Raw genomic sequence first — 72,089 nt, forward strand, 5'->3', positions numbered from 1 at the left:
CTGTGGCCCTTGTTAACAGTGAACAGCGCAGCACTAATCGCTTCATGCACAAATGCCAGGAAAGGGAGTATTCTGTCAGTCATGTCTGTCAGTCTCTGCACTCACAGATTTTTATGTACATAATGTGTGTGAAACAGATAGCCACCTTGTTACATATCTGCAGTTGAAAACATAACCGCTGCTTCCAGGACCAGTTGATTGTGCAGGTTATCTCCTGCTTAAATCAAACTGTTTTTCAACTGCAATAACAACCAATCAGTAATTTATTTTATTACAACACCTACCCTGCTTTGACTAATTAAACCATCTCTTATCTTTCAAGTAGAAGTAACTGCCTTGGAACTGCTTAACTGCCTAATAGCTTGCATGGTTCATCCTTCCTGTTAAAATTACATCAAAGATATTCTTCACCTCATCTACATATTTTCCTCTTATGTATTGACTATTGTACGCATGTATATGTCCCCAGAAAAAGATAAAAAGTATTTATTGGTCTAGAAAATGAATTCCAAACTCTGTATTTGTCCAAAGGGCAGTCTGCAATTTACTCCAGCAAACTGTCACAGGAAACACTGGGAGATTCAGCCTTTCTGTTACTGTATCAAATTTCAGAAAATTTATACTGCTGCATTCTTGGCAGTCACATATTATATTGCTGGTTGGATTCTGCTCTTCCCTGCAAACCCATTTCCAGAAACATGATGCAGAGCAGAGCTGACCTGGCATGTTCTCCCAGGCTTGGCACCTCTCTCCATGCCTGCCTGTGGCTCAGCAGCCAGGGTGCAGACTGGGAATAGTGCAGAGATGTGCACCCTTGCTACAGAGAAGGATGAAAGAAATGACACAGATGTTGCTGCCAGGAACTCTCATTCCAGCCAACAGGTCATACTTAAGTAAGCCTTTCAGCTGGTCTGTCCTCTTGCACGCTTCCAATGGGTGAATACCGTAAAAGGAGTACCAAGAGCAGAGGACAAGTTCTTTTAAGCACTCTGTGGTGTACTTAGAAAGAAATGCATACTCCTCCAAAAGCTGTGGCTCAGAGATCTTCACACTGTGTATTAAACTTTACTCTACTACATGGAACTGCAGTACTGAAATGGGGTGCCAGTGCAAATATGAAGAGGGAAATAGATTTTCATCGGTTAGTGTTTACATCTGATTTTATTCAAAGTCAAGTGAGCCTTACAGTGAACAAAGAGGACATAACTATTTCTAACACCTTCCTGACACCATTTTTCTGGTAAGAGTGGACCACACTTTCTTTTTTCCTAATAATCGTGTTACAGACCAGTGTGACCCATGCCATACTGTCCCCAGTACACAAACAAGACAGCTATCCCAGGAAACAAATTAATTATACAAGATATCACTAGTTTGAGAAAAAGTTTGGGGTTTCCTGTCTTGAATCTACACTGAACACTAGGCTTAATATTTTATCAAACAATTTTTTTTCCCATACAATTTCTGTAAGATAAAAACTAATAAACCTAAAACTGCAGAGGTTATGGTTGTCTGTAGTGCTACTTCACATAATGGTACGATCTTTGAATTTTCATTTTGGTACTGTTATTTTTTTCATGATTTTTAATTGTAAATGTTTTAATTGTGTAAATGTTTGCTGGCTGCTAACAGCACTGTGAGTCTGGAGTTCTAGATATCATGCAGTTAATTAAATTTGAGAGGAAACAACTAAAACTTTACCTTCAGTAACATAGACAGTCACTGGTCATCATGTTACTACAGAATTTAACAGTAGCGTGAGAAAATCATATATCCTTTGACTATTATCTAAAGGCTTAATGTATTTGCTTCATGTTAGTGTTATATGTTTAACTTCTTCCCATTAGTTTTGTTGCTGACATAGTGACTGATCGAGCTGTGTACAAAACAAAACCCAAGATATAAGGTGATCTTAAAACCATGTGTTAGGGAGGCAAGGAAAAGGTGTCAATTGCTTGTGTGTTCTAGAGCACAGGTGGGTCACAAAACCTCACCATATACTCTTTGATCTGGTCAAATTACAGCCTCCTTAAAATGGAGGGAAAGAGATGGGACTTTATGGGCCTATTTGATCTGGTTTAGCATTTCTGTGATAAGTTTGTCATGGTTTGGTTGTAGTTATGGGATGACTTAATTATAGGTTGATCCAGTAAAGTTACCCGTATTTAAAAAGTTGCATAATACTTCCTTGTTTGCCCAAGACTATTTTCAATCACTCATAATAATTTCAATAGATAAAGACCATTTGCATTGAAAATCTACATTGTTTGAGATCTGGTGGAGGCTGGCTTTTTTTTCAACAGCATATTTAACTTTAGCCCAAGAATATAATGCTTTCTTAGAAAGTGGGGGAAAAAAACCCACACACAGCCTTCTGGTTCAAAATTTTCTATGTCTCTAGCTTTATAAGTAAAACTTTGACTGCTTCCCAGGGATTATTCTGCTGTCAAGTCTATGTGTATTGGTATCATGCCTGTCACACTTGATCAAATCATGAGTCTGATTTGCACTTTGCAGACAACTTATGAGTGTCTGTTGGCTCATATGTAAAGAATGACCTTTCTGAAGTGTGCTTCATCTACAAAACTTCGAAGCTGACCAAGGCTTTCCTTTCAGTTGTCACTGTAACCGTAGGCCTTGTAACTGAAATTAGATACAGAGGTCATCTGACCTAATAGAGACCTTTATCTTCAGATTAAATGAATCATGATCCAAACTCCATTGTCTGAATCTCTCCTAACTAGAAATTTACTGTATGATGATTACCTCATTTGTAGATGTCTACATTTTTAGATGCTTTTGCTAAGCTATCTGCCTTTTCCTCACATATCTTGTACTGCCTCTCCTGGTGTGTAGATGGCCCACTCACCTGACATCAAAGCTGGACTGGAAGAAAAGAGGGTAAATTGCAAAAAAGATATTAGACATATGAAAAAAAAAAAAAAAGACAAAACAGATCTTTTGGGAGGTAAGAAATGATACCAATATTCACACAAAGACATGATCCAAGGCCAGGGCTGAGAACAAATAAAGGGGAAAAGAAAAGCTAGGGTAAGAGAGGGGTCTAGAGGTTAGGACTAAATAGGACAAGTCCTAAAATAGTATGAGGAGGTTGGGATCAAAGAACAGAACAAATTGCTTGCAGACTTGCTTGAACATAAATAATTTTGGTTCTCCATAATTTATGTAGCTACTACTTTGGAGTCACAGATTTCTTCAAGGTACTTGCTGATGGAAAGCATTGCATACAAAGTTTTCAACATGCTTAAGCCAAAATAAAACTCTAGATGTTTTAAAACTATTCCAAACAATGCATTACTTCTTTAGATCACCTTGCTTAGATTCGCTGATCATCAGTATTATCCAGGCAATTTTTAATCCAGCAAATCTGACTTTTATACATAACCTTTTCAATATAAGTAATTGTGTTAGACAGACTGGTGCCTTTCTCATCTCAGTACATTTCTGTTCTAATAACATAGTCATTTTAACCTAAAAAGCTTGCCTTAGATTCATTCAGAAGACTCTGAGTGGGATTAAAAGAGCAAGAACGGCACCTTGTGTAATAGCCTTCTCATAAAATAATTCTTTGCCCCCTTGGGAAAATACACAAAACCAGGAAAAATGCAAGATCAGTGGGAGACTTTGAATCCCAGTTTCATTGTAATGCTTAAGTATAGTCCCAACTTGAGGTGACTCAGCTCAGTTTCAGGCCTTTTTTTCTTTCCCCTCCCACCCATTTCTCCACAGCTCAGTCACCTCAGCACTCAGAACAGTGGATGTAACCGCCCTTCATCTCATGATTATGGCCACCACATAAATGCTAAGCTTAGCCCTCTGATGCTGATCGCTCGATGAGGCAACATGGAGTGCCACAGACCCTCTTCGCTGCCTACGTGATCACACTCCTCCTCCCTTTACAGTTCCACAGTCCAAGACAACACAGGACTGAAAGGAGGAGCACCCTTTATAAGAGTTGAAAAATATCAATGGCCTGAATGTTGACAAGGAGTGAATATTGAGGTAGGTTCACTATCCTCAAAGCTAAGGAGGAATCAGGTGTGCTCTCAAGAAAAACATCTGCGCCAGCTGACCCTGAGCCATGCAGAAGCACCAGGAGGAAGCAGCGAGTGGGATACAGCAGTGGGTCCCACCTCAGGCGTCAGATACACCCAGCTGCCAACCCAACCTCCTCTACAAACAAGTTTTCTGCTTGCCAACTGAGAACTTATGAGTGAGGATTAAAGAGCAGGTGATATGGGTGACAAGGTAGTGAGTGTCTGCTCTTGGGTCCCCTGACCATGAGGCCTTCTGTGGGCAGCCAGAAGCAGCCTCCCATCTGCAGGCCCTGGTCCTCATGGGGCATTTTAACTCCCCCTGATGCCAGCTGGAGGGGCATAAGCAGCAGTGTGGCTGCTTGAAAGCACGGCTTGGCAGAATAGGACATGAGAGTCCTGGTGGACACTATGTTGAGCATGAGTCAACAATGTGCCTTTGCCACAAAAGAGACCAATGACATCCTGGGGGCTGCATCTGGAGTCCTGTCACCTGGTCCAAGGAAGTGTTCCTTCCCTGTTAATCAGCACTGGTGAGGCCACATCTGCTGCGTCCAGTTCTGGGCTCCTCAATACAAAAGGGACATGGACATACTGGAGACCATCCAATGAAGGGCCACAAAACAATGAAAGGACTGGAGCACCTCTCCTATGAGGAATGGCTGAGGCATGTGAACTGTTCAGCTCGGAGAAGATTCAGGGGAGATCTTATTAATGTATATAAATACCTGAACTGAAGGTGCATGCCAGGCTCTTCTCAGGGGTGCCCAGAACACAGGAGGTACCATCTGAAGACCAGGAAACACATTTTTACTTTGAAAGTGACTGAGGACTGGAACAGGTTTCCCAGAGAAGTTGTAGAGTCTGTATCCTTGGAGATACTCAAAATCCACGTATTCCAGGACAAACAGCTATAAGCAGCCATGCTTGAGCAGGTAGGTTGGACCCACCCTGGACCTTCAGAGATTCCTTCCAACCTCAGCCAATTGTGAATTTCCCTCTTTCCTTGAAGCCAGATATTGAAGCCAAACCAGATATTCCACTGGTTCCCTGATCACAGTCCCTACAATACTGATATTCTGCAGCTTTATGTGCCAAACGTGAAAATTTGTGTTATTTGCTGCCATTGGTTTTCCTTACGAAGGTTTTGAAAATAGGAGCTGCGTATTTTTTACAATTTATCGGTGAGACGAGAGAGTAAGGCTTTGTACTTTTAAGATCTTGAATTCGTCGATCGTTCTGCGAACATTTTGGAAGCACTAGTAAAGACCCAGACAGCTGACCAGCTTGTGCCATAAAACTCCAGCTAGAACCCACCACTGCTCCTGCTGCAAGGACAAGTACTACCAGTATTACAGCAGTATAATGTCACAAAACCACTTCAATTAAAATTTATAAATCCAATCCTCTTCAGAAACAGGCATGCTTATCTTCATAAACTGGTTCATGTACAAGAAATGAACGGTTTTTGTAGAAGATCCTTTTATTTTGAAAAAAATTTATTACTCACTGTTGTACAAAATATACCTAAAAATATGATGTTAAGATAATTTTGACACTGCTAGGTAGTTTGCAAATTACCTAGTTGAAGAGAAGAAATCACAATTTTTAAGGCGGTTCAAGACAGTAACAACAAGTGAATTATACATTTTAACATATTCCATTTGTAAGCTTTACACAAATGTTATCTGGTACTTGGTATCTGTAAACTTTAATGCTTTATACAAAGTTCCCATTCACATATTTAGAAGATACAATGAAAATAACATTCTACAATTCATTTTTTAAAGCATCTCATTTCTACTCTTCGTTTTACAGAAATAGCTGGTTCAATTCAGAACTTTAATTTTTCAAAGAGCCAAACAAGTAGAACTGATTTCAGATTTCTACTTTGTTTAAAAATGGACAAAAATTAAAGTAACTAATTATCTATGTTTGCTGAAATGTAAAAAAGAACAAAAACATTTTTAAGGCAAATTAGATTAGTAAAACATTACTCTGATTTAAATAATTTATTATTTTAATTCCAGGGTGGTAAGTTAGCAACCATCCACTTAAAACAGCCAATGCCAATTCAATTTCAGCTCATAAAAATTTGGTCTGTTCTTTTAGCACAGTATTACTATTATATTTCACGAGGAAAGAAACCATACTCCCAGAGGCTCCTCTAAACCACCCTCCAAGTAATTTTCAAAAGAGTGCAGTCTGTTATTTATCCTAGGTCCTTCTGAACCATAGGATTTTTATATAATTTAAAAAAACAAACAAACAAAAACACCAGTAAACATTAGGAGAGGAAGGGGGAGACATTAATATTACCTTAAAAAGTGTATAGCCAATAACTAAACATAAAGATGCAGGACATAAAGCAGTAAGATAGTCACCAGGGGACAGATCTTCACCTGGCATAAAGTCAGCATAGCTTCACTGGCATCAGCAGAGCAATCTTGACTTACATCAGTCACAGATCTGACTGTCCATGTACAGAAAAAATTGTTTATGTTAGTGATAAAGATGAGCAGTGTTCAGAAGAGTAGTGTTAGCACACATTCTTTGAATAAAGTAAGTTCATAACACTATGGTTTTCATCTAGTATTTTGCTGCTGATGACTGTCACTCTTGTCACTGGCAGTGTACCTAGTTCAGAATGAATTCATTACCACTTTCAAATGATGCACTAAAATACATTGAGCATTGGTCTACGAAGTTCTTAACCCCAGACAGTTCTTACCAGAAATACACTGAAGCCCATTTACAGTGTGAAGCATAAGGTTTTGAAAGTACTATTTTATAACACTGGTAAGTTTTTATATTACTATGGGTTTTCACTGACCATAATTTGTGTGGAATGAACTGCAACCACTGTAAGTCAGCAGCAACGGAGATTTAGAGCATCATGACTCTTGGCTGTTAGTAATTATTCCTTTTACAGATCATTAGCTATAGTAAATATTTAAAAATATCCCTAAGGCATATGTTTACAGAGCAAATCCTAAAAGCAGAATTAGAGCAACAGAAATAAGTAATTGCACAAGTTTCTCATAGGCACTGAGAAGGCACAAAAGAATTCTCAGAGTGCAGAGGACAAATTACTTAACCAGGAGTGCAAATATTAAAAAAAAAAAAAAAAAAGAAACATTTAAAATCTGGGAAGCAGAGGTAAAATTCCACCTGCTGCTTATGACAGCATTCAGGTCATCTGCCAATGGTACTTCAGACTTTTGTTTGTGTGTCTGTGTGTGTATATATATATATGTATATATAGTGTATATGTATGCTTAATCTAGTAAAATAAGAAATGGGATTCAGATGATTTCTGCCAGAGATGTTTGTAAATGCTCACCTCTACAACTACCACATATTACACTCAAAACAGACAGTTTATCCCAGTGTAATTTTGCACCTCAATAAAAAGATATTCTAAAACACATTATTAATGAATAATATGCTCAATCCATTTGAGCTGCATCTTCTGTCAAGTTCTACTTACAAAAAGAAACAGTTAATGAAGTCCATAACAGGGCAAATGGAAAGGTAGTCGTAGCTACACTGGACAAAACTCTCAGCAATGGTCATCATTTTTCTGCAATGATACTATGTCAAAACTCACAAGAAACTGAGGTACAAACTTAGGTGAAGTAAACATGAGATTTGTCTTGCGTTCATTTGAAATATGATAGTTACCTCTATTTTGTGATTTTTTTTTTAAATCTTTTATTTCTCTAAAAGAAAAATACATACTTGCATACAATGCTGATACCCTATGTGGTGATGCCATAAATCCCTTAGGATAGCAAGTTTGATGGGTGGTAACCCATTAGGAGAAAAATATATTTTTGAATATTATTTTACATATATACAATATATATATATTTAATTTTCAACCAAAATGCAAAGTTTTCTAATATATTTATGAGTATTCTTATGTCCAAAATGAAAAAATATTTTGTATCTCAGTTCATATAAGTTAAAAATTAACAAGGAATTTGATATCCACCAACAAAGTTCTTGTTTCATTTCTATAAAATTAAAAGAAAACAAAGAAACAGTGAGTTAAAAAGCTTTCCTTCTCCAAAGCCAAATATAGTAAAACTTTGAAGCTGAACAATTAATTAAAAGAACACCAAGTTTTGCATTTTAAGTAATCACAAAGAATGCAAAATGTAATCTAAGTAGGAACTAGCATTACTATATTAACCTAAAGGCAAAATATTCTGAGTCTCTTATTTTGATGGAATGTGTCCTGTATAAGAAAATGTAAATTTAAAGCAAGAGTTACTTACACTCTCACCAGTCTATATAAATTTTTATAAACCTCTTCCCCCGTCAATTCAAAAATACCTAATGTCACAAAAGTACGACAGCCACTTATTTACAGGGTTTTTTCAGCACTGTGAAAGGCACATTTATCTTTTTATGCATGTTTCTGCTAATGTCCTAAACTTGGGTTCCAACTGATCTAAGAAGTCAAGTGCCTCTTCCTCATGCTGATCACTGCAGCAGCCTACAGAGCCAGCCAAGGATCCTTTTCCTTCATAGTTATATGAAAGGAGATAATCTTCAGAATGCTTCTGTTCTTCATCCTGTCTGCATAGGTGCACCTTCTGGATAGGAAGAGAACATATCTTATTATTTTCTTAAATTGTTATCCTAAACATATTGCATAAAAATAATTTCTTTTTGATTTACCTTTCATTGATTAATTTTTAATCAGAGTGTGTCCTCTAATGGATTCCTACATACAAAAAATGCACATGATTGGTCTATATCATTAAGACTACAAAATATAAGTATTTAATAAAGAAATCATTTCTACTAGTCATGTATGTACAATAAAAGAGGAAGAACCTGTTTAAATAACCTGTCAAGCCACTAAAATCCACTCAAAATTAAACGACTGATTTACACATAACTAGTTAGGCAAGTAGTGAAGAGTTTTTTGATCTCCGAGGCATGGAATGACTGCATTTCTAATGCTGTACATTCATTCCTGCTCCATTGCTAAGGTAAGCATGAGGTTTAAATTAGTATAAAGCAAGCAGTTAGAATAAAAGCAAACACATTCCCAGAAAAACTCACAAAAGCTTCAGTAATTATTCTAAATTATTAAATATTCAAAATGAAAAATAGCACACTGCCTATAGTTTAAACCAAGAAAAGAAAGTATTTTAGAGTAATGTCTGAAATATGTCAAGGATGACTTCTTGAAAGGGTGGTATTCCAAAGGGGATGCAGATGAGCAAAGGAGAGGAAAAATTAAATGAAACCAAAACCAGAAAGCCACCTTTCTAGAACAATTACATCTCTTCCTTGAAAAGTCTGTATATATTGACCATAACCTACACTTCAAAAAATAAATCAGTTTCAGACTACTTACTTCGCCTAAACGAGGATGTGTGAAATTATGCCATTCTGAGTAGGAGTATCTACATGTGTCCATCATAGTCTGTCCTCCTCCTTCTTTAACTGATCCCAAAGTCTGGTGTCCACCTCCCTTGACTGATTCCAAGGTATGCCCTCTTCCTTTTACCACTTCAAATGTTTGCTGATCTCCTGTTTTCACTCCATACCCTCCTTGATCACATGTATTTTGTAGAGGAATTATATTGTGATCCTAACCAAAAAAAAAAAAAAAAAAGGCAATAGTGGGGATACATTTTCCTCCTTTTTTTTCAATTCAAAAGACAAAACAGCAATCAAAACCAGTCAAAACTGAAAATTAAGGAGTCTCCATCTCTGCACTGTGATATTTTGAATAAAAGACTATCCTTAGTACTTAGCAAAAAAGGTCAGTAAATCATCTTTGGAAGGATACAATGACAAGGGGGAAGAGGGAAAATCTGCATTTAAATATGAGATCCAATAACTGAGTTTTAATCCCAGTTAAATGTGCTACAATCCATATACTAGCTTATAATGGCACTACATTATGCTTCATAGGCAACAGGAAATTTGACACTTGTCACTGTTAGGGTTTCTTGGGTTTCGACATGAAGTAAACTACTGTTTTTAAACTCATCTCCTTTTCTTAGGGAGGACAATGTCAGGAGGTGGGGAACAACAGAAAAGAGGAAGAGTCTGAAGAGCTAAGTTCTTGTGTATGAACACAGTCCTTGACCGAACGATGCTCATGGCAGACTAAAATGCCAAAAAGTAAGAAAAAAATTTCATGAACGTGGACAGTTCATGAAATCAACTGTATTTGGGGTCATTTTTCAGGGGAAGGTCAGAAATTGTACCTGCAATTTACAACAGCTACCTTCTAAATTTAAAAATCCTTCTCCAAGGAAAAACAATAATGTTTTGCCATAAACAGTATTCAACATAAGCAAAACAGCAAGTTTCCATCTAATCTCATAGTGGAAAGTGACTGAATTAGTTGAAAGGTTCACCTGAAACTTCCAACCAAACACTTAAAATCTGGAAGAATTTAAGTTAGGCTAACAACTACAAGGTATGTTTAAATGTATAGTACTACCAAGTCTGCCTAAAGTAAGAATTTTCAAATTCTTGTTAAACGACAATGCGCATTTAATGATCCCTGCATTGACTGCTTAATTCCTTTACCAAATCACTCACTTGCATACGGTCCTGTTCTTAAATTGCAGTGCTTCGGACATCTTAATTACAAGCTTCTACATTGAAGCAAACAGACAACTTACCATCACTTCTTCACCTGGAGCTTCTGTGTTTGAAATGATTAAATTGTGATTGGCACAATCATCAGTCACCTGTCTGTGCATTACTCCACGGCCACAGCAGCCACAAATTGTGATCAGGATTACTATGGAAAGGAAATAATACTATAAACTTTACCTCATTATGGTATCTATTTACATTGCACAGTGAATTTTAAATCCCTAAGCATCAAAGCATTAATTATTTAAAAAATAATTAATTTCCAAAAATGCCCATATAAAAAGCTGTATATATACACATTTTTTTCAAAAAGTATATGGAGTTTTCACTGCCTTGTTGAACTATTTCCTTCTTCTAAAACACATCTTGGTTTCCCAAAAGAAACACAAGTATCCTTTATGAAAGCATTGTGACTTCACAATTTCAGAGTAACAAAAACTTTAGACCAAAAAAAAGTGAAAAATCATGTCTTATGCCTACAACAAGGTTGTACATAAGACATTTTTCATCTGTGAATATGCAGATGTCAAATTATATCATAAGGAACTAATATGCAAGCTAAAGGTCTCAATACCAGAAACTTCTGTTTCACACAAAAGGTCAGCAGAACCCTGGAGGGCCTCCAGCATTATGTTACAGAACAATCTTATTTAATTCCTTGCATTCATTTTATTCCTCCTATAATACTACTTTTTTTTGTCATGAAGACTCACCCAGAAATGACTTTGCATAAAAGAATCATGTACAACTAACACCTTTCATGCAGAGAACCATTCTTTTTTCTTCACTTTTCAAATTGTTAGCTTAAAAATAAAGAAGCCCAAAGGAACAGAACAGTTCTGCCTAACTGCCCACTGAGCAATCTGATGTCTGAAAGCAAAAATTTCTATGAAAACTGGCCAAGAGCCACTTTCAAGCTAATTTAGCTTCTGTAGCATCAGCTGTCAGCAAGATCTGCACCAGTGATTCTGGCAGTTTGCTTCCTGATGCTGACAGATGGGAAGAAGACATCCATGACAGCACTGAGTACAGGATACACAGGGTAAAACCTAGCCAACAAAATAAAGGATCCATTTAAAAGGGATGCAGTCAAGAGGCAATGACAGAAAGGTAGCTGACATTTCACACAGTTCCTCTACTGAGAGTTCCCACATCTGAAAATTCTACCTTCGGGCTATATCACAAATTTGGGTACCTGCCCTGTTGAGATAAAACATTGATCTATCTAGCTTTCACAACATGTCCAGGTCCCAGTCTTCTATCTACCTGAGTAAGAACAGTTTGCTGAGATTCAACAGGAGCAGGACAGTTTAATTACTACCAGAAAAGCACAGAGAAGAAAGAGGTAAAAAAAAAAAAAAAACAAACCAATGCAAACTCTGAAATACTAGTTACTGTAACATGTCCTCTGTGATTTTAAAGGATGTTATATCTGATTCTGGTAAAAAAAAAAAAATTATCTGGTTTTGCTTTTGCATATCACTGTCACTTTCTCACTGGTTAACAGCAATATTACCCTTCTCAGAATCTTTTAGGTTTTGGGCAACTCCAGTAGCACAACATATATTTAAGGTTTTAGTCTGCTTTGGAAGTATTCAACCTGTCCTTCAACATTTCTGCACGTGGGATGGGGCAACCCCGCATGTTCATACAGACTAGGCAATGAGAGGCTGGAAAGCAGTGCCACGGAAAGTGTTCTGGGGGTCCTGGTCGATGGCAAGTTGAATATGAGTCAGCAGTGCCCTGGCAGCCAGGAGGGCCAACCCTGTCCTGAGGGGCAGCAGGCAAAGCATCATCAGCCAGTCAAGGGAGGGGATTGTCCTGCTCTGCTCTGCACTGGTGCAGCCTCACCTTGAATATTGTGTGCAGTTTGGGGCACCACAATGTAAAAAAGATACAAAGCTATTAAAGAGTGTCCAAAGACAGCCTTGAGGGGAAGCTGTATGAGGAGAGACTGAGGTCATTTGGTCTGTTCAGCTTGGAGAAGAGGAGACTGAGGGGAGACCTCATCTCAGTCTACAACTTCCTTGTGAGGGGAATTGGAGGGGTAGGTAAGGATCTCTTCAATCTCATGACCAGTGACAGGACTTGAGAAAATCGCATGAAGCTGAATCAGGGGAAGTTTAGGCTGGATATCAGGAAAACGTTTTTCACCCAAAGGGTGGTTGAGCACTGGAACAGACTTCTCAAGGAAGTGGTCACAACACCAAGCCTGTCTTGAGTACAAGAAGCATTTGGAACTACACTCTCAGGAATATAGGAATTCTTGGGGTGTCCTATATAGGGCCTCAATGATCCTGACGGGTCCCTTCCAACTCAGCATATTCTATGATTCTATGATAATACGGGCTCTTGCAAAATCCTTTGTGAAATCCAATGTCTCAGATACTCCATGTTTTAATTCACAACACAAGAAAGATCACAAAATGCTCAAGGAAATTAATTTCAGCATTTCTAGAAACAGATATGTTTCTAGAACTCACAAACTTTGCTTAACCTGATAAGCACTATAATACCATCCTCTTCTGGTTCAAGTGCTGAATGCAGGTTTTTTGGTCTCAATAGCATGAACATACAGAACATCTTACACAAAATATACTTAAACGAATAAACAAAAAGCCACAGAGTAACTACAGCACAAGATGAGAGCAAGAAGCCTGTGATACTGACACAAATAGAGCAGGTACATTAAATCAGTGATGAGAGTTATACAATTGTCAAAATAAAAAATGTTTTAATTAAATTTGAATCAGTTTCTCTAAGTTGATTTAAAAAATTAAGTGGTTTGCATTTGGTGTTTAAAAAAAAAGTGTACTTACGCAGCAATAACAGCGATCCTAAGATCATTGCAAGGATGGCCCAGAGACCAAGAGTAACATTTCCACCAGGAAGCTGACGGCTCCTGCCATCGCATTCGGTTGGGGTAACACAATCACAGAAGTTAACTCTTACAGTGGACTCTCCTACCTTTCCTCCGTTATCCATCACACTTACAGGAATATCATAAATTCCAAATGGAATATCACCCTTTGGTGAAAGATATGCACAATTATCTGTGAAAAAAATGACAAAAGCAGATCTAGTGTCAACAATACCTGCAACTCAGTTGTCACAAATATGACCGTAACCACAATCTTCCCTTCTGTTGCAGCTATACTGCTACCAGATCCGCATTAGTTTAAAGCTAGATTAAATGTGGTGACAAAAAAACTACATCGTGGAAGGATTTATACTTTCAGCACCTTTTAACCTACAGCTAAATGAGGAGAAAAGTCTTAACGTACCGTTTTGTGCATTTATCTTCCACATGGAAGCCAAGTTACGGTCAGTTATGCGATACACAAAGGGCGTGCTGTAAGGAGCCTCATCATCATCCTGTGCAGTAAGGCAGATTGGTTCTCTGTCTCTGCACATTATATAGTCTGTTTGAGCGATTCGCGGGAAATTCTTGTTCCCAGGCACGATGCAAACCTGAATTGTTCCAGTGCCTGTTTTACCATCTGTGAGACAAAAATAACCAGTTTCAGCACTTACTTCTAACATTCGCATATTAATTTCTAGTCCAAACTTTCACAATAAAATATCATCAACTGTAATATCGAAGTTTAGAAGTAAGGTGGAAAGCAACTGCTGATTTAGCCAGAGAGAGGGCTCTCTCTTGGCTGCTTCTCTTTGCTTGGCTGGATGCAGATAAATCAACAGCTCCCAAATCTCCATATTCTGCACGTGCAGACAATGTATTTTGTTGACCATGTGTATCTCTGTGGGAATACACGGCGTTCTAACAGGAGGAATAGAGGCGGAAGAGCCCATAAACCAGGAGTAAAGGACACTAAGACAATCAGAGTAAAAAGCAAAAAGTGAAGATCTCCAGCCTTTTAACTTCTGGAAGGAGAAAATAAATTACACTTTCATTGCTCTCACCTCTTCTGGGAATACAAACACTTTAAGAAACAGTGGGGCTTCTTTCTGTCCTCTACCCTCTAATCACCATGCAGTAGCAGAGTTCATCAGTGGCACTGCCACCAAAATCTACGTGCAAAAATTGAATGAGCTCTTCCTCCTAATTACATTTTTTTCAATACACAAATGGTCAATGCATGTATATGCATTCCAGTGAAATTACATCAAGACTACTTTTTAATGCTTTCTCTAGAAACAACTGATTGCAGATTCATATATCATCTTTATAAACAACAGAAATTCTAAACAATTTAAATTCATATTATTTATATTTAATATGCAAACTGGGACATAGAATTTTTAGCTGCAATGTCAACAATTTCTTTTCAAAAAGTTTTCTCAACTTTCTCTGTTGACAAGTTCACAGCTGCCAGGTGCTATCACTTAAAAAACAACAGTCGAGGAATAGAAAAATACAATCCACAGGAAAATCTCTCAATTTAAAATTACTAGAGGATTTTAAATGGGGACAGATAACTTTCCAAAACACTGAGAATTTGCCCTGATTTTCTAAAGGCTTTCTCTGCTGTGTAATATTCCCTAAGCATTTGATGGAGCTATCCCAAAGACACAACAATGGACTAGGCGGGTCATTAGTCGGAACCACTACAGTTGTGCCCAAACTAAATTTGCTCATAAACATCTGTTACAGACCACAAAGAATGCCAACAACATTTAGTACTCACTTCTGTCTATTGCAAGGACTGTGATATTGCATTGGCCTCGTCTCATTTCTCCTACATCTCGGTCCAAGACTTTAACAGTTCTGACTTCACCCGATTTGTCATCAATGTTGATCCAATTACATTGTCCAGGTGGTATCCGGTACCTGTCAAGAATAATTTGTCTTGTTAAAGATCCCAAGCATACATACACACGCATATGTACAGACATAAATATTTAGATACATGTATTCATATACACCCTCACAGGTGTGCAGGTGCACACACATATATACAGCACCAACAACTTTTTCCCCTTTCCTGTATCCCACTCGTGCTGTACTCCAAAAAAACTAGTAGGTAAAGTTGTTTCATACCTTATGCCTTCACTATTTCCAGTTTCTGGATCTTCTGCTACATATCTCCCAATAGCCGTCCCAATATCTTCACATTCTTTAACATCTAAGCGCAACAGACATGGTTTAAACACTGGTCCCTCATCCACATCCAGGACGTGCACTGTAACAGAGCAGGTGCTCTGGGAAAGTTGTTGTGAATGTGGTGCCAGCAGATAGGGTGCCTCATTGTTGACTCCAATGACAAGGACCCTTTGCTTGGCACTTTCATAGTCCAGTCCCTGTAACAAAGGTGGGGTGTTGTTTTTTTTTCCTTCAAACAAATACAAAACTTGGTATTGCTTTCACTTCTGAATTATTAAATAGATAAAACCGTACCACACTTACAAAAGAAACCAGCTATCCTTCTTGAACATCCATTTTGAGACACAGTAAAGGGACACGATTTTTTGAAAAAAATGTTAAGTTCTAAGTTAGTCAAAGAAAAGAGCCTGAGGAAATACCCCTAATATGACAAGCAGCACCCCTGCCAAATTTTATATGAATATTCTGTTACTGAATTGCTAGTAGAACTGAGAAAACAATTAGATGTGGTGGGGTATTTTCCTCTTCCATATCTAGTTGGTCATTATTTTAGCTTACATACATTTCCTTTCCACCACTAGTCAATCACACTTCTTTCCAGTCCCTACAAATACATCTGAATCTATAGGGTTGACAGTAAGTAGCTACCATTTATTCTTCAGACCTACCATTTTTCTCCAAGGGTTTTAATAGAGCTAATTTTATCCTGAAGTCACAATACTCTCTACTCTACTACAGCATTACAATAAAGATAAGAAATTTCAACTGTCTTCATATACCAGGGACAGAGCTTAAGAAAAAGTTCTAATGATTACTGGTAAAAAACCCCATAATAAATAACTAAAAAAAATATTACTGGCATCTCTACCTCTATAACTTACATCTTCAAGTTTTAACATTAATATTCTCTGCTCCTGAGAAGTTACCTCTTACAGCAGTTTTAACAGATGATGAAAAAGAGGCATGAAAAGGCGAAGGGATGTGCTGGAGCACAGATGCCATGGATCTTTTACCTCACATCTGTAAAGTGCTGGGTATAACAAGTAACTAAACTAATACACAAAATAGCGCATGTGTACTCTCTCACACCCCAGAAAAGCAAACCAGAAGTCACTACACTGCAAAATAAAATCTGGAGAGTTTTATGCTGACATAATAAGTTTAATTCAACTCCAAGAGAGAACAAGACTGGAGAAGGTGCTCAACCTTCCCCTCCTTTGCCACTCTCCTGTCTCTGTTAAAAAAAACAGCCACGAAGCATTCCTCAAATTACATCCCTAAGTCTAAATAACAACTGTAGAACAAGGCAAAAGCACCAAGCTCTTCTGAAATGACAAACTAGAGGAAATTCCTTGGATTCTGAGCACACAAAATTGAGGAGTAGTCTGGAAGGTGAACTTTGCGGGTTATGTACCATACACAAGCCTCAATCGCTGGGTGTAATCTGCTCTAGAAGAGTGTTCAGCTCAGAAGTCTGATAAACCTTACAGTTACAGATATTCTTTGAATAAAAATGATTCCTATGTTATTAAAAGTAAAACCTGAAGAAACATAAATTTTCCCTCTAGCTTTTACTTACCTTGACAACACATAGTATTCCTTCGTTTGTGTTTTTGTCTGTTGTAATTTCAAAGGCCTGATCGTCATTTCCTCTTATAATTTCATACACTGCTCCTGAGCCAGGCGAACCAGGTTCATCAAGATCAACAACAGAGACTCTCAGTATTTCTACACTCACTCTGTTTTCCTCCACTCGCGTTTCATACTTGGAATATCAAAAAAAAAATAATAATTTAAATCAGAGAATACTGTTCCATGATGGAGAACTGAAGAACACCATATTCAAATAACACTACTTAAACCCAAGGGGTCAATTTACCAAAGTGCTGTAATGATTTGTTTTCTTTTCATGCATTATCGTATCTTCCCCACTCCTCCCTTACACCCTAGGTCAAACAGTAACCCTTTCCTGCTAGCACAGTTGAAATCTCAGCTTCTTCATACACTCAAACTGTCATTGACATAATTAATTCTAGAGTTCTTCTTCCAGGAAAGGTAAATTAGCACAGTTCCCCTCACTTACACAAGCTATAGATTCTAGTTTACATACAACATGATCAAGCTGAGAATTAGAAAGAGCATTGGGCAAATTAAAAAAAAAAATATATATATATATGCACACATATATATACACACACATATATATTTACACATATATACATACATATATATACACACACACACACACATATATATATATCCAAACTAACCACAAGAACTTGAAGAAAAGCCAAGAAGGATGAAATACATCTTCTCTACTTAGATGGCAAAGGATAAAAGGGTTTTTCTTATTTTTATCTTTTTAAAGAGCTTTGTTATTCTCTACGAGGTCCAGAAGAGCAAATAAGAGAAAAAATGTCAATTACTATTACTGATGATATTCTACAGTAGTGAAGGCAAAAGGTAAAGTACATGTATTCCTCAGGAATAATGAATTATTTTTCATAAATTTCATATTACAAAATCTCCTGTGGTATTTGAGCTATGTACATGGTTTTTGAGACATACTCTCTGTCCTGAATCATACAGATGGCAGGAATAAGCAAAGCCATAAGGTTGAGTTATAGCTATTAGTGAACAAGAAGTGGCTTAAATACTCCTGTAGAACAAAAAAAATACGTTGGAAAATCACAGGAATCTCAGTGAAAATCCTTGCATCTACTTCACTGACAAGTGCATTTTCATTTGCAACACAGAAGTAGCCAAAAGCTGGTCAAATGGTAATTGAGTCATGACAATGCTTAGGAGTGAATCTGTTTTTCCCCCACAAAAAAATGGTTAAATTATGGGATTTCTAAAACCATGCACTGCAGGAGAAGTGAATGAAAGTCACATCTGCTTTCTCCCAATATGCATGAGGTAAATGACTCAAAACAACTCATATACCAATAGGTCTAATTACCAAACAGCACGACAACCAACAGGGGATTCTGAAACATCTATATTGGCATTAACTGTCTTAGGGCATTAGGCTTCATCTGAAGGACAGTCCATCAGGAAATTAGAAAGGGGATGAAAATAGTCCTTTTTTTTTTAATCATTATACTGACAATTCATTTATGCACTTACTTGTATCTGTTTAAAGGATGGTGCATTGTCATTCGTATCTTCGATTTTTACAACCACTGTTCCTGTAGTGCACAAACCAAAAGGTTGACCTGCCATATCTCTCACTTCAACTAACAAAGTGTAACTGGGAACAAGCTGAAAAGAAAAATAAAAGCATACAGAAGTTTGACATGCTCACTTTTTTAATCGCATAGTTACATACAAGAGTAGAACTAAATATTTCACCCCTGCTCCACAACTCTGCTCTTAATTCAGCACTCCCCAACAAAATAAGGCAATTAGCTTCAGGGCCTTCTACCATATAGTTCCAAAAGGAAAAGCAGCAAAATACTTTTCAGTGGCTAAGCAGCACTGAGTTCAGTACCTGTGGGCAACATGCAGGATATATCCTGTATCAAATAAAGCTTCTCACAATGTCAGCATTATTTTCCAAAACCTGAAGTTTTGGAAAATACAGATGAGGCACCTTCACCTGCTATTTATGTCTCTCCTTTGAAGCAACAGAGTATTCCCTTAGGTTGCCAGGAGGTAAAGCATTTCAGTGTATGCCCCTTGTTTCACTAAGGATGAACAAAAACAGTGCTGCAATCAAGCCTCTGTTTGGACTATACATGATAAGGCAACGCCTGCCATTTGGCATTTGGCATTGAAGGAGTCAGTGTCCTTATCAGTTCCAAGGGGCTCTCTGATAAGCAGCTCACTTAAATCACTGACTTGAGTCAACAAGTCAACAGTAGAAAGCTTTTTTTAGCCTTACTAGTACCTGAACAATCACAGAAAAGAGGACCGGGGAGGGGAAATGGTGCAGGCAGAGGAGCAGGGGACAGGACACAACACAGTAAAATAGATGAGGCACAAAATGAGGGAGTTTGTAAATCAAGACAGTAACTCCAGTTCTGAACGCCTGGAAGCACCATTCATTTTCTCTGGTGCAGGAAAGAAATCTCCTGTTCAATTTCATAAGTTTATCTTTAAAAGATATGGAGTGGACTAATTTTTCAATCCTCCCTTCCTTCCCTCAATTAGTCACTGTGACAGCTTCTTTAGTAGTCACAGTGATGCTTCTGATCACTGCATTTTTCTCTTGTTAAAAAAGTTGAGTACTGTACCTGCAAGTGCAAATTTTGCAACATGCTGTTTATGTGGATTTTTAGCCATGAAACAAAACAACATAAATATATCATAAAGTAACTCTTTTTATCTTCAGAAAAGATGTGCCTGTAGCAATGTTCTTTTCTAGAATGACTGTCTTATGCAAGAAATATTATTTTGAATTACACGCGCCTGTCAGTTTTTTCTAGTGTAAAAAAATCTCTCACGTGACATTCTATAAAAAAAAAAATCCTGTATCTTATTTGCTCAAAAGCTAGTTGATAAGAATAAATGGCTGGCACCCTAATTTTAGGAAATGTTATATTATTGTTTAGGTTTCAAATACTGGAGATATCTCTGTCGAATATAGGATAAGTGACTACTTTCAGAGAAACTGGTTCATCTCTGTAAGGAAGCAAGAGGCACAGCAAATGGAACTTAATTAGGAGGAAAGAGTGGCTTACAGGATTCATGGACACAGAAAGAGCAAAAATCCATAGGTCAAACAGCAGAGCCATGGGAAGTCCCCTGCCAAGGTTAGATAGAATACGGTAGATCTATGCAGAAACTCTCTGGACTAATTACAGGTCTCTGAAAAGCTTCAGAAGCTCCTTAGAGAGGGTAACAAAAGTGGGTAACAGAAGCTGTATACAGTGATTCTCATGCAAGCAATTCATAGAACCATAGAAAGGCTTGGGTTGGAAAGGACCATAGAGATCATCTAGTTCCAATCTGCCCATACCATGAGATTCCACTCACTAGATCAGTTTGCTCAGGGCACTGTAAAACCTGGTCTTGAACACCTCCAGGGATGGGGCATCCACAACCTCTCTGGGCAACCTGTTCCAGTGCCTCTCTACCTTCTGAGTAAAGAATTTCTTCCTAACCTCTAACCTAAATTTCTCCTCTTTTAGTTTAAAACCATTTCCCCTTGTCCCATCACTGTCTGCCCATGCAAAAAGTCACTCTCCTTTCTCATAAGCTTCCCTTTAAGTAATAAAAGGCTGCAATGACGTCTCCCCAGAGTTTTCTCTTCCCCAGGCCTGTCTTCTTAGAAGAGCTGCTCCAGCTCTCCAGCCATCTCCATGGTCCTCCTCTGGACCTGCTCTAACAGGTCCATGTCCTTCCTGTGCTGAGGACCCCAGAGCTGGATGCAGCACTCCAGGTGGGGTCTCACAAGGGCAGAGCAGAGAGGGGTTAAGAAGCTATCTCTGTGCATTAGATAAGACATTAAAGAGGCTTCAGGAAAGATCACCTCTCTGTCCAGCTGCGGCAGCAATACAGAAATGACACCGGTGTCACCATGTAAAGAAAATGCTGGAGTAATTGGTGGATTTTGTGACACAATGCGGTATTTCAATGTAGTATGCAGAGTATAAGGCTCATCTCTGTCCTCTGCAGTCACTTGTCCAACAACAACACCTGTAAACACAATACAGGAATTTTTAGTTCCAGAAAAATCTGCATATAATAAAAAAACCTATTTGAACAGGTATTTCTGTTTTAAACACATGAAAATAACTACTTGGTCATTTAGCTATAAAATAAAATAATATTTAAAACACAGTAAATAGCAGTAAAAAAACAGTATTAGTGTAAAATTATCTAATTTAACCCTCCGGGTATTTTTTTGCCTTCTTAGACAAAGTTGTGATTATTGCAGCTGTCAGAAAGAACAATCCAAAGAAACACTGAAAGTTTACATTTCAGTTAGTGTTTTTGACAGTGACTTCTAATTGAGCATCTCTAAAACAGTTGGAAAGGTGTTGCCGGGGGATGGACGAGGAGGTTCAGGAGCTTTCTGACCTGATTCAAACACTGCTATACCTCCTCCCCACAGCCCCACTGGTTTTGGAACTTCACTTTAAATCAGTAACTCACACAGTAAGAAGTAAAGCAGCTCAGAGAACGAAATGCAAGTGGTTTTTTGGGGTGACGGGGAAGACACTTTGTTTCCTTTTTTGTGAAGCAAGTTAGACTTTCCCCACCCTACAGCCCTACCCTAGGAGATGGGTGAGGAATGGCAATCCATGGCTTTCACATTCCTTATTGTCTGGGGTCCACCTTTCTTCTCCCTGCTTTTGTTGCCTGTTACACAGACACATAAAGCCAGTAACAGGCAAATCCCAGCCTTTTACAGCTATGGGCAGAAGCAAGACTTTCTCCACCTCTCCCAGGAAAAGTCTCACCTTAGTTCATTAGCTTGGACAAACGCTGCAAGCTTAACCAAAGGCATTTTACACCTTAGAATACCGCCTTTTTAGTTATTTAGGAAACTTCTAAAAACTTTTCAGGGAAACAGATTTTTTGTATAAAATAAAAATAATAATGTTCTGAAATTCTTACACCATTTCAGAACACTGAATTATCTCAGTTTTTAAAAATTTCTTTTAACAATATTTTTCACTATGATGGAGATGACATTTTGGAATTTCTAATAATTAAGAAATCTTGAGCTGCTCTTTGCAAATTCAGTCTCTGCTGTAACAAAATACTCCTCAGGAAATCTCATTGAAATTCATTAAAAGGCTGAGTAGTGGTGTGTTCACAGATTTAAAACAATTCTTACCAGGCTTGGAATTTTCAGGGACACAAAACTCAAACAGATCTCGTGTAAAATATGGAGCATTATCATTATCATCTTCTATCCTGATTGTATGCACAAGTGGTACTTCTGGTGAATAACCATCTGGAGTGGTTGCAAAGCAAATGATCTGGAGGATGTAAATTCAGTGCTTAAGCAACAGGCAGTATTATTACACTTTTACTTCAATGAAAGAGCCAATAAAATAAAATACAATGTGAACAGCATACCCTTTTCAAGACCAGGCTCTTCAGACACATGGAAGGGAAAGTGACAGGTATCTCAGAGTGACAGCAACACAAAACCTTTAAATGCTTCTAATCTTCCCCCCTTCCATTCCTCACACTACAAATATTTGAATCACTTTCTTCCTGACATCCCCCCAACTCTATCAAAGACTTTTTCCAAACCTCTTGAACACATTTTTTTCCGGGTGTTTATGAGGCAGTCTCAGGGTTACCAGAATTTATACACAAATATTGCTATTTAAAGCAAAACCAAGAATGACAGCAATTTGCCCATTATAACATTATCCAATAAAATGCAGTGAAATTACCTAACTAGAAGGGGTTTCTACTAATTGCCTTCTTACACTTCTCAGCCAGTAGAGAGAGCAGTGTACCTTGTTAACAAAATATCAGAACTGAGCAGCTTGAGAGAGACTCAAAAAACCACAGCTGTCTAGTGTTTATAATTATGTTGAGTTTTGTAGACCTTTTCAACCTCCCCTTAAAAACTCTTCCTAAAAGTGAGGACCCTACCTTTATGCTGTAATTAGTCTAAGCAGTGAAAAGCAAAACTATTCTCAAAGTCTAGATGACCAGCTATTTTGGTCACTGATTTCATCTCTTCAACACCAAGGATATTACTCAGAACAAAGAGCTGATTCCACATCTTGTCTGCTGCTAGTTTCCCCTGTAACCCAGCTGTCAAATAAATGTATGACAGAAAGAAAAAAAAAAGTAATCATATTTACACAACTTAGGTCTGTACCTGAAAGCTTGGATATTGTTCCCGGTCTACTGCACGAGTAGCAAAGATATTTCCAGTTTCTCTTTCTATGTAAAATAAACCCTTTGGATCTTGATCAATTCCTGGTCCACTTGCAGAATAATAAATTGTGTAGTTCTGAGCTGTGTCTGACTGGACCTATAAGAAGATGTTTTTAAGCCCAAGCAAAAACAGCAGGATCATTTTAATACATTTCCCCCTTTTCATTATCACGTTTAGCACAAACAGGATTTCTTAAAAAAAAAAAACCACCAAACTTGATTTACTTCCGTAGCAGCTTAAATTTCACAGAATAGGAGAACAGTCTGCCATGTAACTGCCTTCCTTTATAATGTGTGTACATGAGAAGGGGAGTTAATTCATAAAACTCATAAATGTTTAGAACTATCAAACAATTAAAGAAATGACAGTATGCAAAAAAAAAAAAAATTTGAAATCTAATCTCTCTAGAATACTGCATATACGAGGCACATCCTTGTCCTGATCAAGAGATTTTACTTTTATTGCATTCATTGAGAATGAGTTGGTTTGCAACTAGAGAAGAAAAAGTGGAGGAAGCAGAGAGAGGAGGAAGGAAGACGACCTAGAGTATAGTCCAGACATATGCCAATTCAGACAGCTTCTCTGCATCTCATTACAAGCACTAAGGAGGTAACATTAGTTATCTATTTATAAATACTCTTCTACAAAAATACTTTCCTTACCTACTGGATGCCAGAAGTTAGGAAGGTAAGATTAGAAGAATGATTGCTCTGCACAGACTCTGTTATTACGCTTGTCTACACATCTGCTCCCAGCCACTCTGTAATCTAGAGAAGGCTAGATAGATCTATGATAACTTCAGTTCTTTCATTTCTCTTTCACGCCTACTTGTTTTCTTCCAGTAAGTACTGTTCCGAACAACGCAGGCCATATTCAGTCTTCAAGGCTGAAGGCATACACCTCAAGCTCCAGAAAGGATGAAGACATGCAGATAAAATTTACCCCAGTCTGTGTTTACAAAACCTCTTTCTGGGCAACGTTTAGTGGAGGGTTGTTTGTTGTTGTTTTTTTTTGTAATTATACACTTCACTGATTTCCAGGACAAAAGAGCTCTCTTTGATAGTATGCTGCTCTCCTTTTTTTCAACTCTTGCACAATTCCAGTTCGCTCCAACAACTATGATCACAAGTTATCTCAGCTACAAGACCATGACATATACAATGAACAGGACAGAACAAGACAGAGGAGTAATAGCAGGAACATCAGTAGGGAACACAAGACAGCTCATTTTCTTCTTCATCATCAAAGTCACATAAAAAACTAGCTTGGGACATAAAATTGGGGGTTGTATAAAATGTACCTGTTGAATTTGTAGAGGAAAAGGTCCCAGTGAGTTCTCTATCATAACGGATGGAATAGGGCCCCACCTTCTTTTGGTTCGCTTGAGAACTGTATCTCTAGCATGCCTGGTCTTCTGTGTCTGGGTCTAGGAGATAAAAAGACAGATAAGAATATATCCATTTATTCTTAACCATGTATATTTTCGTTTAACTGCTGTCTTGTGTCTCCATCTTCCCCCGCCCCTGCTGCAGTCCTCCTACTGATCCTTTTTTTTTTTCCAAGGTCTTAATTTCTGATTATACCTATGATAGTATTCCAAGTTTTTTCATTTGTTGTAATACTTTACATGAATAAAATCTGCTTTAATTCCTCAAACATGGCTTTTAAGATTCTTGACATTCCTGATTAAGCTACTTGCTAGTATCTCCCCTTTGAGAAAAGCAATCTGCTGACTTAAGAAACCCAGTAATCAACATCTGCTAAATAAAATTACACTCTGTACCAGTATTTTGCCCTATTATTTGAATTCCAAAAGTCAACTACAGTTACCCAGCATGAAGCTGTACTCTGTGAAACAGAATTTCAAATAAGTAAGGTATCTTGAAATCAGAAGCTCACCTTCTTTTCTTCTTCCACTAAGCTAACATGTATTTTCTTTTCAACTTGTTCTTGAATGTCTTTAAGTAATATGGTAAAAGTTTTTTTCTCAGCAGACAAAGAAAGAGCAGATGTTGTGTACACAGAACCATCCTCTAGAATCTTGAAGTTCCCATCAGTGGTACTGATAAACTCTGCAGACTGAAGGCATTCTTTCAAATCAACTACAAGAAAAATGGACAATAACTCAAACACAAAAAAATAACATCCTCATAAAACAACAAAACGTGCCCCAAGTAAAAATTACATTTACTGACAGAGTCTTCAAGTATTTGTTCATTCAGTATTTAAGCACCACAAATACAGATTCTAGAACCCATGTATGCACTCAGATTTGACCCAGTTTACATTAATTTCCACCCTTGTGTTCACAAGTGGCTCCTAAAAAACATCGGTGCATTATATCTCTCAACAAAACACTATTACATTGGTAAAAGTACTGAAGCATCGGAGATGAATTAATACATTTAAATGCAAAAAACATTGTAGACATGTCCATTATTGATCAGTAGCTATTACAGTTGCCTTGTGCTCCATGCCCTACAATATCAGTGAAGACGATTAATTAATGCAAATACCCAATGGAGACGTTACATCTTGGAAGTTTCGCCCTCGGGAGGAAAGCACTGACTGGTACTGCGTGATTTAATAGTCTTGGGAGGACAAAGGCCTTTAAATTATGAGGCAGACAGATGGGAGAGATAAAGACTAACTCTAGAACAAACTATTAGCAAATTTTTAATATGTATGTGATAGAATCCCAGGTTTATAGAAAGTACCAGGTAATTTTAGCATACTTCCAAGATATTTTTCACTGCATTTGCTATCACTTGTGGCTAAAATAAATTCTTACACGCTGCAATAAACTTGGTTTACCAGCAAGTAATTCAGTATTACAGCTGGAGAAAAATCAGGATACTTCCAATGAATTGCAATAGGACCACAGCACTAAGCAAGAATGATTTGGCACCTTGAAAAAGATGGAAGCCAGAGACCAAACTCCAGACAAATGAAACTTGCTGAGTACAAGAGATCTCAGTGTCATGTTCTCCAAATCAGAACTTTTCAATACTTCTTCAATGTTATCATAGTGAATGGGACACTACTCTATCAAGGCTGATTGCAAAATTCCCAAAGTAGACTCAGAATTTCATCCCATATATGCAGATGATATTTTCAATAAACTATATTCCATTTCTCTTTCAAAACTGCAAGGACAGATATGAAGTATAATTTTAAATATGATATGATTTCTTCTTTCTCTAAAGTTTGACCTTTATCTGTTTAAGTAAATATTTGCTACACTTTCTATGGTACTGTAGCAGTGACTCCTGTCCTTTTTCACCTATACAGTGAAAATGCAGTATTGAAAATAGCACTGCCTTACTTAAATGTGTTTCATACTGCTGCATATTACATCACTGCATTTTCAAAAATACCAGACTGAAGATTTTGTTTCTGATGGTTATATGAGTCAACACTACGTTCAGTTAGCTATAGCTTTGTGGCATTTTTTTTTAAAGCCTCTGATCTAAGTTAAAAGTATCAAAAAATCTTACAACAATCAGGAAAATCCTGACTGATTTCACTGTCAAGATATAGTCCTTGTATAAATGGAAAATACTTCTCAATAAATGTTTACGTAATGTCATTTGAGCTATAATGGTTTTGTTAAATGTTTGGGTGAAAAAAAAAGTTTAAGTTGAATGCTATGCAATTTATTTCAAAGCAGTGCAATAACATGAAGTTTTATTTTTATATAAATCCAAGTTTATTTACACAGAGAAATGTTGAAGTCTATGAGAATTCACACAGCTATAGCAAGCTTCTTCATTTAAAAATTTAAAAATAAGGTCAATGAATTTCCACTATACAGCTAGATTTTCTGAGCACTTGCATTGTGATGAACTACCAATCCACTTATTATTTATATATTATCCTTCTTTAGGAATGTGGATTAAGATTGCAGAGTTGCAGCATATTCCTCTGTTGTGGTAGGACTCATAAAGGGCACCTCTGAATCCTCAAACTCAGTCTCAGGCACAACAGAACCCTGTAGCAGTTCCTACGCCACACCTTTTAAAGCTGCCTTTCAAAGACTGGTCTGAAAAAAAAAAAAAAAAAAAAGAGTGGGGTGTTTTCTGGTCTCTCCTATTCCTCTCAGTCACCTGTACACTGCTCTAAATCAAGACAGACCGACCAGTCAGACAGGAGCATTCTCCAGTCAGATACGATGCAGGACACCTCTGCAACACATCCCCTTGTATGCCCTGAATGCTCCAGCACTGCTGAGCAGTCACATCCACGTTTCACAGAGCAACAGCTTCTTGGTGCCTGGTTATGTGGGTTTTGTCTTCTTTTTTTATCTTTTCCATTGTCCAAATGACTTACTGTCTTCTTCATATGACTGTGGGTGAGGGGTGCACCTTGAAATACCAAGCCACTTATTTGAATACTAAGCCTTAGACTCCACATTTTGAAAACATTAAACTCTGGCATTTTAGTTTTAGGATAAATACTGTAACCTAACAATAGCTGTTTACGCAAAAGTCAAGTGGATGCACAGAGCCAGTGTTCAAATCCGTAACAAACACAGGGCGTATCCTTCATAAAAAGGCTGATCCAGCTGCTTAACTGGCTGTCCAGTCATCCATTCATTCCATTAAAAAAGTCTCCTCCACTGTTCATAGCATCTCCAGCAAAGGTGCAATGTTGTGTTGTTAAGATGGGCATCTCACAGTTTCTCACCTCTGCCAACTAATGTGTCAGCCTCTAGTTCAGAAGGAACATGAAAAATTACTTTCTTGCAAGCTTCACAGCACAAACTCAGTACCTAGAAAACAAATTAAGAAATCAGGAGAAAAACCCATTTAATTATGTGATATTTTGAATAATAACTAGACAGTAAAGTTGACTTTGTTAAGACAAGCAAGTCAAACAGCACAGAAAGCACTCCTTGCTAAAAAAATTGGGTACTGTGCAGCATAGCATACAAAGTTTCAAACCGGAAACAAGGTCTGACTACTGCTCCTGGATTTGTCCGTGGTTTGTGTTCAGTTTTTTTTCTAAAATCACTGCAGCACCGACATTAACACCAAGAGTTTCTTTTAACTAGAAAATTTCACCTTTAGTAGAGGAAAGATAAAACACAGCTCCCCCATGCACTCCCTCCAACAGTATTCCTGGCCAATTTAGATCCAAGGTCTCTAAGTATTAAGGTTTAATCCATCAACACGCAGTTTGGTAGAACTCTAGTGATGCTGAACATTAAAGGGACAAGCGTCTTATTAAAACCACATGACGACACTTGCACTTACATATCACTTTGCATCTTCAAAGTACATTCTCAACAAACTAATTAAATCTAGCTTCAGCAATTAGATATGACATAAAACGTCAAGTATTACAGCAGTCCACTCCCATATAACCAGTTACAAAATGGGGTCCTCCTCAAAATTCAAATGAGTAGTAGATAACCAGACCTTTTTCTAAAAAGAATCACACAGAGGTACAAACATTTTCCTCAGCACAGAGCAAGTGAGTCCTGATCTCAGATCATATGTGTGAATATTTTGCCTAGTTTCTATCCCTATGTTTAAAATTGTAATCCAAAAATCACATAGTCAATTAAACAAAGAAATAGAGGAATGTAAATACATCTATCCACCCTTTTTTGTGCATTTATTCTTTCAGGATGAAAGTCTAGCAAAAAAGGAAAACAATTTTTATTTTGCACATTCCTTTGGGATTAAAGGTATAAAGAAGTAAATAGCTAATTGAAATTCTGAAAATTAATTGTGATGCTTATTAAGAAAACATTTGAATAAATGTTTTAAATAAATTAAATAAATAAAATACTTTAAACACTTTAAGACATTAGGAATCTTTAGAAAAACTCTAAGCAGCTAAAAACAATATATGCTGTGTCTGCACCGTAAGAGCTCTTCATACAGTTCCTTATAGATATGTATATATGCAGATATAAAAATATGTGTACATACAAATAAACATCTCTGCTTACGTATTAGTAGGCACTTTCCTTAGTAATAGGCACTTAATAAAACACTCTCTCCTGAGCGACACTACGTGAATTTTTAAGTTATGGAAATCATATCTTATTACACTGTTCTAAAATATTTTAAGAATCAATGACATCTAATTTTGAAATAGTAATGCCAAGCTCAGTCTGATGTCAGCACAAAGAACAGTAAGTTAAACAAAAGTAAGTGGTAGTTATTCACGGACATAAAGACGTAAGGAAATATCAGGTAAAAAGAAGCTGTGATGTCCTTTATACAAAGAAGACACCTCAGGATTTTTTTTCTTTGGGTGTTTTTTTTTCTGCTTAACAGGAGAATTTTTTTTTTTAATTAAATATATGAGTAAAGTTGCTTGCATTTCTTCGGGTTTTGCTATTAATATCCTTGCAAAGGCAGGCATGCATAGTGTCTGGAATAGTAACACTTTCATTAAAATATACATACGTAATTAATATAAAACTAATAAATTCAGTGCTTCACCACTACCAAGTATTTTTCTTTCACAGGCTCAAATGATCACCTGCCCGCTTTTTGCGAATAGAATGATAATAGGGAGAAAAGGGGGTAAGAAACAAAAGAAAAATCACTTTTATTCATCCACTGTAGGTTAAAAAAAGAAAAAAAAAGAAAATGAGCGAGAGAACTCCCCGGCTTTCCCCGGCAATGGCCTTTCCGGAGCTGGTAATTATGCACAAATACAATAAACTGAAGGTAAAGGAAATCGCTGAAATTGTTCGATGCACAGCTAACTCTTCCCGAGGAGCTCAACACGCTCCCCACTGTGGCACAATCCTTCCCATGGAAAAAGGACAACCGGGTGGGGAGAGGCAGAGGGGGGACATCTAAATAAAACCAACCGCGGTTTAATTTTTTCTATGAATAACCAGCCGCAGCGACCCGAGCGTGTGCCCGTCGCGTAACCTCACGGTCCAAAAGCCACCCGACCCGACCCGACCTGTCCCAAAGCGAACGCCGCAACCCGCCGGTTTCCTCCCTGCGCCGAAGACCCCCGAGGTGCGCCCCGGGGCCGCACAGCCTCCGCGCTGCTCCGCGACCCCGGCAAGGACCGCGCCGAGGGGAAAGCTGGTTTGGAATAAAGAGCCCGGCAGAGACCACCAGCTCAGAAGTCTGTCCTGGCGCTGCACACCCGCAGCGGAGCAGTCACAGCGCGGAGGGAAGGCGCGGCGGCGCGGCCAGGTGAGTGAGCGGCCGGAGCCCTGCGCTCCCCGCGGCGCCCTCCCACCCACCCACTACCTCCTCTCCCTCACTCACCAGGAGGCCGAGGACGAGGCGGGGGGCTGCGGGGGCCATGGTGCGCGGGGCTGCGCGGGAAAGGGGGATCCGCCGCCGTCGGTGTTGCTACGGCGGGCGAGGGAGCGAGTGCGAAGAGCCGGAGGAGGTGGAGGCGGAGGTGGCGGCGTGTCTCCGCGGCAGCCCGTCTCTGCTGTCCCCTCCCGTCTGCCAGAGGAGCCGGCCGGTGGGGAGGGTGGGACCGCGCGCGGCAGCGGCGACTTTAATTACTCCTTCGGGTTTTTTTTTTCCGCCTTTTGGGTAATGCCCGTCCCGGGCTCGGCTCTGGGACACCCCGCCCGCCCGCCGCCCACCTCCGCGGCCAGGCGCTGTCTCTCCCCTCCCCTCTCCTCCCCACGCCACCCCGCCCCGCCGCGGCGCTGGCTGCGCGCACAGCGGAGCGGGGCCGCGCCCGGGGAAGCTCTGCCCCCCGCCCCAGCGTGCCGCTCCTGGGCGCGGCACCCGCCCCTCCCTTCTCCCTTCTCTTCTCTCTTCCCTTCTGCTTTCCTTTCCCCTCCCTGCCAGGCCGCGCCCCGCGGGGCGTAGGTTCCGCGCGGGCGGGTCCCGTCCCGCTGGGACGGCTCCAGGCTGCGGCCGCCATGTCGCAGGCACTGCCGGGTGGTGACTGCGAGCAAAGTTTCGGCTTTTCAGCGGAATTTCTTCTTCTCGGCACGGTTGTGCTGGTCCGAATGAGGCCGCGGGTCCTCACCTGTGGCTCCTGGGTTTCGGAGTGGCTCGGGTGAATCAAGGCCGAAGTAACAATAACAAGCGCAGAGTGGCAGGTTGCACACACAGAAGGTGGGCTTCCCATGGGAACAGCCTGCACTCAAAGACCTTTCAGCCTGAAGCAAGGTGTAATGTTTCTAGCTTTTGTTCCACGCTCTGCTTCAGAAGCAACTATTACCGAATTGTAGCTTTCTTATCAGCCAGTCACAAAGCACTTCAAAAAGAAGATCAAGTGGATTGGTAGCTACATTGCAATATTTCTTTACTTATGTTTACATTGAAATGCACAAGTAAGAAGCAAAAATTCCCCAAAGTCCTGTCTTTTTCTTACAATTTCACGTAAATGAGGGTGATCAGTGACTTGTTGCATCTGAAAGTGTGAGACATTCACTGCTGGACGTCACCAGTAGTGATTGTAGGTGGCAAGAAAGGGAGAGGTGAAACCATGGGGCGGTTGTAGTGGGACGTGCACATTTGTGTGGGCATAAGAATGCTAGAATGTCTAAAAACACGGCCATGCCCCCATTCTAGTCATGTGGGCAATCCATAGAGGTGTGTGTCCGATTGATTGGTTACACATGAGTGCATTCTGGGCCCACTGTGATAACCTGTGGTAACCTACGGTGACCTGCGATAACATTCACAACTATGTGCTGCAGAACCTCATGGCATGTTGGTGTCGTAGGCTGGCTCTGCTGATGGTTGCACCATAAACATAATAACATTGCACCGAATTCCATCACACAGACTCAGTGGGACCAGAGGAAAAAAGGGCAGTAATGTTTTATTTTTTTGTTATAACTGGTAAAGCGCAATTTGTCTTAAGAAGCAACCCCACATCCCCGGCTGTCAGTTACCTTCACCTGGCATGTCCCACTTCAGGTGTTCATATATGCACACGGTAAGACCCTACAGTCCCCTGCAGCTGCACCAGACCCTTCACTTTGCCATAGTGGGGTTTGCAGCCTGGTGGGAAGCACAGGGCCTAATTTCTAACTATTTTAATTCGTTATGCTCCATTCAAGCAATTGTGGACATAGAAAAGGAATGAACTGTCTGGACCTGCAATAATTTCCATCCAAACCTAATAAGCCATAATACTAACCTTGTGGTAAAAACTTCATTTTTAAGCTTTTTAATTCTTTATTTAGTGTCAGTGTGGGACAAACCCACATCTGTCAGAATAGATGCCTAGAGTGGGTTGACCCAGACTGTCTCTTTCAAAGCCCTAATTAACAATCTTAAAAGTCTGGCCTGGCTTCGTACCACTCGTGTTTTCCTCCTCCTACATGCCCATCAGCATTTGCAGTAACACATTGGACCCCTACACTGAATGCAATGCTGCTGCTGTGGTTGCAAGAAGCCTGCAGGAGTTCACGGGGAGACAGGGCAAATACGGGCAGGAATAGTAACGAGATGGGATCATGGTACCCTCAGCCCAAGGCTGTTGGAAGTGTCAGCTGGCAGCCTTATTCTTTCTTACTTTTCCTGGTTGTTGGCTTACAGACACAGCTGGAGAAAGCACACTGGGCTGGATAGGCCATTGCCTCTGACACAACATGGTTTGTCTCTTGTGTACTCCTGTGCTACCAAGATGTTCTCCCAGAAAGTCTTGAGCCTTCCTTAGTGTCAGTTGCATCAAAGTTGCTCTGCTGTTCAAAAATCCATTTGGAAATTCCACCTGAGTGAGTAAATGCCATTTCGTCGCAGCACTTTTTAGAGTCATTCACACCTTCTTCATCACCAGGAAGCATTTGTACAGCAGAGAGGTATTTGAAAATGGGCTGGCCTGCTCATCGGAAGAGTTATGTTGTGTAACTGCAGTAAATCCCTGCCCTATATGCTGTGTATCCGTGAGCTTACAGACAGATTTCAAGGCTTTTGTTTGATCGTGAGGAACCTCTCATGGCTAGAGGTCTAAGTTAACTTTCTTCCCTTCCCGTGCTTTTGACCATTGGCGTGCATGGATATGCTTATATTTGAAATTCCCATGAGTGCATTCTTAGGTCTAGAGCCAAGCAATAAAAATGTAAGGGGGAAAAGCATTTCTTTTGTCATGCTGCTTTGGGCACAGAGACCCTACAAATTTCCACAACAGAGTCACGTAATTGCAGTTTTAAGTAAAACTCCAACAGTTTTAAGTAAAGCTTTTATAGCATTGATATGCATGATAGTCTTGGGGGAAAAAAAATCTAACAAGAAAAAACCTTACCTGTAATTTGATTATCTTATAGCCCACTTGGTATATGGGATTATTAAATGGTAGGCTCGGTGACCACATGAATACATATGAAATATTGGAGAAGAGTTAGCGTGGCTTTTGTAGAGGGAAGTTATATCTTAAAAATCAACCATAGTGTAATGCTGGACTCAATAAGCATATTGGTAAGTTTCACCTATTCAGTCAGTGCAGGAAAGTTCCAAACGTTTGATGAAGCCTATCACCAAAAAAAAAAATCCTCAATTAAAATTGCAATAGAAGGAGAGGTTTTGCTGTGATCATAGGCGGTTTTAAATGGGGAAAAGAAGAATTATGGAAGTTGTGTTGTAGGAGAGGTTGACAGCTGGAACCTGACCATCTATTCATAAAGATGTGGGGAAGGAGATTAATAGTAACACAGTAACAATGAAGAATTCATGTTCATGACAGCCATATCTAAGGCTAACTACCCAAAGTTACACAAGAATTTTACCATATTGAGTGAGCAGGTGCAGAATTGATAGCTGAAATTTTAAATTAATGTAACAATGGAAAGATTAACTAAAGTTAATTAAAGAATTTCAGGCTCTAGCCTAGCTGCTACCTCAGTGAGAATACATTTGAGATAGTTCTCTGCAAATATCTTGAGCTCATTGACCAATGTCAATCTAAGGGAAATAAACCAGCAGTAATTATTTTGAAAGAAACAACATAAACTTCTTCATGTTTAATTTTTTATATTCTCTATAAGGACATGTACAAAAAAAAGCAACACGAGAAGACTGTAGTTATGAGGACTAAGTTGAGCAGGATTCTTGAGCTTGGGAAAAAGAAAGGGTATGGTTACACAATTGGTAGCAATACAGAGAAGATGAGCTGGGAAGGACTGCTTACTGTTTCTCATAATCTAAATATCAGAATAATTAGACTGTGGATATTAAAAGCAGTTCTAACTTTGGTTCAGAGAGTTCTTAAATGCTTATGGTTGGAACCTGTATATCTTATATGCCTTTATTGATAGGAAGAATCATTCAATAATTTATGATTTCTAGTCTTTTTCTGTAAAAATCACCTATTTTCTACTGCTGCAACAGCAAACTATTGAGGTAGAAGGGCAAACCAGTCCTTACTGCTTCCTTAGGTAGTTCAGAGTACTTTCCTGTCTGTCTGTGCTCAGTTCCTCACAACACATGAAGCAATGTAATACCAACAAAGGATTTGGAAAACATAGAAGCCACTTTTCCCCATGCAGCGGGATGGTGCAACCATTGCTATTCAAGCCACTAAGAACGTGCCGCCAGATATTTATGCTGGAAGCATCCTTGGATGTGAAATTTGCTTTCTTGGTAGGTCATCTCAGAAGATAGAGGCACAGCATGTATTTTGGCCAGGGGTTCCTGTTACTGTACATTGTTAATAAAATGTGCAAAATGTGCTTAATTTAGGTCAGGCATTCTAATTACCTTAAGAGTGCCTGAACAATAAACAACAATGACCCTTACTGAGAAACTAATTAGCTTTGAAAATTTGGCTTTCTTAATCATCAAAGAGGATGGGTTAAAGCTCATTTTTAATTTAGAGAATAATTATTATCAGTGGTCTGAAGCTTTACACATTACTCATTCCCACAGGAGGGTTGGATTGAATAAGACACTGGAGTCTACAGCCTCACACTTTTGTGCTTCTCTTTTTCTCATAAGAAAATGCAAGCCTACTCTGAAATTTAAGATTAAATCTCCAATTTTGAAATTGTTTTCATTTAAATGTATATCTAAATTTTAGTTTATATCAGTTTTACATCACAGAATAATAAAATGCACCTTCTGTACTTAGGCAAGCTTTTTTTGTTTGCACTTAGTAATTCTCATTATTATTCTTATATGACAACCACTATTTGCTTAGCAAAAGGTGCAGTTTTTGTCATCTGAGTGTACCTCTTGTCACAGCAGATCTTGATTTTCATATGCTTTTTCAAATGGGGAAATAATCAGATATTTCATTGTGCAATTTCAAACAAATGCTAGATAATTTCTTTCTTTGCTATTAAAGTATATATGCCTCCAAATCTTTATATTAAAAGATCTTTCCAGGAATTTAAACATTATATTAAATAGTTTTTGTTTTAATAAAATAATTTTATATACAGATAATCAATCTTGAATTTAAATTGAAATAATCAATTTACTATTTCATGGGCATATTTAACACTTGGGTACAAAACTGTCTCTTCAGGTAAAAAACCATATATCAGTTTATTTAGTCGATTTATTTGGAAGTGAGGATCCAGAATTCAGCCATAAGAGTCAAAATATATCTTGTAACCAGGAAATTAATGCAGCTTTTTTGTGTATGTTTAACAAGAGTTTAACCAATTGATCTCAAGTATTACCAAAATATAAATGTCTGTTTTCTGTAACTGTACACACTTGATCCTGAGTTACAGATAAAAGCATGAACATGTTTCAGTGCAGAAACCCCTCAAAGAAAAGGTGACTTTTGTTTCTCACAAAACCTCAAGTCATTACTCAGGGGCATTTCAAAAGCAAGTGAACCTTAAAAATTATCAGAAAAGGAAGAAAGAATGCAAAATCAAAAACACAATGATGCCACTGTGTAGATCCATGGATTTACACTGTGAAAATTCTGCACACTCATCCAGTCATCTCAGAAAGCACCTACAAGAGGCAGAGAAAGCTATCAAGAATGGAAATAAAAATGACTGGTTTTCATATAATGAAACTAAGACTAGTACCAGTAATGGAAGACAGTGGGTAGTAGGTCAGATATGTGAGGAAAAGGACTATGACAGAGATTTGCAACATAACAAATGACATATAGAGAAAAATAATGTTTGACTAAACAGTTTCTTGCAAGCTGAGAATTTAGAAGGTATCAAGGGAAATGCTGATACAATCACGATGAAACAAATAAAAGCAGGCATTTTTATTTGTACAGTAAATGATCAAATGGTGTACTCACTACTGTCATATTATGAAGGAAAGAAGAATAAATATGTCACAAAAAATTATAAGAAAAAATATAACACAGAGTGTGCTCATCAGTGGTTGGTAGAGACACAGGTCTGAACGCTTGACTTTGGAAGTCCCTAAAAGCTGATTGGCAGAGTTGGAGAGTATACAGGGGAAAGACCATGCCACAAAGGCTTTGCTTCTAAACATCAACTTCTATTTGCTGTGAGAGATACTATGATTGTAATGGACTTTCAGTAGGACATGGTAAAGCAGTTTAATTTTATTTTTTCTTATAAAGTCTCTCTGTTGAATCTTCCTAGAAATCTAGCAGAGGTGAGGTTGCTAGGTGTTATGAGACTAATGTTTTCTTGTTATTTAAAAAGCATATTGGGTACATTTAAAGTCTAGATTTAATTCTGCATCATGCTGTCTTCTCTATTTTCCTAGTTATATATATCTAAATGGAAAACAGAATGGAAATAGCTTGTCAAACGTTTTAAAACAGGAAGCATTTCTTCTGCACAACTTTATTTTGTCTTACATCAAAGATGCTTAATAAAATTGCATAGGAGGGGCTGATGTGGGAGTTGCTTAAGTGTTACTCATCAAACTTTTTTTCATGTACTATCTTTACTAATCCTATGACTCCTTTTTTACTCATGTCAGGTATCAAAACTGAAACTTCCTATATTCGTATTCCTTTCATGTAAGAGAACAATTGGTGAGAAAGAACTCGATGATGTTATTTTTAAAAAAGCCAAGAGCACTTACCAACACATTTAAGACTTTTTATAATCTACAAAACAAAGTTGGATATGGTTTAGAAGAGTCTTAGAAACTATGAAAAAAATACATAGTATCCTGAGTTATGGGAAATTTTAGATTTCCTAAACACAGTTTTGGCAAAAAAGGGCTAATAGGTTACAATACTAATCATACCATGATAGCAACTCAGGTGTTCTTGGAGACAATGCTGTACAGGTTTCTTTAATAAGCAGAAGAATGTAACTCCATGTTATATTTACTTTAAAAGCCATAAATCTTAATTTAAGAGTAGGTACTGCGGGGAAAGAAAAGTAATTTGAGACAGTATTCTTGGAATGAGTGAGCACAGATAGGTTCAAAACTCCCACAGTCCGTTCATTTACAGGGTAAACAAACAGGTTGGTAATAATTAAAACTTCAGATTGAAATTTTGAAACCATAATGCAATTAAGAGGCACCTATGGACTAAAATGGGAATGAGACATGGAATCATATGAAGATAAAATGTCAATAATCTGAGCTGAGTTTCAAGCAGAAGTACGTAGATAGGAAAAAAATATGGACCTGCCTGGACCATTAAGTGCCTCATGCAGGACATTGTAGGTAATCAGACAATTTACTGAAATTAGGTTATCTATAGGTCTATGGGTCAGAAAGTACAAAATTACTGTGAGAAAGGCAAAATATCTGTCTGAGATAGATTCTTCAAAGTGACTAAGAAAATGGTAAGAAGATTTCTAACCACAGTGCTGTAGAGATAATATGAAGGCAACTGCTGGGGCCATATTGTGAGGAGCAAGTAGAGATTAAGGGACATTGGATGTCACAGATCTTTTTTAACGGAAATAATTATATATACAATTAAGGAAAGATTATTCAACAAGGATAGGAAATTGAAATGATCACATCCATGGTGAATACAAAAATAAGCTTATATTGTGTGAAATCTGAACAGCCTGAATAATGTCCAATATCACTTATTTTAAAAGAAGCTGCATTCTGGGAAGTGGTAATTTGTTACTTCCCATTAAAGAAGATTAGATGAGATAGATGTATCTGAAAAGGATAAGTAGAATACCCAAAAGAATTCTTCGTTTCTCCCTAATACAACATGCTATAGCAAATTTTGTAAGGAAGAATAACCAAGAATATGGAGTTTAAATAAGATAAATACAATGTTATTTTGGCAAAAGTAGATTGTCATGTTATAATATATCTTTCTTTTGTAGCCTTCAGATGGGATCGATGAAAACAATAATGTAGGTTTAAATTAAACAGCAATTCAAAGGAATTGAAGTTGATATCAAAGGAAAGGAAATGAAAGTGGAAATTAAGACAAGGACTATAGAATGATTAACAGGATAGCTGAAGGGAAGACTGCAATGACAAGAAAGTTGTCCACATGGATAAAGGCTAGAATTTATATTTTCCAAGAGCACGTCTTGGAACAAGTTCTGCTTAATATCTTTACTCATGACACTGCTTAAAAAAAATTTAGTTCAATGTTTGGATTATTAATTCATGGTATGCAACACTTGAAAAATCCAGCCAATGTCCATAGGAACAGGTGGGTCGCACATTATGAACTGGAATTACAAATGTAGGATAAAATAGCATAGTAGAAAGTAAAGCATGTAGGGATTAAATCCAGAATTTTTGCTCTAAATTGTAGGCTTATCAACAGGAGTTGGCACTTCAAGAGAAGGAACTGGGTTTACTGGAAAATCACAGGAAAACTATCCTGTTTAGAATGACAGGAAGTCATTTCAAGATCACAAAAATAATTTTCAGTAAGGACTAAAGAATTTTAGCATTATAGTGCATAGTATTAGCAAGATGTTCTTTAAAGATATCATTGCAATTTTTTATCATACATGCTTCTAAAGTAATATAAATTTGAATGGAAGTAGAGAAAGGCTAATATAATAATAGGAAAAGGTATTTTAGAAAGTTTAAAAGGCTATTTAAGCTATCAAAGTTGAAGTTTTAGAGGAGATATAATTCTTCTTTAAAATAATTATAGTTACTATTTTTAGTTATAATTATTCTTTAAAATTCACTTGGATAATCATTAGAGATGGAGATATTTTTAGCCATAATGATCATACAGAAGGCATTGGATGTATAAGGTCAGTAACTATTAAAAGAATGAAACCACGTACTTTTCAAATGAAGTAAAATAGGCAAGAAACCCTCGTTGTTTAAATATGATGCTCATGAAGTTTATGAAGTGTTTTACAGACTCATACTTGTTTTTAATATGTTGGCAATATTTGCTGTGGTGTCTTTTATGGAATTGAGCTTATCCCATGGATTACGGATTCACTTAATTTGTACATAAGACAGGAAGGAATTTTTACAAGTTTTGATGCACAGCATAGGCTGCAGGGAAATTCTAATTCCCTTTCTTCCAATTTTGAAAAGTATTAAAGACAGGGAACAGCCAGGGATAAGACATCCATAATCATTGACTTAGAAAGTAATTTCCCCTCAGATAAGAGTATCATTAGCCCTTGTCTTGGAATTTCTCCTTTGTTTTTGCATCTTTTTCTAGAATGCTTGATATTTTATTTCTTTGGATCAGATAATTTAAAACATTTCATACTCTGAATCTTTCTTATATCAGAGACCAAAGCAACATTCCTTCTCTCTCTATGTAGAGAGAGCATATCCCAAGACATAACTTTTTACTAAAAATCTAAATCTTCTGTAACAAATGCCAGGAAGTCCCTGTAGTGTTTTCCAGTGGATGTGCAAGATCAGGTAGATGAACTACATTTTCTAATGGATTCTTTTGGAGTTACCAATGATTACAGACTATAATACCATTCTCCACTGTGATACTGAAGAGCTAGCTAGAGTTTATAACATAAACGAGTCTCTGCAATTCTATGCTGCAACTTCCTCATGAATGCTGTTTTTAAAAGTCTGTTAACTTTAACAGAAGTAATTTTGGGATGCCCAAATATTTGCTAAACAATTTTTTACTTTGACAGTTTCTAAGATCATGTAGTTACATTTTCATTCATAATGAAAAGAAACCAACAAGCCCCAATTTCCTCTTTGTGGCTGAATTAAGATCAAATAAATGTGCTGTAACTTTCAAAGAAAGTCAAGTGAGAAAGAAACCAACAGATCTGAGCAGAGAAAAAAAACAGTAAACAGCAGTTGTTGACCTTGCTGTTACTGAATTTTTCGAGCATGTGAAAATAGTGATAGCAAGGAAAGCCACCTTGCTATTAAAGTAAAAGGCTTCATTGACACTATCTGCTACTCTCAGTCATGAAGAACCTACTGCTTTACTTTGAACACAAAAGAGTGATTTTTTTAGTTTTTATTACTTTCATACTGAGTTGACCAAGCACATATTATATATGTCAGATAATTGTAAAAATATTTTACCCATATAACATCTGATATTGATATTTTTTCCCCTTAATATATAGTTTCAGGGTCTTGGAAGTGTCATCATTCACACATCATCATGGCTGGGCTTTGCGAACGAAGGTTTAGGAAGGCTCTATCCACCTTTGTTACAGGCACCCTGGTGACTTATGAGGCCAATACGTGACAGACATATCCGATTGCAAAAGGCACAGCAGAAAGACTCCTTAGGTGGTGTATTCAGCAGGATACGATTCTTTCTGCATTGTCTTTTCTCCTCGACAGTGATCCTGCGTGTGTTCTCAAAGGAAATGGCAACATTGTAGATGGTGTGTCTCCAGGCCTCCCGATTTGAAGCCAGAGTAGACCAGTTAAGATGATCAATGTGGCCGAGGTTGAGGTGTTGTTTCAGGGAGCATCATTCACACAGAGAAGTGGTTAATGTACCAGAGGGCTGTGCTGCCACCGAGATCTTGACAGACTAGAGAAATGTGCTGATGAAGTTAGCAAGGGGAAGCACAAAGTCCTGCATCTGAGAAAGCACAGCCCCATGCAACAACACATGCATGGGGCCACCCAGCTGGAAAGCAACTTGTCAGCAAAGGACCTGGGAGTCCTGACAGACACCAGGTTGAACATAGGCCAGCAGTGCCACTGATGCGCAAAAAAAAAAAAAAAAAAAAAAAAAAGGTAATGGCATCCTGGGTTTCATTAGGTGAAGCATTGCCAGCAGGTTGAGGGAGTTGTTCCTTCCCCTCTACTCAGCTCTGATAAGACCACACCTGGAGTTCTGTGTCCAGTTCTGGGATAGCCAGTGCAAGAGAGACATAGACATATTGGAAAGAGTTCAACAAAGGGCCTGAGGGGTCATAAAGAGACTGGAGCACCTCACATACAAAGAAAGGCCAAGAGTTCTGGGACTGCTCAGCCTAGAGAAGAGAAGGCAGTGTATATAAACACCTAAAGGGAAGGTGCAAAGCGGGCAAAACCAGACTCTTTTCAGTCATGCCCAGTGACAGAAGGCGAAGGAATGGCTCCCTAAGCTCTCTGTACTTTGAAATCCAGCTGCGCGTGTCTCAATGGTTAGGACTCTGCATAGCTTCCGATGTGAAAACTTGTCCCTGCTGAAATCAGTGGCAAAAATCCCAGGATTTCTCTCCTGTGCTTTCACTGTAGCATTCACTTGGAAAACACAGTGATATGGTAGAGCAACTCTGAGAGTTTCCTTGCATCCAAAAGCCACAGAAAGTCAATCTTTACCGGGACGGATTTAGAACTGAGACAGGGGACTGAAACAGTAGGAATGTAATACTACCACTGTGATAGAACATTGTTATGCTACTCTGTGAAATTATGCTTAACAATTACTCTGTACTGACTAAATCTGACTCCTACCTTATGTTCTTTCTTTCCCTCTGACTTCCTCCGCTTTTGACTTCATATTCTTGCTCATTTGCTGATGGTACCACATCAGGCAGTGTGTCCTCTCAGCTCACTAATAAGATGAGGTTTATCTGTCTTGCATTCATGACATTATATGTATTCTGGGCTTCATTAAATTGCCCAACATAAAAGATAAGGACTGTATTCCTCTGTCATTTAGCCTAGTGTGATTTCCCATACCTTGATTTTTGCAATGGTGAAAACTCAGGAAATTTGAGAGGAGAACCTGATATAAGTTTTCTTTAGTTCTCAGCTCTGCAAAAATTAGGTCAACAGTACTTTTTTGGAGTTAATCTCTATATATCTATGCATATAAACATTAAAATTTTTCTGTAATCTTAACAAACCTTGGGCAAATATTTAGACCTAAGATATATAATTATATTAATAAAGATGATTTTAGAATGCAGATTATCATAGAAAATTTTCCAATTGAAGCATGACAGTAAATATTAGGGCATCGTTTTTAACAGAAAATATTGATTCACTAACGCTTTTTTTATAATTGCTTTTCTTTGGTTATACTCTGTGTAGCAATGTAGTAATTGATGCAGTAGTTATAAAAACAAGATACTAGAGTAGCAGTATGGTGATGTGGACAAAATAGAACAGAGGGTAAGAGGATATAAAGTCAAGGACCTAAATCTCTACATCTATTTTAATGATACAAAGTTCTGACCAGAATATGTGCGATAACTGCTATAGAAGCAATGAAAGAACCTTGCTGGAATACAACAAAAGGCAAAAGAGGCATTCTGACATTGAAAGCTGTCCACAGTAGCTATTGTTTAATTCCAATTAATGACTCAAACACAAGTTGTTCAGGCAAATGAGAGGCTCTGGTTCAAAGTTGCATGTTCCTATTTTTCTGGTAAAAGATGTGCCTAAGTTCCTAATACATTAGTCTATCATTCAGACAAGTTTCTGTTGAAGACAGAGCTATATTCTATGTGGAAGTCATTGAACTGTAGACATGTTCCTCTCTTCTCTTTCCTACAGCATCAGATGAAAACTTTTTCTGGAAGATGAACATTCCTGGAAGGGAAATTCTCTAGGACAACTTTCAACATTTTTATATACATCAGTAATATAAGAAAAAACTCAGGAACTGCCAATGAGAATGAAAGCCAGAACAAAAATTATTCACAACCATTTGGGATTTTATATACAAACAGAGAATGGCCTGAAAATGGTTTTCCCTCCTTTCTTTTTCTGTGTAAATTTAATGTTTGTGTTCATCTGATTAATTAGAAAAAAATCGAAGAGTTATTTTAACAAAGGGAAGTATGAATCTAAAATAAGTAAGTATGTCTTCAAACTTTAATTTTCTTATAATCAAAAAATAAAGCTTGAATACTGGAATAAAAACAGGCTTTTGGTGGTATTTTTACACTGTGGCATGTCAGAAAAAAATTGAATAGTATTACAGACACAAGGAAGAAAGTAGAATGACTAAACAGGTTTTGAAAATATCACTACAGCTCGTACTAGTTTTGTAGCTTTATTGTTTTGTAATTCTATTGCTGCATCTTTTGCTGGTACATCTAGTCTGCTTCCTTGCTCTCCTTTGCTGAATACAAATATCCTAGGGAAGGGAATTTATAGTGTGTTAGAGAGAAGTACGCAAACAGTATAAAGAAAATTAAAAATGTGTACAGAAATGTAAAGCTTCAGCTAATGAATGACATGCATTAAACTAGCCTTGAGACTCTGAAATAGTCATTTGCATTGGAAACCCAGAAGGGTCTTTCTTTTGATGGCTGTGCATAGACATTTTCATTCTATTTTCATTCTGTTTCACTAATTGTTAATCTTGCTTTTTCGTATATAGGTGAAGGTAGCAAATGGAGATGTTGGTAGGGAATTGTTTTACAGCATTTCATTTTTTGTTAGAAAAAAAGAGGTAAGTCCCAATGTTCCTGTGGCTTCTCTTGACTTAGAAATCTGTACAGCTCTAGCTTACTTCTTCATTTTCGTTTCACACAGATGTTTGCATTTAAAAGTTTCCTGGGACATGTCTCCAAAGTGTCCTTGAATATGCCCTCCTATTGGGAACAATGTAAACTCCAAGGGATTACTCACTTTTTTTTTCCTAGAGAGTAGTAAAAAATGAAGATACAAAAGATTTTTGAGAAATACAACATTTAAAAATGTCTTTGTGCAGAGGATTGGGAATTATGAAAGGACAGTATTATTTCTTATAAATGAGGAAATGGATAACTGTAAAGCTCAAGGAGAAGAAAAAGATGGGAACAGAAAATTTTGAAACGCGATTTTCAAAGTTGTGGTACTGAAATTGAAGATAAAGCTGTGAACTTTCAGTTCACAAATACAGTTTTGACTTATTGCAAAATGTTCCTTGTTTTCTAAATATTTTTTCTTTTAGCTGATATGAACTTCTGTAAATCTGTTAGTCTGACTAATTAGGCCAATTCAGTTAGTTGAAATAGCAACGTAGGCAAAATGCCAGTGGCAAATTTGTTTTAATCAAATGACAACTGGAGCTTCTGTGAGTACAATTAAATGACACAATCGTACAGATACAGGTGGCAGGTTAAAATACTGCCAGTACTTTGGCTTTCTTATTGTTGTTATTCTGTATGAATCTAGAATTGCTACCAAAAATCAAGGACAAGGTTTGCAAAAGAGGTGCTGTTTCACTAAATATGGGATGAAATTATTGGAACTTTCCTAGAGTATGGATTAGATAATGACTGAGATGAGCACTCTCTTTATCTCTTTTTGAAAGTATACACTCACCATCAAACTCTTATGTGACAAGTTTTAGGGGAAAGTGTTTCAGAAAGTTTTTATATATTACCTTCTGGATTTAACTCCATAAAATTTTAAATAATACCTTCTTTAATCTGAACTATGTGAAGTTTCATTCTTTGTTCTGAAATGAACATTTTAAGACGAAGTATATTGTCTGTGATCTCACTAGGGTTACTACAGTGTCCACAACATATGAAAAAATTGCATACCTGATCAGCCGATGTTTCTAATTGAAAACTTCCTACTTATATTGTTTACATCTGTATTCTTCGCAATTTTCCATGACCAATAAAGAATAAAAGTGATTAAAATATTTAAAGAGAGTACTTCATTTCAAACAAAAGAAACTGTTTACAGTATTGATTGAAGAAAGGCAAACATAATATATCATTTTTGGGTTATTAATCTTGATTTGAATGGTTTGGTGTTGGATATAACCAGTAAAATATGTACTTTTAGAATTTGTTTAAGTCTTTACAATTTTGTCTCTATATATTTACCTGACTCTTTAGCTGACTTCAACATTACAAAGTAGAGTTTACCGGAACTGATACTAGTCATATATACATGATGAACACTAGTCCAAAAAGGGGTGCAGTCTGAAAAAGAAGTTAAATTGTATTGAAATGTGAAATTCTTTTTCCTTATGCATATCTCTTTAACATTATTTAAGGAAACGTAGAAATTATTCAGAAGCTAAGACAATGCTGTCATAAGTATTCGGAGTCAATAAAATGGAATCTTGAAACCTGCATACATTCTTAGAAATTTACATAAAGATGTATTGTGTTGTGTAGCTTACATTGAAAGCCATGTAATATCCTAACTGACATACCTGGGTGACTTCACTGGTGTTTAGACCATACTGATCTCCTGCCAAATTTCGCTACACACAGGAATACATATAGCATTTTTGTTTTTCCGCTGATTTTCTTTTTAAATTGCATCTATTTCTAAGTTTTACAAATGCTATTGCACAGCTGACTTTAGCAAAGAGCAAAATAAGCAGGTACACTTCTGGGACAGTGTTAGACAGCCTTTGAAAGAGGCAGAGGAAATGGATGTGTGCTTGTGTACAGCCCTGTGTACTCACACTGAATGTGGTGGCTGCACAGTTGTCTCCAAAGAATCAGTCCAAATCAGTGGCCGGCATGTGGGTTTGGTTCCTTCTTTTAACAGCTGTTTCATCTTGCTCTGCTCATGTCTCAGATTTTGTTTGAAGGTCAGCAGTGCACTTCTGTCCCTTGGCCCACAGCAGACCCTTCCAGTGCACAGCATGGCACCCAGTGCAGGACGATAACGCATATAACCCTCCCATGGAACTCTGTAGGAGGTTAAGTTGGCTGCTGTCTGTGATTTTTAAATCAAAACACCTTGTAAATGAGATATTTTTCAAGGGAAAAAATGGGAAGAAAAAAGAAGTTTCCAGAACTTTTTGACACACTACAGCCTTCTGAAAACTCCATTTCCTGTCCCAGGCCTCTCCCAGCTTCATAACCTGGAAAGTCACTGAGCTCTCCCAGGCCCCAGAATCCACACAGCCCTTTCCTGTTCCCTCATTTGCTGCTTCCTGAGTAACCCATTAGCCTTCCTACCCCACCAGATATCCAATGTCTGATTGAACTCCCAGTTTCCCCTATCCCAGCTCACTCTCATGTGAAATGCCCTTTACCCCCATCTAGTTTTGCCTACATTGTTGAGGTGCCTCAAGCCAGTTCTGAGATTAGTTTTGAGATATACATGCCTAGAAACATGTTACTACCCAGTCTTTATCCTACCATAACTCAGATAAATAATTATCTCAAAACAGCATTCATAGAACTATGAATCATTTATTTTGTTACCAATCACCTGAAATTACTAGAAGCTTTTAACTCTGATGCGTGTTGGTTTGAAAGACTTTCCAAGAGTCTTCTGCACTTTAAATACTGAATTCACAGTAAGCTGTGAACACAGTCTATGAAGTTCCTTTCACTCCTCTGGAGGGTAAGATGGTCCCCCTGCAAAAAAGTTTGGCGATGAGGGGATTCACCTTTGGGAGATGCTCCTCTCTACTTTTAGTCACTACTTGTCTAGGGATCTCATCTTATTGTCCTATATTACATGATGTAAAACCAGGCAATTCTGTCTTTGATTATTGGGGGAAGGGGAGAGGGAGCAGTATATAAAATGATACAGTCTTAAAAAATGAAAGTATAAACCTTTTTTTTCCCTTTCAGTAATTTATCACTCTTACTTTCCCTGTCACTTTACATAGAAGCATCTGGTACCCATCTTTAAAGCTCTTTCAGACTTCTGTCTTTATGACTATTGTGTGATAAAGACACTATCATATTCATTCTGGCCCTAACATGATCGTTTTACACTGTTCCATGTATTTCTGTAACAATTTTTCCAGGGCTAGAATACCATTATAATATAAGATGTGGTATGTGAAGGGAATCACCAACTAATAAAGACTAAGGAAATTCCCCCTGGAGGCTTTTAAAGTTTCTTCTACTTGAACCATATCTGGATAATAAAAAGAAAATTAAATTAAAATCAAAGGTGCCTATTTGTTGAAAGAACACAGTTATGCTGTACCTAATAATGTAACACTATACCCTGTCAAGTGGTGATTTACAGAACCACAAAATCACAGAATACTGAGGTTGGAAGACACGTCTGGAAATCATTTTATCCAAACTCTCTATTCAGAGCAGGGCCAGCTGTAGCAGGTTGCTCAGGACTGTGTCCAGCTGGATTTTAAATATCTACAAGGATGCAGACTCTACCAACTCTCTGGGTAGCCTCTGCCAGTGCTTGACTGCTCTCATAGTAAAAAGTTTTTTCTTTCATTAAAGTGAAATTTCCTTTGTTTCATTTTCTCACTGTCTCTTGTATCACCAAGAATAGCCTGGGTCCACTTTCTTTGTTCCTGCCATCGGGTATTTATACACATTGACAAGATCCCACCTGAGACTTCTCCTGACTCAGAAGTCACAAGTCTCTCACCCTCTGATTTCATGTCAGAGTCAGATACTTCCACACATTAATCCCTTTTATAGCCCTTTGCTGGACTCCTTTGCACCTTGGCCCATCCCATCTGGATGGTGGCACGACCCTCCTGTGTCAGCTACTCCTCTGTTTTGTGTCATCTGCAAACTTTCTGAGGATACAGACTCCGTCTTACCTATGACTCTGTCCCACCATCCAGGTCAGTAGTGAAGATGCCAGGCAGTATCAAATCCCTCAGTGCCAACCCCTGAGATACTCCAGTAGTGCCTGGCCTTCAGATGGGCTTTGTGCATCTGGTTACAACCCTTTGAGCCCAGCAGCTGAGCCAGTTTTCAGTCTCCCTCGCTGTCCACTTATCTAGCCCATACTTAAATATTTTGTCAAAGAATATTACTGGAAACAGTGTCAAAAGCCTTGCTAAAGTCAAAGCAAACAACATCCACTGTTTTTTTATCTTGTCCAGCAAGGTAGTCACTTCATCAGGTTGGTCAGACAGGATGTCTCTCGTAAATCCATGCTGACTACTCCCAGTCACATTCTTATCCTTAATATATTTGGAAATGCCTTCCAGGATTACATAGTCAATGAGCTTCCCTGGTATTGAGGTGAGTCTGACCAGCCTATAATAGCCTGGATCCTCCTGCTTGACCTTCTTGAAGATAGGAGTAACATTTGCTTTCTTCCAAGCCTGGGGAACCTCCCACAATACCCACAACTTTTCAAAGATTATCAAGAGTGGCTTTCCAATGTCATCAGCTAGCTCCCTCAGCGCTCAGTCCCATGAATCTGTGCATGTTCAGTACCTTTAAATGTTCCTTGACCTGATCCTCCTCCACTGAGGGTAAGCCTTCTTGACTCCAGACTTTCCCTCTGGTCTCAGGGATATGGGACTGCTGAAGGCAGGTCTTACCAACAAAAGCAATGGCAAAGGAAGTGTGGAGCACCTTGGCCTTTTTCATGTTGTGGTAGGGGAAATATACAGAAGCAGCAACTGAACACAAGATTCCAATGCTAGGAGTCAACAGAGTTAATATGATCCTCAGATATATGGAGATTGGGGGAAAAAAGCCAGAAAATTTACATCTGTATCCAATACTGGTGAGAACAGTACTAAAACAAAGTACCTAATTCTTATGTTAAAGAATTTGAAGGCAACAGAAAGTGAGCTGCACATAGGGTTTGAAAATTGGTAAATACTCGACACAATGAAAGGTTGTAAAAGCTCAACATGTTAAAAAAAGAGGAGTGAAGGAGATGGAGACTCAAGCTGCTGAAGATCTTAAACCAAAACCAGAGACTTTTCAGAATAATTGCTTCTTAAGCCCAAAAGGATGCCTAAGTATTACTCAAACACAAATTACTGAGCCTATTGGTAGAGGAGTTGACCTATAATGTAGGAAAGGTCAAAAGATCAGATACTGTAAAAGTTTTCTGGTTAAGTTCTTATAATTCTGAATGGAGATTGGTTCTGTATACTATATGACACCAAAGAAAATTACCCCAACAGAAACTTTTAATGACAATTGAAGAAAGAAGAAACACTTTTATGCTTGACATAATTTTAGCAGCACATTCTCTGTATCGTTCAGTAAAAATCCTCATGCAATTCTTCAGGCATTTGTAACACTTATGGCTGCAGTGGTAACATTTATGGCTGGTGAGACCCCACCCTGTGTACTGCATCCAGCTCTGGGGTTCCCAGCACAGGAAGGACATTGACCTGTTGGAGTAAGTCCAGAGAAGGGCCACCAAATTGATTAGAGGGATGGCATACCTCTCTTAACAAGAAAAGGCTGAGAGAATTGGGTTTGTTCTGCCTGGAAAAGAGAAGGCTTTGGGGTGATCTAATTGCGACCTTCCAGTACCTGAAGGGAGCCCACAAAAAAGATGGAGAGAGACTTTGTACAAGGACATGTAGTGACAGGACAAGAGGGAATGACTACAAACTGGAAGAGACTAGGTTTTGCCCAGACACTAGGAGGAAATTCTTTACTGTGAAGGTGATGAGGCACTGGAACATGTTGCCCAGAGACGATGTGGATGTCCCATTCCTGGGAGCGTTCAAAGCCAGGTTGGATGGAGCTCTGGGCAACCTGGTGTGTCCATGACAGGAGAGCTGGAACTAGATGATCTTTAAGGTCTGTTCCAACCGAGGCCATTCTATGATTCTATGATTTAACTGGTGAGCTTGGGTGTTCACAGTTTTTCCTGCAGTTTTGGCCCTGGGCTTGCCCAAAGAAATATGTGGCATAGTATTATGTCATACAAGGGGCTGTCCACATACACAAATTCTCATGCAGTGAAAATCAGCACACGGAGGAGGAGAAGAGATGGTGGGAAGGTCGGATGCTTTTTTTTCATCAGGATGTGTTTGAGGTTCTCTGCTTGATGTTGGAACATTCTCAAGTCTCACTATATGTACTAAAATATACATAGAATTGTTAGACTACAAAAGATGTTTTCAAATTGCATAGTAAGTATATATTTATTGATAATTTTACATATTTCACTTTGCATATTGCTGCCAGATGGTTTACATTTGGTAATTTTTTTTTCCATTTACTTTATAATGTTCAAAAAATCTGCAAATATGTATCCAACTTAAAAAAAATTTAACATTGCCTTGCATTACTAGGGAAAAATTTTGAATTAAATATCTCAGTGTCTACTTGATCTTTTTGCATTGGTGAAGACACACTCTTCCTACTAAGATCATGTTCAAGCTCTGTATAATTTTGTTATGAGGTTCTACTTTGGTGGCTACAGAAACTACAAAAGATTTGTAGTTGGTGATTTCTGTATTGTAGAGTACATTTTGGAGAAATTTATAATCCCAAAAACATTCACTTTGAGTTTCTTCATCCTGACTGCATCCATTATTAAAATCTTGAAATTATAGCAGTTTAATGTCATAAGGATTTTTCCTGTAAAATCTCAGCATTGTGGCTTGCATTCACAAGAAATGTTAAAACTCTGACAATAACAGAGTAATTAACAGATGAAATGCTTGTCTAATTAATGCGTTGATCAGATCTTATTTTGCTGGGGAAAGAGGAAGCTGACCAGGTCCACCTCATCCACCCTGCATTAGTGATACATTAATTTAGTATTACCACCTTAAGTAGTTTATACACACGCACATACAATTTTTTTTCACTCACTCATGCTCTTTCATGTTATTCAGTTTTACATGCTTTACAAGGATAGGTGTGGTTGTTTCTTTATTTCTCTAATTCCCTTGCCATGTTCTGTTTAAATTATTCCATTTGTAAGCATAGACAAGTTGATACATGTACATTAGTTTTGGCACATGTTTAACATTTATTATTTTAGATGTTTTTTGAGATTATGAAGATAGATGGCTGCAAAACCAAAATACTTTCCAGTCTAATTAATATATATTATATACCCTTTCTTGTATAGTATACTCTTTCTTGTAATCAGTTGGGTTTATGTATCTTTTCTCTCTTACATTTGATCTCTACTTTTGTCTGATATTCAAAAGAAAAAGCATATTATTAAAAAAGAATAAAATTAAATAGTTTTAATTTCCTTCTTTGTGTTGCAATGAGCAAATGACACTAAGAAGCTTTTATCTTTGGTACATCACTGTATTGTTGTTAGCTAACTTTGTGAAAATTAAGCAGATTGAAGTTCATATTATATCAGAATATCATATACGATCTATAACGTTGCCAGCATATACACCTCTCACTGATGTGTGCAGATCCAGAGGACAGAGCCCTGCATTATGAGGGTGGACAACTATACAGAGAGCGTGAGCTGTCCATTACAGGGCAAACCTTCCTGGGTTTTCCATCTTGAAACTTCTTCTTGAGTTTTTGTCTGAATAATTAAGCTAAACATCGGAACAAAGGTTTGGTCCTACAGATTTCAGATGATATCATCAACTACTATTTTGCTGGAATTCAGAATCAGAAATATGGTCATGACAATCCTCCTTATGGGCCTAACATTGCTTCTTGGAGCTTTTAATAGAAATTCAAATCTTTGTAAAATAAATGCAAATTAGACTTCCTTGTTTTATGACTTTGTCCTCACTTTTTAGAACACTAAGTAAAAACATGAAGGTGGTCACAGTCTTGTCACACGTTTCTTTCTTATCAAAAAATTAGCAAACAATTTTTAAAGGGAGACACATTTTTTCATAATTTTCCATTACAATAAGCTGCAATGAAAATTTGCTAATCAGAATGCATGAAGGAAGGAAAGGAAGAAAATATGGGTGGGTAATCAATAACATCCAGTTGGATTTATTAAACCATCCAAAGAACTGGTATTAGAAAAGGGAAAAAGAAATAAAAATTATGAATACAGAAGTCAGACATTATTGACATTAATGGTGGTGGTCAAATACATGAGTAGAGATCCATGAAGTGACTTATCAGTATTACTGAGGTATTTTATACAGTATCACTTATCCACCTGTAAAAACTATGCCTGCAGTAAAGTTTTTCTCTCAGACATTTAAGAATAAAAAAGTCTTTTTTCCAGTTAAGCTAATATGAACTGAGTTTGTAATAGACTCATCCTGTGCTTGGCTATTGTATACTGATTTATGTATTCATTCTAGAATTTGTAGCATTAGACTTATTCAGACTCACAGATACAAAACAGCCTCACCAGTTGATACTCAATGGAGACCAAAATGTTTGTAGTGCCAACTTATTCAATTGTTGATATTCATGGTGCTTGAATTCCTCATCTTTATCTATCATCATCTTTACTCTCCAGCCCTCCAGTCTTTCCACATCCTTTGTGCTCCACCCAATGGCTTTGGGGAAGTCCTCTTTCATGTTTTCATACTTCAGGGAACCACCATCCCTCCAAGGCTCTCATTATCCTAGGAAAGGAGGTTGCTACTCAGTATGGCGTACAGTGAGTCAGTCAAACTGTGTTTACAGACTTTGCAAAGATAGCAGTTTTGTTTTTTTTTTCTGTAGGACAACAGTGTCTTCAAGTCAGACTCCTTCCTCATTTTCTCTCCTCCCAGTCCTCTCCCTTCCCATTCCCAGGGCTTGAAAGGCTGAGCAAGCCATCCAGGACACTGCCTGAAAATTATGAAAAACAGAGTAGTTAGAGGACAGTTAAACGAGTAAAAGAGTAAAGGAGGAACATGAGGGAAGAGCTGAATGGACAGATGGGAAGAAATCCAGAAAAGAGACAAAAGGAATGAATGGAGGCAGTAAGGTAACAAGATTGGGCAAGAAGTAAAATAAAATAATGAAATTAATCAAAGAATATAGAAACACAAAAATAATTACGAAGCAAAAAAAAATGAACCAAAGAAAACTAAAGCTATATTGAAAAGCCAGCTTTAAAAAAAATAATATTTTTTTATTTCAGTGCTAAAGTAGAAATAAATACTAGTCTGAGAAATGTCACAGCATAAGCTACGAACATGATTCATAAACACAGAAATATGAAAACAAGCAGGAAAATTGTAAAAACACAAGGAGGAAAGTTGCGCAGGTGGAAAAAAAAAGGTAAAATGGAAGGTAGAGGAGTAGTGAAGGCCTTTTTAATGTTTGTTCCTCCTCCTTTCCTTGGTAATAAGCTGTCACTCCCTGAGCCGGGAGTGTTTACCTAATGGAGTCTCAGCCCCAGGGCAGACAGGAGTGCCTCAGCTCACCCGGTAGCCAGCACCTCTCTCCATTTCAGGAGAGGTATTCACAGACTGGAAAGAGACTCCAAGAGAACCCCAATGCATGCACAGCATGAAGACAGGGTGGACACCTCCATACCAAAACTCATGCTACCCTCCTTTTCTAAACAGAATCAAAAAAAGGTGGCTTAGAGTTGCTGGTAGACTGCAAAAAGCTCTCAGTACTTCTCTCCTGTGTGTGTTTAACATTGACTCCTGGAGCATGTTTATAAATGGAATGGGGAGGCCCAGTTTTCTTGATCAGCTGTGCTGTTCTCAGCTGGTATAAAACTGCTGTCCTTGTGGTAGGGATTACCTTTTTGCTTCAACTGATGTCCTCTGTTGGCTAACGGGGCACAGCAGAATTAGGCCAACACATTTGTGCATGATTGTGCATTATTCAACAGTCCAACTGATTTAGTTTAAGTAGTTTCCAGTCTGTAAGCAGGTAAGTAGACTGCGAAGAAAACAAAGTTCAGGTTAGACTTGTTGTCTTGTCTAGAGAAGGCAAATTCAAGGGTCTGTACCCTCATCTAGTACATGCATATATTGTTATGACTTTGGTTAGGTAAAAAACAAAACAGAAATACACAAACAAACAAACAACAACAAAAAAGAAAGACATGATACTATGTGGGTTTTCTCATGGTTTTTTTGCTTGATCTTCATGTGAACAGTGTTTAGTCACATAAGAACGTCAAACTCCCCACATACCTCAGGCATGTGGATGCAAGTGAACCTGTCATCTCACTAGAATTGGGAAAATATATAGATGGTTCCCATAAGCTTATCTTCTTTTTGAATGTGCTATATCGCATCTGAATATTCCACTCTTTAACAGCAGAATACCTTGATAAGACTTTATAAGTATATTGTATTATTTATTTTAATTGTCTAAAATATATCATTTTAAAACAAATGCATCCAATTGGTGAAAAGATTTTTTGAATAAATTTAAGAGAGTTGCAGCAAGTGATATGATTTCTGATGAGTTCAGCAAGGCAAGCTCAGTCATGCCAGCTGGGTGAGAAAACTGAACCTCACCCAGCTGTGAGATTTTGCACTGGAACCTCAAAGCATGATGAGCAATTACATTTGAATGTGGGCAATCATTGTAGCTAAAACAGTAAAATACTTGGTATGGGTGAAAAAACAATCTAAGTTAGCTTAAGTGTTGTGGTTATTTTTTTACCCTAAGCATTCATTTCTGCGTACATGAAACATGCCCAGGATTTGCGTGGGTGTACAAGAGGGGCTGGGGGTTGCTCTCCCACTGCAGAGCCACCCTGGCTCACCCCACCTGGGGTGGCAGTGGAGGGAGGACCAGCACAGATTGTGGCAATGGAGGCAAACACAACTCTGGTGCAAGAACAGCACCAACTCCTTACAAGACATCCTGCTTGCATGTAAACACAGTCTGCGCCACTAACAGTTTTAAGAACTAGCCTTCTACAAAAACAGTAAGAAGCAGAGCTGCCAAGTTTCCCTGTTTTGAAGGCTGACTCTGATGCAGTCTGGTGGTAAAGTAGTCCTCCAGAAAAAAAAAAAAAAAAAAAAGATGAAACATTCAGGCAGGTATTTATGGCACTTAGAAGTAACTTTTAGCAGAGGCTTACTGCAAATGCAGAGTAATGTGACTAAAGCATATCTTTGAGAGCTGCCATATTTCCAGTGATTTATGGTTTCACTTGAATGATTAACTACTAACCTATCTGTTAAGTCCTTCTTTCGAGATGCAGCTAGAATTTTTGTGGAAAATGCCTAAACGCCTGTAAACACTTGGTTCTCTTCCAGGGCAATCACGTAGGTACATAAGAGAAGTATTTACAGGTCAGCATCAATAAAGTAGTCAAGCAATGTTATTAAGAAAAATAAGAGCAAGGTAGTTATGATTTTGACTTCTATAATTGAGTGGGCAGAATTAAAAAACCTGGTTCAATGCATACTCTCTTAACTTTCACTTATTTGGGCTTTCAAATCTTTGAGTCATCATCCTTTCTTTCACGTTTTCTGTGTCAAAAGCTAATATTCAGACATATCTGTTTGAAAATAAATTCAATATATTTTTATTAAGAAACATTCCTTAAGACTTAAAGTAAATCACATTCCTATGAAATGTGTAACTGCTTGATGTAGGTTCATTCCAAGGCCTTACTAATATCAGCAATATTGAATATCATAGTATTATCTCAAGTGAGATAAAAACACAATTGGTTGACTACAGTTAGGCAGAAAAATCTCAAAAGCCACTTCAAAATAATAGGCTCTTTCCATGGAGTTGATTGCAGGAAGAAGGTGAATGCAAATGCTTATTAAAGATCAGAATTATAACAAGAGTGTAATTTGAAAGCAACTTTTTATTATTATTATTATTTCTTTTTTATTTCTTTTTTTCCATCAGCATCATTATTTTAAAGTGCTGCTGCTAAGCAGTTACCTGGCAGTAGTATGCTTCAGTGCAAAGGCTAGACCACCTGGTACAGATTTTTGGATGAAGTCTTCTGTGTTTAGTATGTATTAATGTTCCATTCATGTACCCTTTAAAACTTTGGCTGAACTATATAGTTTCTTCTTGGATTAAATTATAAAATACCTTTCAGTGAAAGGAAAGTTGCATATCCAGGTTAGCATATGTATAGAAATGGAACAGTTAAAATCTGATACTGAATGGAAAATACATAATTGCATCAGATATACCACAATCATTTGCCTTTCAACCACCATCTCTTCATTGGCTTCCTTCTTGTCAACTCTTTATCACTGAATAGCTTTCCATTGCAAAAAAAGTTTAAAAAAAGTTCTCCTAATTGACAAAATATATAAGGTTTACTTTCTTTAAAAAATAACTCTACACAGAAGAACTATTCCTTAGGAAAAAATGTAGTCATTTGGAAGTGTTCAGTTTTAAAATAACACATTTATATTGCCAATGGAGTAATAATGCATTTGGTGAGGTTTTTTCCCAAAAATAGAAAAGTTAATATCATCATTCTTTTTATTGTCTCTTATGAGATCTGAACAATTTTAAAATTGTTTATGTTGTAAATATGGTTTTAAAGACTGTATACCTGCACAGAAATATGCATGCTATAGTATTGCATGATTAAAGGGGAGAAGAGGAAAGGTACGTGAGTTTACATTATTTCAATACAATGCATACTTCTAATTTATTTTTTTATTCTATTAATAGGTAGTTCAGTATCATCTTTCTCAAATAGCTTTCATTTATGTCTGTAAATACTTTTAATAGTCTGAAAATGCTAATGCCTTGAAAATAATTTGTATGAATACTAAATTATTACTTTTGCATGCCCTCAGGAGAGCTTTCTCTTCACACAAAATAAATTTAAAAAATAGTACTGTTTCTTGCATTCAGTATTTTCTGAAAACAAAATGATGAATTCCTATTATTGGACACTCAGTTACCAGTTCAAAACATTCATAACAAACCATAGCTAAAGTTGCTGGCTATGCAATAAACACATGGCTATGTATAAATAAATCAGCTTATAAAGGCACGCTCTAGCTTTCAAATGTGATATACCCTTCATGCCAAGATGAATTTGGGAGCAGGCACATTAAGTGCTCCATGGATGACCTGAGCAGGGGTGACAACACACTGTGCCCACAGAAGACCAAGGCAAGTAGGCATGTACTTAACTAAAATAGTAGTAGGGAATCCTAAATTAATGCCTTGCCCAGCCTTAGCACAATTAAGGCCACATATTTTTTATTTCCTCTGCAACTGTCCTAAATATCAGGTTAATTGGGGTGGAGCTACTTTTCCTATTGAGGTTGGGCCCAACTTGTTCAGGAATGGACAATGAAAGGAATCAAGCGGGAGCTTAGTGATTAAAGCGCTCAGTGTGTCCTAGTCCTAATAGCCAGCACCTTCTGTGCTTTTAATTTAAGGATTATTTGACACTAACGTATTTCAAATAGTAGTAATGGGCTTGATGCAGATTACAGAGTTTGACCTTTGTGAAATAATAGTCCCTTCTGACCTTAAAATCTATGATAGTTTGATGCCTTTGAATCAGTCATGCTCCTAAATTCCTAAATTTTTTTTCTACACAAGACAAAAATGTAGTGTGATAATTCGTGTTTTAATCTACTTATTGAATTTAAGTGGGTCTGTGATCAAAGATCAATTGCTGCTTTCTTTCTATTTGTTTGGGTTTTAAAATTGCAATATGAATAAACTGAAGTTGTGAAGGAGTTTTAGAAAATTTTTCCTGTAGTCAGTAAAAGCACCATATTTGATATATTCTTTTTTTTGAAAAAAATGTGCACAGCAACTGGGTTTGCATAGTGAATCTATCATTGCAAGACATTTTTAGTCAATATTTATAATTCACTGAAGTTTTGTAGAACTGAGGTTTCTTCAACATTCTATGGATTTATTGTTGAGGGACAGGAGTGAAGACTTTTTGTAAAAGACCTAATATGAAAAATTACTCTTTTTATCGACTAAGAAACAGTGTTCAACAATTACATGCTTGTACATACTACCTTCTTGATTTGAAAGTTTTTTCCAGTGTCAGATGAATAGTTACAAGAATCACAGTATGCTGAGGATCTTTTCCTGCAAGAAACCAGCCCTATGCTATGGTAGAAAGTTTGTTATTGATGTTTCCCATGGGCTGCAAGCTCACACATGTGAAAGCTTATGCATAGTCCATTATATAATTTATACATTTCGTATATTATATGCCATGAATATTAATGTATTTTAAATTCAAGCACACTCTTGTCCTCTAGCTTCAAAAACATTTCTGCACATGCTAAACTGTAAGTCATTGAGATTACTAGTAGTTCTTATGCACATCACTAAATGTCTTCAAGATTAGGACATTTTTTTGGTTAGGGAATTCAAAAAGATTATTTACATATGCTTAACAAATATTCTTATATTGCATAACATGCAAAGCCAAACAAGATATTGGCAGAACATGTGTACCCAGTGAGAATCCGTGCTGAAATATCTGCCTTTCTTATCATGACTTGAATCAAAAAATGAGTAGTGATGAAAAAAAAAATGTTGTGTGGAACACATAACCTAAATGTCACAGAGGGACTGAGAAATTTTGAAAATAGTTGCATTTCACATTCGTATGACTAGTGATAACAAAAGAATGAGAAATATTCTGCAGTGCCTTGAAATTAGGTACATACAACTCCAGAAACTCTTTTTCTTCTCACTGTTAGAGAAATGTGAAGAGGTATCTGCCATGGTATAGTTACTTGTAAACTAGAGGTTACAGTCAAGAATGGATTTTCAATTAAAAAATAGGCAAGTGATTACACTTTTAATGTAATACTAGAAGGAGTATTTGATCAATAATTTAGCTGCCTTTTGGATAGACAAGAGCACTGCACTGCTGTCACGTCATCTGAGTATTGTGAATTAAGCAAATAGTTTTACCGTTAATGTAAATGAAGTCACTGGCGATATTATGCATAGCACAAAACTTAGACCTTCCTTTTATTTAAGGATTAATGAGAAAATTATCTGTCTACTCTACTAATCCACGCTTGCATTGCATTTGGTTGGAGAACTGGAGTTCAGAAACCGAAGTCAGATTACAGTTGTATTCCTGATCTTTATAACATTTATCTGCTTATATACTCAGTTGTAAGTAGGCAGTTATTAGTATATTTAAATGTATAACTTTTTCCTAAAAAGACATGTATTCTTATACAAAAGTAGTCCCATACACTCCCTGATATCTGCATGATAGGAAGTAATAATGGCCTTTGATTTGCCCACTCACCACAGAAGGGAAGAAATGTGTCCAGTATTAACATTGGAAATATACATAGCATGTTGAAAGTTTTTGGGATAACGGTTTTGGGAACATGGTTATTGTAGGCATGAGATAGAGCCACACAGTAATATCTACCTTGTCCCCTAAGAAAAGGTCAATTGCACTCTGCCTTTAATAAGGATGAAGTTATTTCACATTTCTTAATAAGCAATGTTACATATTCAACATTTAAATGTATGTTGTCATATTGTGAGTTGTTGGCTGTATTTCAGGGTCATGTTATTCTGAATCTCAGCAGGTGTGCAGAAACTGTGCCAAGCAATAGGACGAGAAGCAATGGGCAGAAACTGATGCACTGGAAGTTCCACCCAAACATGAGGAAAAACTTCTTTACTGTGAGAGTGACTGTGCACTGGAACAGATTCCTCAGAGCGGTTGTGGAGTCTCTCTCACTGCAGATATTCAAGAACTGACTGGGTGCAATCATATGCCATGTGCTCTAGGATGACCCTTCTTGAGCACAGAGGTTGGACCAGATGAATCATTGTGGTCCCTTCAAACCTAACAATTCTGTGATTCTGGAATTGGCTATTAAAAAGAACACCTTTGAGAAAGGTGTCCTCTACTTGAAAAAGAAAATCTTGAAGATGACAGAAATCTCCACTTGCAACCCTCATAAAAATATGTATTTTTATGGTATATTCCCAAAACAAATGTTTATCTTGGCAAGTAAAGTATTGTAACGTAAAGTAAGCTATACTGTTCTATTTGTGTGAACGCTCACATATTCACATCAACATACACACACACACTGAACTTATTGGCACATGTGCAACAGAGTGGTTTAGACATTTGATATATGAAGATATGCCTGTTACATTATACATCAACATGAATATTAGGGCTTTTCAAAACAAAAGTGTAGTTTGTGGCACATCTACCAAGATTTCTAAATGTCCATTTTATTCAAAGTGTTACAAATCCTTGTGAGAAGTGTACAGCAGGTTTAAATAAATTTTCGGTAGTATCATAGAATCATAGAATGGCCTGAATTGGAAGGGACCTTAAAGATCACCTAGTTCCAACCCCTCTGCTGTGGAAAGGGACACCTTCCACCAGACTAGCCTGCTAAGAGCTCCATTGTACCTGGCTTTGAACACATCCAGGGATAGGGCATCCACGACTTCTCTGGGCAACCTGTTCCGGTGCCTCATCACTCTCACAGTAGAATTTTTTTCCTAATATCTAATCTAAACCTACGTCCTTTCAGTTTGAAGCCATTCCCTCTTGTTCTGTCACTTCAAGCGCTTGTAAAAAGTCTCCTTCCATCTTTCTTGAAGGCTCTCTTCAGGTACTGAATGGCCATGATTAGGTCACCCCAAAGCCTTCTCTTTTCCAGTCTGAAATAATCCCAATTCTCTCAGCCTTTCCTCATAGGAAAGGTGTTCCATCCCTTTAATCAAGTTGGTAGCCCGCCTCTGGACTCACTCCAATTACCTCAGATTGCCAGAAAAACAATCTTTTGAATTTTGAATCTTAAGATTAATAAATGCTATTCTAGCAAATATTCTAGCCTCTAAATTGGTGTGGAAAGGTTGTTTTTCAAGGTGAAGAGTCTGTTGGCAGCCTTATGTTTTGCCCAGGAAATGCTCTGTGGAGATCTATCAGAAGCTGTCAGTCCTCTCTGTTAAAATTCATTGGTGTCCTGACTCTTTGAAGTCAGGAAGAGTTTAGCCATCTCTGTCAGGAGAAGGAGTAATCAAGTGCTCCTTCTGTGCAATAGCAGATGTGACTTTTCCTTTCAGTGGAAAAGTGAGGTGTCACTTCTGCAGCCATTCTGTACCCAGCTACCTTCCCTAGTCCAGGACCAGAGCAGTGTACCATCTGAAAACAATTATAGTCTCACATTTTTCAGTGAGACTATTTATAGCTCCAATAAGCTATTGGGGGGTGTTCTTGTGGTATCTCTGAATATAATTCTGTTCCATTCTCCCAAAGGAATTTTTTACCAATGGTCTGGTCTAGTTATATCTGGGTTCATTAATCAAATCAAACCACATCAGTACTTCTATTTTGTAAAAAATAAAGACAGCAGCCACACCTTCCCCTGGGTAGCAGTGCATCTGCTAAAATCTTTATCCCAGTGAACAGGCAGTCAGGTGAAATCTTAATGTGACTCACGTGCTCTTGCAACTGAATTATTCATTGTAGGTGTAGTCACTGTACAGAAGTTTGCCTTACTTCTCACTTCTGCAAGACCAGATTTTGAAATAATAATAGTATATACATGCCAGAAATATTTTATCAGATATTTCAGATTCATGAGGAAATTTCATCTGTTGCAGTATTTCCTAACTGTGTTTAGTACTTTAAAGCTTTTGATCTCTTTATTTCATATCAAGGTTCTGAAAAATAATTACTAAACTCCTGTATGGTTTCAAATATTAGATCTGCAAACTCTCATGTGTTCCTACTCAAAGGAACAACAGAAAAAGCAAGATCAGTGACTCCTGTGTTACATTACTCATGTCTCGCAGATCCAATTTTATTCACAGATCAGTAGAGTCTACCTAGACCTACTTATATAGAACTACCATTATATGTTTTCCTATTAATTAGGGCCAACAAATTTGGATCAACTACAAACCTTTTACAATATATGCATGAGATCAAGAAAGATACATGCTTTGGAAAACTGTCATGAAATTCCCGTTTAAATAGCAGTCCTATTACCCAGTTGCTAACTCTGAAGTCACTACTCACTAATCAGTAGAAGTAAACACCATGGTAAACAGTCTGTGTAAATAACTTCTTTGCCAAAAAACATACCTTCTGTCAACACGGGTTCTTAGGATAGAAATCCTTTTTGAAAATCTTGATTATAGATTCTCTTACCAAAGTAGGACTCTTAAAGCATCTTTAAGTCATGGATATTGAAGTTCAGTAGTTTGAAAATGACAGTTCTACAATTCATACAGTTCTAGCGATTTTCAAGGGGAAGTGAGGGAGTATTTTATAAATATTAAAATATTTTTAATATTTATTTTTAAGATTTTTGCTAGTTTCTATCTCCCATTACCCTACTGCTTTCAATATTGAAGATTACAATCCTACTTCTGCATCTGTCAAACATGGAGGCATGCCTTTATTCCTTTGGCTTTTTGAGGAAGTTTCACAGTTAGCTTCAAACAGAGATACAAATTAAATGTATTTCATAGGTAACTTTTCAGATGAAATAATAAGACAATTCTCCTTAAAAAGATTTGTGATATGTGTTATGTTATTGTCATCATTTTTCAGGTATGCATTGCTTTTCCCATTTTACATTCACACACACGCGCATCCTCCCTAAACCTAAACCCCGGTTTCCCACAGTATTACAAAATTTCGCAGAGAAAGAAACAGTAACAGAGATCTCAAAGTTTCTTCTTGTAACCCTGCCAAGAGTCCACTGTCTCTCTATCCCCCATCTTTCTGCCAGCTTGGAGGGTATTGTGTTCACCTGCTGCCCCAGGCCCCTGTGTTCCCTGCCCTTAACTCCTTTAGAAATTCACCCTGAGATCCCCATTTTGACTGGAATCAAATTCTCCTCTAGTGAGACAGAAAATAAGTGACAGGAAGTGGTGCCATCTCCTAGCTTTCTCCCATGGCGATTATCCCTGTTTCCTGGGTCACTGTGATGGAAATTGTGCATCTCTCTCCCTGCTTATTAGGTGTGTTGAAAAAAAAGGCTCAGCATGGGAAAAATAAAGAGAGAAACACAGGTACATGGGAAAGTCCTGGGAATGTGGGAGCTGAGCCGTGTTCGGCTTGTTGCATTACTGGAGAGAGACCAGTATTGCGGGGCTTATTCAGGTCTGTAGGGATGGACCTCAGCTATGAAGACTTGGTGCATTTCCATTGTCAAATGAACAGTCCCTCTTCCAGTCTTGGGTAATTAAGAGACAGTCTTTACAGGTTCACATGAAGCATATTTTTTATACATAAGTATAAAATCAGAGTTCAGACTGGGTTAGAAAGCGACTGGGAGAAACTGAACATACGGGCAAGTTTTGTGTTTCTTGACATGGAAGCTAAGCTCTTCTTAGAAGATGATGCTTCCATTGGTGCATTTTCTTTTTATTAATTTCATATATGGGAAATAGATTTGACCCCGTTTAGCTCTGTTTTAAAAATGGTTTGTGTGGTTTAACGAAATATAGTTTATGGTTGATTATCTGCTTTTATGGCCCCTTTGTCAGTGAGAGTGACTTTCTAGTCCTTTTGCTTTTGTTTTTCCACTACAGACTTGCAGAAACAGCTTCAGTTCTTAAGAGAGAGAGCCAAGCTGGATTGGAGTGCAGAAAGGATATTTAAGGCCACTTCTCAGAACTGGGGCATATGCTGCAGCTGTGCTTGCTCCTCCTTAGCCCTGTGTTTGAAGCACCACCTTTGCCAGGTCTGTAGCTTCACAGGATTATGCTCTGGAGCTGTCTTGGCTTGTTTCAGTTTGCTCAGAGAAAGCAACTGTACTTGTCATTTGGCACTGTGGTTATTGTTCATCTTCATTTCCAGTGCCATTAGTTAAAACCTGTATTTTTTCAGCATTTCTTCACATTTCATCCTTTTTTTTGGTGTTTGGTTTGGTTTGGTTTTGGGGGTTTTGTTGTTTTTGTTTTTTGTTTTGTTTTATTTGTTGTTGTTGTTGTTGTTTGTTGTTGTTGTTTTGTTTTTCTGATCTGATTTGAAATATCAACACAGTGTCTTTTAAAATATGATTTAAAAAAAAGACATTTCCACTCCTCTGTTATTTCTTTTTCTACGGATACAGTATATTGTGTGAAATGCAGATGTTTATTAGGTTATATTTCCTTCCTTTCATTGGCTGCAGTGTGCAGTAAATACATTTCATACGAGTCTTTGTGTACCTTCTCAAGTATAGAGACTGAATCATGTGCTGTTGGTCATTCTAAACAATTTCTTTGTTGTTTTGTTTTTCATATGAATACCAACCTATAACAAAGGATAAGTCTCTATAATTATGAGCTGAAATCTCAGTTTTCCAACCATAGTCTGAGTGGCACCAAAGAAGCACAATTTACAAAGTGTCTGTAGTTTTTATTCATTTTTTTCTGGTTTTAAGTATAATTTTTTGTATCCTTTTCATTTGTGTCCTTTTGAAGACAGCTGTGTTAAAATGCATAATTTAACAGGTTCCTACTTGCTTTCATGACATGAACTTCATTTCAGTCATGACAGCTTTTTCTAAGGATTAAGTTTTATATTGAGGTCCAGTTATGATTTAGTTATGCAATTTCATGCTATATTTTTTTTCAAACTCTCTAAAGTCAGCAGTAAAATACTCAAAAGCAAAAGCAAAGATTTCAAGTATCTACTATACTATACAGCATTGCATACCCTTCACTCAGGTTGTAAAGGTACCTCATTAACATGATAGGTATGTGCTTCTGCTTGCATTTGTTCTGTTTCTCATACATTTCCAAAAAAATACATTTCAAGAGATGGTTTGTTATAGTTCAGTATTTCTCTTAACTAGGGGATTTCCTTTCATCTTTTTTTACCTTTAAAACTAACCCGAATTACTCATTTCATCACGTAAAATTAATTTGCTAATAAAAAATCAAATAGTGAAATGATACTTTCAGACTAGCAAGTTATACATTTTCTTTCTGAAGTTACACAACCCTTTTGGCACAGTCGCACCTGACATGGTTGTTGCTGCTAACTGCAGGTGTCTTGCATGTTAGCTAAAAAAACAAAACCAAAATCAATTGCTCACACTGAGAAGGAAGACGATTGTAACAAGAAAAAAAATCACAGGCTTGGATTCTTTTTTAAATGGATTAAGCTCTAAAACACTGGAGTCATAAGTGTCATGACACAAAAACCAGGAATTGTGATCAGCACTATATTTTAAGGTGAATAAGTGATTTATAGATGCTGTATAAGCTAGCAGTGATTTAAACGTTTAGTAACAAGTTCTAGCTGCTCCAGCAGACAACACATGGCCGCAAATGTCTTATCTGGGTGGCCTTGGGAGCACATAGAGGTTTGCAGAGTCCATGTCCAAGCTGTTCAGTGGATTAGCCATGACAAAACCCAATCAGTGCCTGAAGCATCGTAAGGCTCTTGGGCAAAGGGTATGTTCTGAAAGCTCTCCAGTGTGCTGTACTGGCCACCAGGCACAGCCATCCCCTTCTAAGTAGGGACAGAGGATGAATTCACAAAGTAAGGAGAGCAAAGGAAAAGGCTAGGGAGTGTGTCAGTCCCATTGCGTGTTTGTAGAGGAAAGAGATGTTTTAGGACTGTCCTGCAATTTTGGTCTTTTGTTTCTAGAAAATTTTGACTTTCCCTGCAATTACTCTAATTTGGCCTCAAGGTTGTAAATAGAAACAGATTAGAGCAAATTAAAACTCTAATCATGCAATTCTTACTAATTTGGAACAAGGCAAAAGCTATAAATTCAGGAACTAACTTGCCAGCCAGTTGCAAGCAAAAAGGAATGAAATTCGGGTCATAGGAAGTCATCATTTTCAGATATGAACAGATCATATGCATCAATTCTCATCTCCTGTATTTTGTGAAGGTCAGTGACCTTCGAAAAATATTTTGAAGAAATCTTGCATGACAATATTTCTTTTTAGAACAAGTTTACTCTACCTGCTGGTCAAGTGAGCTTCAAATGTCCCATTAAATCCCACCTCCTTCAGGTAACCTTTTGGACCTCCTCTGTCTCTTTACATCTATTCCTGTGCCTAATCCTTAAATGGTTTTAGTCTTTTAGTTTTTCTGAGTAAGCTCCAAATTTCTCAGGGCAGGAACCTTATCTAAATTTGTATTTGTAAAGCACCATCCACACACTGCACCTGGGGCACTATATGGACAGTAAATGATCATGAACCTTCTTAGTGAATTACAGATATGTCTAAAACTCTTTTTCAGTGTACTTATTTAAAAAAAAAATCAGCTTTTAAAGTTTACAATATAAGTTATGGTTGGAACATATAAATGATACTGATACTAAAGATATTTTAATGTTAATTCTTACATCAATAAGTTGAATTCAAATGTAATAACTGCAAGCAGACTTCAGTATAACTATCAATTATGTTTCAAAACTATTTATTTTTCTAGTCGCGTTACTACAACCATAAAGTAAGGAGATATTGTCATAAAAATATTGTATTTTTAGACATAATTTCAACTTCACAAGGACAGGAAGATGTTTAAATCAAGTGTTTTGCCTAGACCTATCAAAAAAAAAAAATACACCTACTGTTGTTGGTTGTATACCCTTATAACTCCACAAAACTTCAGTACAATTACTCTTGATTTGCACTCTGCCTCAGAAACAAGCATGTCATATTTTTCCTCAGGAAGTCGCTGTGCCAAAGATTGCTGTAGGCTGCATGAGCTCGTTAGGAACTTCTCTAACACACTATACACCTACCTTGTTGATATACACTTCCCTGGATCCATCATTGGCCACTATCAGAGAGAGGGAACTCGGCCAGATGTAGTTGAATTCAGTACAGTTGCTTTTACAACCTTAGATATCTGTGGAGGAGTTCTGATAATTCTATAAGACACAAACCAAACAAGTAAAATTAAGACAATACAACTGATGTTTAATATCATTCCTGATACTTTTGCAAGAACCAACATGATTTAGAAGACTTGTTTCCATAGAAAAAAAGGCCTGGAGATACTTTTTCAGTGTTATCTGACCTTCTGCAGCAAACCTCACTGGATTTGATTTTAATCTCATTTTAAAAATGAGAAGCAAACATCATGGAAATGAATGGAATGTCATAAAACTGGATTTTAAATTAGAATTAGGCCAGTAACACTGTTTTAGAGGATTGTAACACAATTGACTTCAAAGACATGTCTATGACCTAAATGTGAAGATATGGAGAACTTGCTTTATTGACTTCATTTCAGATTTTAGTTTGAAATTACTCAGAATTTAGAATTTTATTGCACTTCTAATTCAGATTTTAATCCACCCTAATTGCAGTCCTATAAAGATGTTCAAAATTTGATGAAAACCACAAAAGTGGATTCAACATGCAAATATCAAGAGAAAGTCAAGTTTGTCTAGTGCTGTATTTCATGGGGTTTACCAGACTGTACATAGTTTGCAAAGTTTATGTAGCTTTGGTGGACATCTCCTGTGAGCTGCAATCTGGGTACAATGTGGCTGCCAGAGCTCAATTTCCAATTTATCCTGAGGCTTTTTCATGCTTATATATGCCCCACCTACAAATGTACTTAACTAAAAGGCTAGTACTTATGACTGACATTCAGTCAGCATTTTCACACGATTAACTTGCCAATTAAAAATGGGCTTGGTACTGGGTTTAGAAGTTAACTTAGATACTCCTAGCTTGGGCAGAGAGTTGCTTTCAGGCAGGGTGAGGCCAAGTCTGATTTTGTAGGTGATGTCATGCCTGCATGGAGAGACGCCATGACTCGCCAGGGAGCTGGCGTGGCCTTGGACGGAGCACTCGCTCCTTTCCGCCCTTCTCCTGGATCACAGCCAGAGGCAAAAGCACCGCTGTGAGACAGAAGAGTGACTTTGATCCAGCAAGTGGCTGCAACTTCACCCAGTGCCTCTTCTTTGTTTTCTGTGGTTTCTTTCACATCCTCAGTATTACTGCCATACTACCTCTGATGGTTTCATAAAAAGATTAATTTCCATCATCAGTTTAAATTCTTTTTAAGAATTACTCTGGGCATAGCCTAATTGCATGTTGTTTCCACTGCAAGAGGAAAACTATATGTGTCTGGGATTTGACGACTGTAGAGGGAAAGAAGATTTACAGTATTTTAAGTATAGTAATTATATCTATATTTTATACTAAGAGAGAAGAAGAATATACTAAGATAGAAGATAGCACAATGACTTTCCTCTACCTGATATATAGACAGAACAAAACAACAGCTGGTTTTGTGTCTTTACAAATGTACCTCTGGGTATTATTTGGAGAAAGAAAATGCTTAACTTTGAGATCTGAAGCATGAAATTATGGAAAATGCACACTTCAGTATGGAAACAAATTGGTTATTGAACGTTTCTAATTATACATATGTATATGACATTATTCAATTTGTGCAAATAATTGTGATAACTGTCGATACAAATTAGATGTTTGTCAGTTGCACATCTTGTGTCTAATATTTGGCTTATAAGCTTGCACATTAACATGTGAGATGTTGCAACATAAGGGGTTGATTTCCTCATGTAATAAACATAAAAACATTTGGATAATCAGAAAACAGAACTTGATTATTTTTAACAATTGCAACAATTAATTTTGGTCAGTACTAATATTCTGAATTAGTCTAATAATAATGAAGAATATTATATTTCCCTATCACTGTCCAAATGAAATAGCAATACAAGTTCTCCCAGTAGCACTCTTGCAGATATCACTTGTCAACACCTCCTACTCTTTGCGATCACTTGAAGGGCCTTCTCTTCTGTACAAGATGAAACTTGATTCATTTACATTTTCCCTTTTCAAAGCAACAACTAGTAAAAGCCAGAAACTCTCTGAGACCTATGTTTTTCACATGTTCCCTGTCAATGTCATTTGAGCCCTCTTACTTAAGTTAGACATAATAAGCGTTTTTTTCAGAGAAAATAACAATCTGAAGAAACTGCATGTTTGTCTCTGGCCATCTCACTACTTCAGCTTTGTTTAGAAACATGCTCCAGAGCTTTTCAGTGGAGTTACTAGGTTTTTATGGTGTCATAGCATTTTCTGCATTATTAATGTTTCTGTAATACAAAAAACCCACCAATAATATTAATGGGAATCAAAGATTACCAAACATATTCTAGTAGCTATTCCAACCAGTAATTTTGTTACTTTCAAAGGCATATTTTTTATTCTCCAAAGATTACATATTGTTATTCTTAATCAAACTGTGGAAAAAGTCTGTATCATTGAGGCTTAAAGTACCTCTTTAGTGCCTGGGGCTAAAGTTTTATCATTTGCTTAAAATGTATATCCTCTGAAAGATTTTAAAATAATGTAGATAGTTCATAGACACAGAGAGCTAATAGTAGCAAATAATATTCTGCACCAATTCATACTGAGTAACTGGTGTAGACAGAAACAAAAATGAAAAAGGATATGTAAACCTGCCACAGTGAGGCTCCCTGCATACCAGACTGCTCGAGATCTGAAGTTCATATGATTGTGAAAGTAGAAACAAGGTCCTACATCTTTATTCATTGTTGACAATGAAATTTGGGAGCTGGTTTCTGTCTAGTCATTACATTTATGCTGTACACCAGTAAACTATAGAAGGCAAACACACTCCATCAAATATAAGTTCTTCATCTAGCATCCATTGTCTGCACATCTCTGAAGTAAGTGGTGCTGTGCCTGGGGTGTCACTCAACAGAAACACTCTATCTACCTCCTCCATTGCAGCAGGATTTTTAAATTATTTGTAGAAAGCTGCATTAACCACCACTTCATGCAGCACTTACTTCCTTCCATCATTTATGATACCTTTCTTCAGTCTTACTCTATGAAACACATTCACTGACCAATGTCAATCACGTATGTTCAATCTGTGTATCCAGTGATTTATCCAGGGCTTTGCTGGCTTGAATATTTTATTGGTTTGCAAGACTGTGTAATGATGTCTCAGAGACAGATCATGATTAGGAGTGATTTTTAAATTGTCTAATACTTCAAGTTTTTTTCATTTTAAAACACTTAAAATAGGAACCTTAATCTTGTAAACCATCCTACACTAACTACCAACAATTAGCTCACTCCTGTCACTAGTTTGGCTCAGCAGTTGCACTCCTTCCATGTATAAGAAATGTATTTTTAAGATCATACAAACTTTACAACTAACTTTTGTTTTTAAAAAATGCATTAGTAGGCCTGGCACCGTTTATCATCTTTGTCGGCGACATGAAGAGTGGGATTGAGCACATCCTCAGCAAGGTTGCCGACAATACCAAGCTGTGTGGTGTGGTCAACATGCTGAAGGGAAGGGATGCCATCCAGATGGACCTTGAAAAGCCTGAGGAGTGGGTCTATGTGAAACTCGTGAAGTTCAAGGCCAGTTTCAATTGTAAGGTCCTGTGCCTGGGTTGGGACAATCCCAAGCACAAATACAGTCAGGGCAGAGAATGGGTTTAGAGCAGCCCTGAAGGGAAGGACTTGGAGCTTCTTGGCAAGAAGCTCAGCACTGGCCCAGAAAAGTTGTGGATGCCCTGTCCCCAGAAGTGTTCAAGGCCAGGTCAGATGAGCCTTTGAGCAACCTGTTCTACTCAAAGATGTCCCTGCCCTTGGCCATAAGGGTTAGAACTAGATAAGATCCCTTCCCAGCCAAGCCATTGTATGGTGAAAAGCAGATCATAATGAATTTAAGGTAATACAGGGTAACAGTGATATATTTTCAGTGATTAAATAACCTGATAAAAATAAATATTTTTGTAAGAGCCAAAGAGTGACAAAGTTTTAATAAGCATTCAAAATCTGCTTGACATTCAAAAGATTGACACGTTCAAGCAAATCTTTGTCCTCATTGTCTTCAGGCTGACTAAATGGCGATAAAACAATCAGCCCACAGTTGACATTCATAATTTAAGGCTATAAAAGACTTTTACAGGTTCACTGAGTCCAGCTCCTTCTTGTTGTAAGCAAAACGTCAGAGGTGTCCTTTCTCCAAAGTTATCAGGTTCCTATCTCCTAATAATTAGATGTGTTGTTTGCTGTCCTTTAATTATAACCTCAGTGACACTGCAGAACACTGATCCCTTCTTTGTTTACATGGCTTTAATTCATGGGAAAATAATGCACTTTGAGTGGAACATGCACTGGTTCCTCTCCTTCAGTTTTGGTAATAAATCTCTTCTAATACTTACTGTAACAAGATGTAATTCAAGTGTGTAATATAAGACCATAGAATTTCTGATACAATTTGTGGGAATGGTGTATGCCTAGCAATTAGAATATTTTTGTAATAGGATATTGATTCACTGTAATACAGCTTTGTAAAGAAATACAAACAAGAAGGAAAAGGCTTTTTAATTCTTAATATTAAATGATTTCTTCATAAATCACTGAAGCTTTTTACAAGACAAATCCAGAAAAATGTCCTTGACCCCAGATATAAAATAGTGATCTTCAAAGACAGACTGTCTTTCCAGGTGAGAGGAAGGTGTTGCTCAGAGGATTTCTGTCATACAGACAGGCATGATAGTCCTTGAAGAACTTTAGTCCTCCTGGGCTAACAATAGGGAAAAGCAAGATTTGAGATATATATGTAATTTTTTTTATTTGATTTTTCTCTATAAATGTGATTTCTGACTGTGACGGTAAATAGAAGTTTGAGCTGAATAAATCATAAATTCCTAAGTAAATAAATGTGTCTGATTTCAGTGAGGCTGACTTGGTAAGTGTGTTATATCCTGAGAACTTGACTGGTCTGGAGTAGCAGACCTACAGATTTCACCTATGTGCTGGAAATTA

General features: G+C 37.6%; 1 protein-coding gene across 1 annotated transcript; it reads right to left on the bottom strand.

Annotated features, from left to right (window-relative positions):
- Positions 1–7,975: 7,975 nt before the first annotated feature.
- On the bottom strand, positions 7,976–31,124 carry DSC1 (desmocollin 1). Its single transcript, XM_039381797.1, has 16 exons — positions 30,868–31,124; positions 28,304–28,388; positions 25,517–25,719; positions 24,918–25,043; positions 23,558–23,713; positions 22,550–22,694; positions 21,236–21,402; positions 18,889–19,023; positions 17,339–17,524; positions 15,697–15,956; positions 15,344–15,486; positions 13,979–14,194; positions 13,514–13,747; positions 10,718–10,839; positions 9,433–9,669; positions 7,976–8,659 (listed from the first exon to the last, which is right to left on the bottom strand). The coding sequence occupies exons 1-16, from the start codon at positions 30,904–30,906 to the stop codon at positions 8,462–8,464; spliced, it is 2,652 nt and encodes an 883-aa protein (XP_039237731.1). The 5' UTR covers positions 30,907–31,124; the 3' UTR covers positions 7,976–8,461.
- Between the last annotated feature and the right edge of the window lie 40,965 nt (positions 31,125–72,089).

This window comes from Pipra filicauda, unplaced genomic scaffold (assembly GCF_003945595.2).
Source record: "Pipra filicauda isolate LSUMZ 115617 unplaced genomic scaffold, ASM394559v2 scaffold240_size1633699_pilon, whole genome shotgun sequence".
Classification (NCBI taxonomy): Eukaryota; Metazoa; Chordata; class Aves; order Passeriformes; family Pipridae; genus Pipra; species Pipra filicauda.

Excerpts from the sequence above, each read along its gene's own strand:
- DSC1 (XM_039381797.1), bottom strand. The coding sequence starts at position 30,906 with ATGGCCCCCGCAGCCCCCCGCCTCGTCCTCGGCCTCCTG. Across the intron at positions 25,044-25,516 it reads TAGTGGAAGAAGAAAAGAAG|ACCCAGACACAGAAGACCAG; the intron begins GTGAGCTTCTGA and ends TTTATCTCCTAG. Across the intron at positions 23,714-24,917 it reads TTCCTCTACAAATTCAACAG|GTCCAGTCAGACACAGCTCA; the intron begins GTACATTTTATA and ends ATCTTCTTATAG.